This window comes from Ovis canadensis, chromosome 2 (genome assembly GCF_042477335.2).
Source record: "Ovis canadensis isolate MfBH-ARS-UI-01 breed Bighorn chromosome 2, ARS-UI_OviCan_v2, whole genome shotgun sequence".
Lineage (NCBI taxonomy): Eukaryota > Metazoa > Chordata > Mammalia > Artiodactyla > Bovidae > Ovis > Ovis canadensis.
In genome coordinates this window covers 111,600,470-111,655,633 of record NC_091246.1, presented here as the reverse complement: position 1 = coordinate 111,655,633, position 55,164 = coordinate 111,600,470, and the positions used below count along the sequence as shown (strand labels likewise).

The following is a 55,164-nucleotide window of genomic DNA, read 5'->3' as shown; positions in this document are numbered from 1 at the left end:
ATCTGGGTCTCCCCTCCGCGAGCATGGGGCCGCAGGACCGGAGTGCTCAGCGTGAGCAGGCGACCTGGGCCTCCCCTCCACGAGCATGGGGCCGCAGGACCCGAGTGCTCAGCATGAGCGGGGATGGGCGGGGGGACGGGGGCACTGGGAGGAAGTTGTGGCTGGCCGCCTGGGCCACTTCTTTCATAAGGTGCTGTTGAACTCGGAGCTCCAGGTGCTCCGACAAGACATATGCAGGTCTGCCCTTCCTGCCTTCGTTCTTCCCCTGCTTTCTGAAAATTTTAAGAAGAATTGCTGGGAGGGTATCTAGGGAATCTTTGGTGTCCCTGTGGCTTCGTTGCCTCCTTCCTGGGACTGTTCAGAGGGGGTTCAAGGCACCTGGGGAGAAGCCCCAAGGCAGGTCTTTGCAGGTGGAGGCTGTCCCAGGGGCAGCATACAACCTGGACTCTCAGTCCAGGCCCCAGTGTTCCTGAATTGTAGCCAGACTTGTTTTTATTTTCTCCTGGTTTCTTCCTTGAATGTAAAATCACTAAGCCCCGTGAGGTTCTCATCTGAAGTGCTTTTTCAATGACTCTAATAAACATATGACTATAGTGTCTGGGCAATCCAGCTTGTAAATACTCAGTGTTACTGGAATTATGACTGTGTTACAAGTTAGTACTTAAATTTTCAGTGTCAGTTATAAATTTCAAGCTTTAAAAAGGACATGAAACATTTACGAGAAGTATGAAATAAAGAAATAATAATACTAATAAAAACCCATGAAAGCAGGAATACAAAAGAAAAGCAAATGAGCCAAACCAAGCTAGTAAGTGAGAAAATGAGTTACGTATTCAAGGCAGATGAGAGCAGGAGCCACGCAGTACTTGTTTCACCCTCGGTTCATTGTTGTTCAGTTAGTCTTGTCCGACTCTTTGTGACCGCACACCAGGCTTCCCTGTCCTTCACTGTCTCCTGGAGCTTGCTCAAACTCATGTCCATTGAGTCGGTGATGCCATCCAACCATCTTATCCTCCGTCGTCCCCTTCTCCTGCCTTCAATCTTTCCCAGCATCAGGGTCTTTTCCAGTGAGTCAACTCTTCAAATCAGGCGGCCAAAGTATTGGAGCTTCAGCTTCAGCATCAGTCCTTCCAATGAATACTCAGGGTTGATTTCCTTTAGGATTGGCTGGTTTGATCTCCTTAAGTAGCCTTTTTACATTTCATTTGTATTGAAAAGCCGTTGTGCTTCTCTTCCTCAAGTGTCTGCCCTTTATTCAGATTTCGCTTTAGATGCTGCGTTGCCAGAGTTGTCCTGACCCCCCAGCTGAGACGGAACATCCCATCTGCAGGCTCCTCGGGGCTCCCCTAGCGCTTCTCCTGCTTCATGGTGCCCCACTTTCTGGGTCAGAATGGCCTTCGAAAGCCAAGTCAGTTCCGCCGCTCTCCTGCTTAGAACCCTGCAGTGGCTCCGTCGTTCTTGGGCTAATTCCAGATCTCACAGGGCCTGTAAGGCCTTACCTGGTTGAGCACCCCTTCACCTGCTCTCTCTCTCTTATCACTTTTCTTTTGGGCTGAGTTGGGCTGGGGCATTCATATGTTGATGTTCTAACCCCCAGGACCTTAGGATGTGACTGTATTTGGTTGGAAAGCCTCTAAAGAGGGGGTTAATTTAAACTGAGGTCATTAGGGTGGGTCCTGGTCCCTTAGGACACCTGTGACCGTGGTCCTTATAGGGAGAGGTGAGGACATGGTCATGCACAGAGGGAAGGCCACTTGAACACAAAGGGAGAGGCGGCTGTCCAGCCATAAACCGCAGGGGGAGGCCGCAGAAGAAACGCCCCTGCTGGCCCTGGGTCTCCGACTTCCGGGCTCCCTTTCTGTTGCTGAAGCCGGCCATCTGCGGGGCTTTCCCCGCCTCTGCCGACCCTGCAGCCTCTCTGAGCTCTTCACAGTTACTTCTCAGGCCCTGGGCCCCACGGCCACCATGCACGATGCGTGCAGCCTGCTCTCTGCCAGTCTCACCTGCCTTCTCTAGCCCCCATTACAGGCGCACCCCAGCTTTATGTCACCCTTTATCTTGAATTGTTTTCTTTGTTGTGCTTAGCACTGCATAGAACACTAATAAGTTTCTTCACTCTCCATCTTCCTCTGCCAGCTCTTGCCCTAAATGTGAGGATCTCTCTGTTTTGTTCACTGCTTTCGGTTGAGTGCCTAGAGTAGTAGGTGTAAGGTGAGTGCAGAGGAAAAGAGAGTGAGCCAAGCAATCAGGCAAGAAAGGGGAATTTATTAGAGGGAAAATGAGAGGATGACTGGCCCTTGAGAAGAGCCCATGTCCACCCTTTCTGACAGGGTCTTTTTTAACACCCCTCCAGTGAAAAATTCTCTGAAGGGATGGTTGATTTTTAGCCTGTAGCTGAGTCCTGCCGTCATTCTAGCCAGAGGTCTGGAATCCAATGGTCTCGTAGCCTTGAAAAGGTAAGTGCCAGTGGGAAAACAGAATGTCCTTTGGGCAATTTGGTCCGTCTCAAGGGTCATTGTGGCTTTATTCTTTGTTTTTGAGGTCAACATAATGAGCCATTTCAATCATGGGCCCCCAAGTAGACCGATCAGTAGGCATTCGATAAATATTTCCTGCCTGAATGAATAAAATGAGCAAGTGGAATGTTAAGTTGGGAAGCGTAGAAGTAAGGTGCCTGTACAGGCACACCAGTCAATGGTATGGGTTTGCCATCTGAGCCACCAAGGAAGGCCCAGTACATACATTTAAACATAATATTCTCCTAGTTGGTGGGGGGTTTCAGAAAAAGGAGTTAAGGTCCATGACTTCAGGAATCTTGATAAATACACATTACCAGTTAAAATGAGATATTTAGTCAATATTTGATTTTCATGGAGATTAGATTCTCCAAAATTTTTAATGAAACCTACTTTTGTTAAAGTCAGTAATTGCTACCCCCTGAAGATTTAACTGGACTTCTCTGTTGGCTCAGATGGTAAAGAATCTGCCTGCAATGCAGGAGATCTGGGTTCAATCCCTGGGTTGGGAAATCCCCTGGCTAAAGGCATGGCAACCCACTTCAGTATTCTTGCCTGGAGAATCCCATGGACAGGGGAGCCTGGCCAGCTACACTCCATTTGGAAAGGAATTTGAAGATATACCATGCTGTAGAAGTACTGTAGGAAAGCATGAAAAGTTTAAGGAAGTGTGGTGGGAGTCTGGAATTCCTTAAGTGGACAAGTCAGTATTTGAATTTAAATGAGAAGAAAACCATGCAGAGTGACAACTGTTGACTTCAGGTCAATTTGAATCAGTCCTGTTAATTCCCACCAGGACCTAACAGCTCTGGCTCTTTAGGTGGTCGTGGACCAGGGTGGTGGCCCTGGGGCTGCCACGGAAGCTCTGGGCACCAACAGCAGGAAACCCACACAGACCACAGGTGCGACCGTGCATTTGGTTTTCCTTGCGGTAGTGGTTACCACAGTCTAGTACTCTTGCCTGGAAAATCCCATGGACGGAGGAGCCTGGTAGGCTGCGCGAAGAGTCGGACACAACTGAGCGACTTCACTTTCACTCTCATGCATTGGAGAAGGAAATGGCAACCCACTCCAGTGTTCTTGCCTGGAGAGTGCCAGGGACGGGGGAGCCTGGTGGGCTGCCATCTGTGGGGTTGCACAGGGTTGGCCACGACTGAAGCGACTTAGCAGTAGCAGCAGCAGCGGCGGCAGTGGTTGCGCCCACTTGCTGGCTCCAGAGGTGCTTTGTACCACTGCCTTTCAGAACGTCTGTTTATTTGAGTGAGAGAAGTGTGATTGACTTGCTTACAGTATGAAAAAGTAAATTCATTGTTTCAACCATTAAAGTAAAGAACCATGTTAGAGAAGATTTTGTGAATAAAGAAAAAAAGTGACCCCACTGTTACCCTCCAACTGCCTCCTCCTTTTTTTGGTAAATGTCTTAGCTTTTACACAGTTGTAATTCAAATTTTCTAATTGGGGTGGGGACACCCTTAGGTAACGGATCCTGAGAGAGTCATTTCCTAGGCAGGTTGATAAGAAGTCTAGGGGTCCCCAAGGAGAGAGAGCTCTGGAATTCTCAAGGAGGAAGGAAGGACAAACTTTTTTTCCCTCACATTCCTTAGGATTATGTATCCTGCCTGAGGACAGTCTCTTGATTAAACCTGGCTAATCATGTTATCTTAAAATGTAAATTATGGGAGCAGGTCTGGTCTTTACAGGGATTATATAGCAATAATGTATCCTGTCTGAAGGCAGTCTCTGGACTAAACCTTCTAGCTAATACTGTTATCGTAAAATGTAAATTATGGGAGTAGGTCTGCTGAGATCTTAACAACCTCCAGACAGTCTTTGGATTCATTGGAGAGTATATAACTCCATTGCTAACACTAGCAAGGGGGTACTCTTTCTACCCCCTTCTGATGTCTATGTCAGAAGCTTTCTCTATCTCCTTTATACTTTAATAAAACTTAATTACACAAAAGCTCTGAGCGATCAAGCCTCATCTCTGGCCCCGGATTGAATTCTTCTCTGGAGGCCACAAATCCCAGCGTCTTTGCATGGTTCAGCAACAACCTTTCACCTTGGGGGCTCGTCCGGGATTCTTCAGGACAAGGTAAGGATGCTTGGAGCTCTAGTTCTTTATTCTCCTAGTGAACACGTTTTCTGCTGTGCTCTACTAACTCTATGGTGTGCTTGTGTGAATGAATGAAATGCCCTGCACGAAGCAAGTGAGGAGCCTTGCTCTGTCGTCCTCATACAGCTATGGCAGAAACCTGTCGGGGGTTTATACCAACCTGCCAATGCCAAGAGGCACCCAACGTGCCTGACTGTTTGCGACCCCATGAACTGCAGCCTGCCAGGCTCCTCTGTCCATGGGGATTCTCCAGGCAGGAATACTAGAGTGGGTTGCTCTGCCCTCCTCCAGGGGATCTTCCCAACCAGGGATCGAACCCAGCTCTCCTGCATTGCAGGCGGATTCTTTATTGACGGAACCAACAGGGAAGCCCAAGAATTCTTGAGTGGGTAGCCTATCCCTTCTCCAGGGGATCTTCCTGACCCAGAAATCTAATTGGGGTCTCCTGCATTGCAGGTGGATTCTTTACCAGCTGAGCTACCAGGGAAGCCCAGATCTAAGTATCAGTTTAGTTCAGTTCAGTCACTCAGTTGTGTCCGACTCTTTGCGACCCCATGAATCGCAGCAGGCCAGGCCTCCCTGTCCATCACCAACTCCCGGAGTTCACTCAAACTCATGTCCATCGAGTCTGTGATGCCATCCAGCCATCTTATCCTCTGTCATCCCCTTCTCCTCCTGCCCCCAATCCCTCCCAGCATCAGAGTCTTTTCCAATGAGTCAACTCTTCGCATGAGGTGGCCAAAGTGTTGGAGCCTCAGCTTTAGCATCATTCCTTCCAAAGAACACCCAGGACTGATCTCCTTCAGAATGGACTGGTTGGATCTCCTTGAAGTCCACAGGACTCTCAAGCGTCTTCTCCAACACCACAGTTCAAAAGCATCAATTCTTCAGTGCTCAGCTTTCTTCATAGTCCAACTCTCACATCCATACATGACCACTGGAAAACCCATAGCCTTGACTAGACGGACCTTTGTTGGCAAAATCATGTCTCTGCTTTTGCATATGCTATCTAGGTTGGTCATAACTTTCCTTCCAAGGAGTCTTTTAATTTCATGGCTAAATCTACATTTCTTCAAAGAAGACATGCAGATGGCCAACAGGCACATGAAAGGATGCTCAACATCACAATTATTAGAGAAAGGCAAATGAAAGCTGCAGTGACAGCCACACCTGTCAGAATAGCCATGATTGGAAAGTCTACAAATAACAAATGATGGAAAGCATAGGGAGAAAGGGAACCCTCCTATACTGTTGGCGAGCAAGTAAACTGGTGTTGCCACTCTGAAGAACAGTGTGGCGGTTCCTTAAAAAACTGAAAACAAGAGTATCATATGATCCAGCAGTCCCATTCCTGGACATATATCTGAAGAAAAGCATAATTTGAAAAGATACAGGCACTTAATGTTCTTTGCAGCACTATTTACAATAGCAAGACATGGGAGCAACCTAAAAGTCTATCGACAGATACATGTATATAGGTGTGGTGCATGAGTGCGTGCTAAGTCGCTTCAGTCATGTCTGACTCTCTGCAACCCTGTAGATTGTAGCCTGCCAGCCTCCTCTCTCCATGGGGATTCTCCAGGCAAGAATACTGGAGTGGGTTGCCATGCCTTCCTCCAGGCAATCTTCCCAACCCAGCGATTGAGCCTGTGCCTCTTACATCTCCTGCACTGGCAGCCGGGTTCTTTACCGCTAGTACCACCTACAGATGCGGTGCGCACACACACACATGCACACACACACACAGGAATATTACTGAGCCATGAAAAAGAGTGAAATAATGCCATTTTCAGCAACATTCATGGACCTACAGTTTATCATATGAAGTAAGTCAGATGATGAAAGACAAATATCATGATATCACTTACACATGGAATCTAAATGATACAAAGGAACATATTTACAAAGGAAATAGATGTCACAGACATACAACATAAACTTATGAGTACTAAAGGGAAAGAGGAGGGGAGAAATAAATTAAGAGTTTGGTATTAAAATATACACACTGCTATATATAAAATAGATAACCCACAAGAGCTTACAGCACAGGGAAATATACTGAACCTCTTGTAATGACCTATAATGGAAAATAATCTGAAAATCTGTGACCCCCATGGACTGCAGCCTCCTAGGCTCCTCCCTCCATGGAATTTTCCAGCCGAGTACGGCAATGGGTTGCCATTTCCTTCTCCAGGAGATCTTTCTGACTTAGGGATTGAATCCGGGTCTCCCTCATAGCAGGTGGACGCTTTACCCTCTAAGCCACCTGTAAAAGGGGAGTTCAGTTCAGTTCAGTCGCTCAGTCGTGTCCGACTCTTTGCGACCCCATGAATCACAACATGCCAGGCCTCCCTGTCCAAAACCAACTCCCGGAGTTCACTCAGACTCACGTCCATTGAGTCGGTGATGCCAACCAGCCATCCCATCCTCTGTCATCCCCTTCTCCTCCTGCCCCCAATCCCTCCCAGCATCAAGTCTTTTCCAATGAGTCAACTCTTCGCATGAGGTGGCCAAAGTACTGGAGTTTCAGCCTCAGCATCATTCCTTCCAAAGAAATCCCAGGGTTGATCTCCTTCAGAATGGACTGGTTGCATCTCCTTGCAGTCCAAGGGACTCTCAAGAGTCTTCTCCAACACCACAGTTCAAAAGCATCAATTCTTCGGCGCTCAGCCTTCTTCACAGTCCAACTCTCACTTCTATACATGACTACTGGAAAAACCATAGCCTTGACTAGACGGACCTTAGTCGGCAAAGTAATGTCTCTGCTTTTGAATATGCTGTCTAGGTTGGTCATAACTTTTCTTCCAAGGAGCAAGCATCTTTTAATTTCATGGCTGCAATCACCATCTGCAGTGATTTTGGAGCCCCAAAAAATAAAGTCTGACACTGTTTCCACTGTTTCCCCATCTATTTCCCATGCAGTGATGGGACTGGATGCCATGATCTTCATTTTCTGAATGTTGAGCTTTAAGTCAACTTTTTCACTTTCCTCTTTCACTTTCATCAAGAGGCTTTTTAGTTCCTCTTCACTTTCTGCCATAAGGGTGGTGTCATCTGCATATCTGAGGTTATTGATATTTCTCCAGGCAATCTTGATTCCAGCTTGTGTTTCTTCCAATCCAGCATTTCTCATGATGTCCTCTGCATATAAGTTAAATAAGCAGCGTGACAATACACAGCCTTGACGTACTCCTTTTCCTATTTGGAAGCAGTCTGTTGTTCCAGGTCCAGTTCTAACTGTTGCTTCCTGACCTGCATACAGATTTCTCAAGAGGTAGGTCAGGTGGTCTGGTATTCCCATCTCTTTCAGAATTTTCCACAGTTTATTGTGATCCACACAGTCAAAGGCTTTGGCATAGTCAATAAAGCAGAAATAAATGCTTTTCTGGAACTCTCTTGCCTTTTCCATGATCCAGCGGATGTTGGCAATTTGATCTCTGGTTCCTCTACCTTTTCTGAAACCAGCTTGAACATCTGGAAGTTCATGGTTCACGTATTGCTGAAGCCTGGCTTGGAGAATTTTGAGCATTACTTTACTAGCGTGTCAGATGAGTGCAACTGTGCGGTAGTTTGAGCATTCTTTGGCATTGCCTTTCTTTGGGATTGGAATGAAAACTGACCTTTTCCAGTCCTGTGGCCGCTGCTGAGTTTTCCAAATTTGCTGGCATATTGAGTGCAGCACTTTCACAGCATCATCTTTCAGGATCTGAAATAGCTCTGCTAGAATTCCATCACCTCCACTAGCTTTGTTCGTAGTGATGCTTTCTAAGGCCCACTTGACTTCACATTCCAGGATGCCTGGCTCTAGGTGAGTGATCACACCATTGTGATTATCTGGGTCATGAAGCTCTTTTTTTGTACAGTTCTTCTGTGTATTCTTGCCATCTCTTCTTAATATCTTCTGCTTCTGTTAGGTTCATGCCATTTCTGTCCTTTATCGAGCCTATCTTTGCATGAAATGTTCCCTTGGTAGCTCTAATTTTCTTGAAGAGATCTCTAGTCTTTTCCATTTTGTCCTTTTCCTCTATTTCTTTGCACTGATCTCTGAGGAAGGCTTTCTTATCTCTTCTTGCTATTCTTTGGAACTCTGCATTCAGATGCTTATATCTTTCCTTTTCTCCTTTGCTTTTCGCTTCTCTTCTTTCCACAGCTATTTGTAAGGCCTCCCCAGACAGCCATTTTGCTCTTTTGCATTTCTTTTCCATGGGGATGGTCTTGATCCCTGTCTCCTGTACAATGTCACGAACCTCATTCCATACTTCATCAGGCACTCTATCTATCAGAACTAGTGTCTTAAATCTATTTCTCACTTCCACTGTATAATCATCAGGGATTTGATTTAGGTCATACCTGAATGGTCTAGCGGTTTTCCCTACTTTCTTCAATTTAAGTCTGAATTTAGTAATAAGGAGTTCGTGATCTGAGCCACAGTCAGCTCCTGGTCTTGTTTTTGTTGACTGTATAGAACTTCTCCATCTTTTGCTGCAGAGAATATAATTTTGGTGTTGTCCAGCTGGTGATGTCCATGTATAGAGTCTTCTCTTGTGTTGTTGGAAGAGGGTGGTTGCTATAACCAGTGCATTCTCTTGACAAAATTCTGTTAGCCTTTGCCCTGCTTCATTCTGTACTCCAAGGCCAAATTTGGCTATTACTCCAGGTGTTTCTTGACTTCCTACTTTTGCATTCCAGTCCCCTATAATGAAAAGGAAATCTTTTTTGGGTGTGTGTTCTAAAAGGTCTTGTAGGTCTTCACAGAACTGTTCAACTTCAGCTTCTTCAGTGTTACTGGTTGGGGCATAGACTTGGATTACCGTGATATTGAATGATTTGCCTTGGAAATGAACAGTGATCATTCTGTCATATTTGAGATTGCATCCAAGTACTGCATTTCAGACTCTTTTGTTGACCATGATGGCTACTCCATTTCTTCTGAGGGATTCCTCCCCGCAGTAGTAGATATAATGGTCATCTGAGTTAAATTCACCCATTCAAGTCCATTTTAATTCGCTGATTCCTAGAATGTCGATATTCACCCTTGCCATCTCTCGTTTGACCACTTCCAATTTGCCTTGATTCATGGACCTGACATTCCAGGTTCCTATGCAATATTGCTTTCTACAGCTTCGGACCTTGCTTCTATCACCAGTCACATCCACAGCTGGGTATTGTTTTTGCTTTGGCTCCATCCCTTCATTCTTTCTGGAGTTATTTCTCCACTGATCTCCAGTAGCATATTGGGCACCTACTGACCTGTGGAGTTCCTCTTTCACTATCCTATCATTTTGCCTTTTCACACTCTTCATGGGGTTCTCAAGGCAAGAATACTGAAGTGGTTTGCCATTTCCTTCTCCAGTGGACCACATTCTGTCAGACCTCTCTACCATGACCTGCCTGTCTTGGGTTGCCCGGCAGGCATGGCTTAGTTTCATTGAGTTAGACAAGGCTGTGGTCCTAGTGTGATTAGATTGACTAGTTTCCTGTGAATATGGTTTCAGTGTGTCTGCCCTCTGATGCCCTCTTGCAACACCTACCATCTTACTTGGGTTTCTCTTACCTTGGCCATGGGGTATCTCTTCATGGCTGTTCCAGCAAAGCACAGCCGCTGCTCCTTACCTTGGATGAAAGGTATCTCCTCACCACTGCCCTTCCTGACCTTCAACGTGGGATAGCTCCTCTAGGCCCTCCTGTGACCATGCAGCCACAGCTCCTTGGACATGGTGTGGCTCCTCCCAGTTGCCGCCCCTGGCCTTGGACGCAGGGTAGCTCCTTTTGGCCGTTCCTGCGCTGTTGCAGCCTTGCACTCTTGGCCGCTGCCTCTGTCCTCACACCTGGGGTAACTCCTCTTGGCTGCCGCCCTTCGGACTTGGGGTCCTCCCGGCTTCTGCCCCTGCCTCCGACGTGGGGTAGCTCCTCTCGGCCGCGCTTATTGCACCGGTTGGGTAGTCTTTATGAATTTGCCTATTTCAGATATTGCATATAAATAGAATCACACAATGTTTGTCCTTTAGTGTCTGGCTTCTTTCATTTGGCATAATGTTTTCAAGGTTTATCCGTGTTGTAGGAGGTATCAGAACTCCCTTCTTTTTTCTGGCTGAAAAATATTACATTGTATGGATAGACCACATTTATTCATTCACTGATGTACACTTGGGAAGCACCCATATTTTGGCTATTATATTGCTGCTATGAACATTTACATTTCTGTTTGACCCCCAGTTTTTCAGTGTTTTTTGGTATGTACTAGGAGATAATCATGGTGATGTGATCACTAATCTAGAGGCAGACATCCTGGAATGTGAAGTCAAATGGGCCTTAGAAAGCATCGCTATGAACAAAGCTAGTGGAGGTGATGGAATTCCAGTTGAGCTCTTTCAAATCCTGAAAGATGATGCTGTGAAAGTGCTGCACTCAATATGCCAGCAAATTTGGAAAACTCAGCAGTGGCCACAGGACTGGAAAATGTCAGTTTTCATTCCAATCCCAAAGAAAGGCAATGCCAAAGAATGCTCAAACTACCGCACAGTTGCACTCATCTGACACGCTAGTAAAGTAATGCTCAAAATTCTCCAAGCCAGGCTTCAGCAATACATGAACTGTTAACTCCCTGATGTTCAAGCTGGTTTCAGAAAAGGTAGAGGAACCAGAGATCAAATTGCCAACATCCGCTGGATCATGGAAAAGGCAAGAGAGTTCCAGAAAAGCATTTATTTCTGCTTTATTGACTATGCCAAAGCCTTTGACTGTGTGGATCACAATAAACTGTGGACAATTCTGAAAGAGATGGGAATACCAGACCACCTGACCTGCCTCTTGAGAAATCTGTATGCAGGTCAGGAAGCAACAGTTAGAACTGGACCTGGAACAACAGACTGCTTCCAAATAGGAAAAGGAGTACGTCAAGGCTGTGTATTGTCACCCTGCTTATTTAACTTATATGCAGAGGACATCATGAGAAATGCTGGATTGGAAGAAACATAAGCTGGAATCAAGATTGCCTGGAGAAATATCAATAACCTCAGATATGCAGATGACACCACCCTTATGGCAGAAAGTGAAGAGGAACTCAAAAGCCTCTTGATGAAAGTGAAAGAGGAAAGTGAAAAAGTTGGCTTAAAGCTCAACATTCAGAAAATGAAGATCATGGCATCCAGTCCCATCACTGCATGGGAAATAGATGGGGAAACAGTGGAAACAGTGTCAGACTTTATTTTGGGGAGCTCCAAAATCACTGCAGATGGTGATTGCAGCCATGAAATTAAAAGATGCTTGCTCCTTGGAAGAAAAGTTATGACCAACCTAGATAGCATGTTGAAAAGCGGAGACATTACTTTGCTGACTAAGGTCTGTCTAGTCAAGGCTATGGTTTTTCCTGTGGTCATGAATGGATGTGAGATTTGGACTGTGAAGAAGGCTGAGCGCTGAAGAATTGATGCTTTTGAACTGTGGTGTTGGAGAAGACTCTTGAGAGTCCCTTGGACTGCAAAGAGATCCAACAAGTCCATTCTGAAGATTAGCCCTTGGATTTCTTTGGAAGGAATGATGCTAAAGCTGAAGCTCCAGTACTTTGGCCACCTCATGCGAAGAGCTGACTCATTGGAAAAGACTCTGATGCTGGGAGTGATCAGGGGCAGGAGGAGAAGGGGACGACAGAGGATGAGATGGCTGGATGGTATTACGGACTTGATGAACGTGAGTCTGAGTGAACTCTGGGAGATGGTGATGGACAGGGATGCCTGGCGTGCTGCGATTCACGGGGTCGCAATTTGTCGGACACGACTGAGCGACTGGACTGAACTAGGAGTAAACTGTTGAGGCACTGATGAACTGTTTTTTACAGGGGGTGCACCATTTTGCACTTTAACCAGCAATGTACATTTTCACCAGCAATTTCTATTACTTGCTATGTCCCATTATAAAATATAATAGACATCCTGGTTGGTGTGAAGTAGTATCTTACTGTGGTTTTGACTTTCATTCCTCTAATGACTAGTGATGGTGAGCGTATTTTCATGTACTTATTGGCCATTTATATATCTTCCTTGGAGAAATGTCTATTCAAGTCCTTCGTCTATTTTTAAATTAATTTCTTTGTCTTTTGTTATTCAGTTGTAAGAGGTCTTTATAGACTCTGGATATTGAACTCTTATCATATATATGAATTGCACGTGTTTTCTGCTACTCTCTCGGCTGTCTTTTCACTGTTTTCATGATGTCCTTTGATTCTGAAAAGATTTTAATTTTTGATGAAGTCCAATTCATCTATATTTATGTTGTTGTTGCTTGGATTTTTGTTGTTCTGTCTTAGTGCCAAATCCATAGTCAAGATTTGCCATTATGTTTTCTTCTAAGAATTTGTAGTTTTAGCTCTTATATTTACGTGTTTGATCCATTTTGAGTTGCATTTTTATACAGGGTGAGGTAAAGGTCTGATTTCTTTCTTTTGTAGATGGAAATCCAGTTATTCCTGCACAATGCATTGAAGAGATTATTTTTTTTTTTTCCTATTGAGTGGTACCCGTGTCAAAATCAGTTGGCCACAGCTGTATGGTTTATTTCTGGATTCTGAGTTCTATTTCATTAGAATATCTGTCTATACTTATGCCAGTACCACCTGATTTTGATTAGTGTAGCTTTGCAGTTGATTTGAAATTGGGAACTTTGAGTCCACTAACTTTGCTCTTTTTCAGGAATGTTTTGGCTATTTAGACATCTTCCAAGCCCAAAATAATTTGAAGATTGGCTTTTCTATTTTGCAAAAAAAGCCATTGGAATTTTGATAGGGACTGTGTGGAATGTGTGTTCCACTTTGGTAGTATTGACATCTGAACAATATTAAGTCTTCCAATCCAGGAGACGGTGATGGCTTTCTGTTTATGGGAATCTTTTCTAATCTCTTTCATCAATGTTTTATAGTTGTTAATGTGGAAGTCTTTCATCTACTTTGTTAGATTTATTTCCAGATATTTTATTCTTTTCAGTTCAGTTCAGTTCGTTTCAGTCACTCAGTCGTGTCCGACTCTTTGCGACCCCATGAATCGCAGCACGCCAGGCCTCCCTGTCCATCACCATCTCCCAGAGTTCACTCAGACTCACGTCCATCGAGTCCATGATGCCATCCAGCCATCTCATCCTCTGTCGTCCCCTTCTCCTCCTGCCCCCAATCCTTCCCAGCATCAGAGTCTTTTCCAATGAGTCAACTCTTCACATGAGGTGGCCAAAGTACTGGAGCTTTAGCTTTAGCATCATTCCTTCCAAAGAAATCCCAGGGCTGATCTCCTTCACAATGGACTGGTTGGATCTCCTTGCAGTCCAAGGGACTCTCAAGAGTCTTCTCCAACACCACAGTTCAAAAGCATCAATTCTTCTGCGCTCAGCCTTCTTCACAGTCCAACTCTCACATCCATACATGACTACTGGAAAAACCATAACCTTGACTAGACGGACCTTAGTCAGCAAAGTACTGTCTCTGCTTTTGAATATACTATCTAAGGTTTGTCATAACTTTTCTTCCAAGGAGTAAACGTCTGGGTGCTGTTATAAATGGAATTGTTTTCTTAATTTCCTTTTCAGTTTGTTCATTAGAAAAGCAATGTTTAGAAATAATTTTACCTCTACATAGGAGTGTTGAGGAACTGTGCCTTTCATCAAGACAAGCTAATTGCTTTATACATATTCAGTTTTACAAAGACAATATTAAATTAGAAAAAAGATAATCCATGAAATTAAGATCAGTAAAGCATAAGAATCATGTCATTATGTCACCTAGTCTAAGCTGGAATTATTTGCTAGCATTTGTGTGAGATGGCCGTAAGTTACTTTGAGCGTCTGCAGTGGTGGGCCTGCTCTCCTCCTCAGAGAGCAGGTAAGGCTGTGGTTAGAAAGTTACACTGACATGAAACTGCTTCCCTGTAGTTTTCGCCCTTTGGTTCCAGTTCCATCAACCTAAGGTCATGCACAGACAAATCTGTCTCCTCTGTGACACAGCTAACTTTAATGTAGTTGAGGACAATTGTCATATCTCTATGCAGTTTTTTTCTGGGAAACAGTCGTTCCTAAAGCCATTCTTCATGTGTTTCCAATTCATTGTTCACTCTGATTGCTTCTCTCTGACTGCTCCAGTCTGTGTTTATATCGACCCAAAAGCACTGTGCCCCAGACAGTGCTGTGTTCTGGCCAAGGCCCAGCAGCGCAGGCGATCCGCCTCCTTATTCTGGATATTAGGGTCCATTAGTGAACACTGGATATGACAGTACTAGACTTCACATATTAGTTTCCAGTCATACTGACATACACTTATACTTTGACTAGTGGGAATACAGGTGGTAATAAGAAACGTCTTCGTCAATTGTCACATTTCAAGTGAGATAATAAGAAATCTGCACCTGATTTCGTACAATCCAAGTTTAGCACCTCTACACGTAGACTGTTGAAGACGTATATAAATAGAGGGTATACACATTTGACATATGTTGCATATGTTAAAGATTCTGTTACAGGAGAAATATGCTATTCTATTTTTCAGTGGACAGATAATTCTAAAGTTGTGGTGTTTTCTCCTTATTTATTATGAGAGAGAGAGTATCCTTTTGTAGGAATGTGTACTCGCAGCATGAATTGTTCCTGAACAAAAGTAGGTTCATTTATAAGGATATTATCTCCAGGATTAACGATCATTTCAAACACCTGAAAAAGGAGCACCGCCTCCTCTTGGAGAGTAGGATCTCCAGTCATAGAGACCCCCACGACATTCTTTTATTTTTAAATTTTGAGCTCACTAGTATTCTAGAGTAGGCATTGGCAGGTTTTCTGTAAATACCACATGGGGCATGTTCTGTGGCCCTGGTGTCTGTGTTGCCACTACTCACCTCTGCCTCTGTGAGAATGCAGCCGTAGACAGCATGTAAGCCGATGGTGTGGCTGAGTTCCAGTAAAGCTCTGCTTACAGGATCAGACAAGGGCTGGTTTTGCCCTCAAGCCATAGTTTGCCAACCTGTGTTCTAGGTTGAAAAACAAAACGTAACTGATTTGGTTCCTAAAATTCATTTCTTCCTTATCTGTAAACATTTTAAATATTTGCCAGAAACCACATCTGTGTAAACGATGGAGATAAAGTGATGAGAACAATGGTATAGTTTTTACCCTTATGGAAGTGCTAGTCCACCATGATGACTAAATTTGCAGAAGTCCCAGACACATGGGCTTCCCAGGTGGCACTAGTGGTAAGGAACCCACCTGCCAATGCAGGAGACACAGGAGATGCTGGTTTGATACCTGGGTGGGGAAGATCCCCTGGTGGAGGGCATGGCAACCCATGCCCAAGAATACTCCAGTATTCTTGCCTGGATAATTCCGTGGACAGAGGAGCCTGGCAGGCTACGTCTATGGGTTGGCAAAGAGCTGGACACTCTGAAGCACCTTAGCACTCATAGAACCGTCCTTTCCTACCCTGGGATATTTCATAGTCCCCAGGTCAAGAGTCTCCTCTGTATCATTTTAACAGCCCAGAGCTCTTGATAAACAGCATGGCTGTTATCCATTGAGACAGAAGATCTGACTAGTTTCCTGATATGGTCTCAGATGTTCCATTTACTATTCCTCATGAGCTTTTGGCATTTTAAGACAAAAACAGTGTCCTTCTCCAAGAAGTTTCTGAGTCAGGATTTACAGGGCCTCCTTTGCTGTTGTTGTGTAGTCAGTAAGTTGTATCTGACTCTTTTGTGACTCCATGGACTGTAGCCTGCCAGGCTCATCTGTCCATGGGATTTTCTAGGCAAGGTTGCCATTGCCTCCTCCAGGGGATCTTCTCGACCCAAGGATCAAACCTGCATCTCTTTAACTGGCAGGCAGATTCTTTACCACTGAGACACCTGGGAAGCACACAGGACCTTTAGGGGCCAAACAAGTCACTAGGGTGGCTTGTGTATTATCCAGGCATCAGATGAAAAACCTCATCACAAACATTTCCCATGTTGATGCGGGACATGAGAGTGTCCAATATCCTAAATGAGGAGGGAGGGCTGTTTATTATCTGAGACATGGGCATCTAAAATAATGTCTATCCTGGAGAACAAAGTGGAAGAAAGATTAAACCAGATTCCCAGGAGATCTTGGTAACACTATGGCGACAAGCCAGTGAGTTACCGGTGTATTTGGCCGCCTATGCTGTCTTTCTTCTTTGACATGACTAATGTTGAGACAGACAAAGAAGAAACTTTCTTGTGCATCTTTCTGGGGGGGAAAAAAAGGCTCACAGTATATCTTCCTCAGAAAAGAATTTCACTGAAAAGAACTTTTTCTCCTACTATTCTGGGGCATCACAAATGTTTGTTTTCAAGAAAAAGACTCAAACAGCAGCTAATCCTTTTATTTTGTTCTCATTAAGTCCAAAAAGGGGAAAAATGTAAAGTCTTATTACTTTAATATATTATTCTGTAATGATAATAATTTAACTAAAATTCATTGAAACTAACCAGATTATGTCTTTCACATTTACATAAAAAAGGAGTAAGAAATCTACTCTTGTTTGATATAAACAAGAGTGAGACTTTAATCTAGAGGTAAAGACTGAATTAGAGTCTTATCCAGGACTAATTATTCATGAAAAAGGAAAGAAAAAAATAGATGAAACTGAGAACTGTATATGGAGTCTTTTTATCAGGGGAACCCCCAGTGGTGGTTACCTCTGTGGACTTCCTGAAACCCAGGAGACAGGCAGAAAGAGAGACAAACAGAAAGAATGAAAGAGAGACAGAGAGAGAAGACGCTAACCCAGAGGAGAGGTCAGCCACAGACCAGACGTACCCTTAGATCTGGAGAAGCACAGCCAAGAGGGAGACAAGAGGCAGCTGGTAGAGACGATGACAGCAGCAGACACACAAAGGGATGAGGCCTCAGCTCAGGAGGGTCAGGACATACCCTCGAGGAGTTAAAAAGTCATATGGACATAACCACGGCCTAACTCAACGTGGCCTGAACCTCTGAGCCACATGAAACTGATCCGTGCTCACTAAGCTGCAGGGAATCTTGTCCCAAGGACTCAGAGCTCTGGGCTCTCTGTTTAAGAGAAATCAGGTTGGTGAATGTCTTCAAGTTCTACTTATGATTCTAGTGAAGACTTGGTATCCCACAAAACATGCTGCTCTGTGGTTAAGGGAGAGATGGCTGTATGGGTGCACACGTTGGATTCTTGCCGTGGGTGCCCTTCCCCTCCAGTCTTACCTTACAGAGACCTTCCTGGCTGCCACATGTGACACACATGTCCATCTGTCCTTGGCTGGGTGCATAATGGATGGTGGGCGGATTATGCAATTTTACTTGTAACTGTTTTAGCCAGGATAACAGCTCTGGGATTCTAAAGCATAAATGCATTTAAAAATTGACAGTAGTGAAAATCAGAATAGTAGTAGACAGCAATCATATGGTAGCTTCATGGTGGTGGTGGTTTTCTTGCTAAGTTGTGTCTGACTCTTGCGACTCCATGGACTATAGCCTGTCAGGCTCCTCTGTCCATGGGATTTCACAGGTGAGAATACTGGAGTGGGTTGCCATTTCCTTCTTCAGGTGGCTTCATACCAGGAACTTTATACATTCAGTTTAAAAATCCTTAAATGCTTTTTGCTGATATTACTATCTTACTTAAAATATAAGGCAACAAATTTAAAGATTAAGAAAATCCACATAAAGTTCATCAGCTGGTGGTTTAATGAGCTGAGACTTGAATCTACTATTTTCTTATTCCAAAGCCTGTACTTTTTATTTTACATTAGAGAATTCACTGTGTATATGATTTTTTGTTTTTCTTAGGGAGATTTTTATAGGATACCTAGAAGTTTGGGTTCAGAAAGTTGTTTGTATCACAGAAAGAAAAGCCTAGGTATTCATTATGTACAATACTATTGTTATGTCCCCAAAGTGTATTAATCCTTCAATAACAGAGGAAACAGACTCTGATAAAGTATAATTAATAGACATTCTGTAACCCTTCATCACTGGAAGAAGACCAGCTGAAGAAAGCCTTATAATATTTGTTCTGTTTCCTTTATGAAATGAAACACATCTGAATTGTGGGCAATGTGTTTCCATAGTTGCCTGTTAGAATAGGAATATAATTAGTGAAAATTTTCCGAGGCCCTAAAGTGTTTTCTGGGTCATCTTTTTCCTCCTCTCTTCTCCCCTGTTTCTTCTCCTAGTTTATCTTCTTTCTGTCTTTCTTTCTTTCCAGTCTCAGCTCAAATGGTACCTCCCTTTGAAAACTTCTCCTTCTCCAGGTGACTACTTTTAAGGTGGAAAAGCAGGCACTGAGGAGAGTTAAGCAGTCAGTATCATTCCTGCTGTTAATTTCTCTTGAACAACTCTTCCCCAAACCTTCCTAACTGTTGAATATCCATCAGCTGGCTGCAGAATGCTGCTCATGAAAATGAACCAACTAAGTTAAATTATCTACTGATCAGATTAAGGGCAGGAGGAGAAGGTGGCGACAGAGGATGAGATGGCTGGATAGCATCGCCGACTCAGTGGACATGAGTCTGAGCAAACTCTGGGAGGTAGTGAAGGAGAGGGAAGCCAGGCGTGCTGCAGTCCACGGGGCCATAGAGTCAGCATGACTTAGCGGCTGAACTACTGAGCAGTACCCAGCACTCTGAGAATACTGCAGTGCTCTCTTCATCATCTGTTCATTAAATTGGATGGGTTTTCCATTTTCTATGGTGATAACCACAGTCTTGAAAGGGAACGTGTTGGGGTTTGGTGCCCCAGTTGCCAAGGAGATGACAGATTTCGGTGCCTTGACCAGTTTCTCACCTTCAGCAAAGGGAAGAGAGTAAGAAACATGTGTTTTGTAAACCGAGATGGTCAGTATATTGCATTAAAGTCAATAAAACTTGACAGTGTAACGATGTCTAGTGATAGAATGCTAGTCTGAAAGAAACATAGATGACTTTGTCTGGACTGACCTCACTAGTGGAGGAACTGAGGAATCCACACGTGCCACTGAGAAGGCGGACTGATCACCCAGACAAGCAGAGGCCACAGTGACAGAAAACCCTCCTCCGCTCGGCCCCTCCCTGCCTGCCAGGCTCCCTGCACGCCCTTCCGTCCTGTGTACCCATCCTCCCCGCTCTGCACGCGCCTGCAGGCTGTGCTGAACCCTGACCCCTGTGCCAGAAGAGCCCCCTGGACTCTAACCATTTACGTGGCCTGGCCTCTCTCTGTTGCTGATTTACTGCCCTCCGTGCCATTTCCAACTGAGTTCTCTGAGAGCGAGGGCAGTACCTGTCCCAAGTCTTCTCAGAACTGGGTTCAGACCTCCTGGAGCAGCTCTGCGGGGACCCCTCCCTCCTAGTGCAGAGCTGCACCCCAACTCACCAATGACTCAAAGGGCAAAAGACTTCCTGATTATTGATTCCAAGCACCAAGCCCCGCTTCTGGTAGTTGAAGACTAGGAAAGCTAAGGATCCACCTCAATCGTTCCTCCTAAATCTTGCCCTGAAAATGTCACCACCTCTGTCCCCTGAGTCTGAGTCTGGTGCATGGAGCAGGAGAGGCTGGGAAGCCCTGGCTACAGGTGTTGCTCGAACTTGGTTAGGAACCGGCTGTGGCAGATGGCAGGACTGGCAAAGCCCACTGGCAGTGGCAATATACATACCCCTTCCTGCCCTGCGGCCTTTGGTACCTCCCCTCATCATTCCCATCCTCTGGCCACCGCCCCTGGCCTTGCCTCCATCCTGGTCTAGGTCCTGACTGTGCCTCCAGCCTGGTAATCAGTCTTGGCACAGGCAGTGCGGGAACCTGGCCCTCCAGCATTGCAGCCCTAACCAGGGTTAAAAATCCAGTCAGATTCCTGACTCTGCAGCTGGAGTCGCAGAAGAAAGTGGTGGATTGATTGGGGAGCCGCCTGGATCCAGGCGAGAGGCTGGTGGAGGGCTCTTAGTCTGCCCTGCTCAGGTCCTGGAGGAAGGCCACCTGCCTGGCTTGGCACCGTGACCAGTCCGATGCAAAGTTCTCCTTTCAGCAGCGCAGACTGTAGACCCTCTCCTGGCAGGTCACCAAAGTGAACCGGTGATTTCCAGGGCCTCTGTCTCCAAGACCTGAGAGTTTTACAGTTTTCAAACCTCGTTTTAAATTCTCTGTTTCTGCCGAGTGTACGTCTTTCCCTGGTTTTCGGCCGTGGGTGCTTGTCTCTAGTTGCCCTAGTCTTCTTGATGTGGGGGTGCTTCTCTTGTAGCAAAGCACAGGCACCCTGGCCCCTGGGCTAGGCAGCTGTGGCTTGGTGGGCTTAGTTTCCCAGGGCAGGTGGGATCTTAGTTCCCTCATCTAACCCGAGCTCCCCCAAGCAGCCTTCACTGGAAGGCCTAGGACCACCAGGGAGATCGCAACCAGAGTATTGTAGAGTGAGGATTCAGTGTTGACGCAAACTTTGCAGGAACCACTCTGAGGGTCTCCTCAGATTTTACTATCTCCTCTTCCCTTGGGTCCTCTGACCATCCATTATAGATTTAGGTTGGAAGTGTAGATCCAAAAAGGTTCAGGACTTCGAGGCTAGCACCTTGTCCCCTTTTCTTATAGAATAATTCTCCCCACGCCCTCCACCAGTTTTCTCTATGATTTCTCTTTTCTGAATCATCAAAATGGAATGCACAGGCTTCCATAGGAGCCCTTAGTGAGAGACTTGTAAACAGTCTCTTTCTTTTAAGTTCTCAAATGTGTATTAAGTCATTTCTTTTTAACCAAATTCCTAACTGGATTCATTCATTTGGTAAACAGTGTGGAGTTCTTCCTGAATGAGTGAGAACTGACCCTCTGCCAAAGGGCTTTCTTAGACATAATGGTTTGATCTTGGAGTCCCTTCTGCCCTTATCTAGGTCCTGGCAACAGCAGGATGAGATAGCCCTGGAAAACCTTTATGCCCCCAGCTTGTGTGCTCAGTCATGTTTGACTCTAGTGACCCTATTGACTGTAACCTGCCAGGCTCCTCTGTCCATGGGATTTTCCAGGCAAAAATACTGGAGTGGGTTGCCATTTCCTTCTCCAGGAAATGGCAGATCTTCCCGACCAAGGGATCGAATCTGCATCTCCTGAATCTACTGCCTTGCAGGCATATTCTTTACTTGCTAAGCCACTGGGGAAGCCCCTAGTTTAGGGACATGAGGGAAAATATAAGTAAAGCTGCTAGAAACCTAAAAAGCAATGATGGAGTTCTGGATTCAGAGACCTCAAGTGGTTTAAATCCCACTTAGTGAAGCTACTTCATCTTGCTGTGCATTAGTTTGCTCCTGCTGTGAGCGGGATTAAATCAGAGAATCTCTGAGGCTTATCAGCACAGTGGGCTGATCTTATAAAAGTACTCAGTGACTCTTAGCTGTTATTATTAGTAACAATGTTCTTGGAGAAGGAAATGACAACCCACTCCAGTATTCTTGCCTGGAGAATCCCAGGGACAGAGGAGTCTGGTGGGCTGCTGTCTATGGGGTCTCACAGAGTCAGACACGACTGAAGTGACTTAGCAGCAGCAGCAGCAACAACAATGTTCTAAGCAAACTTAAGAACTCAGTCTGCTGATGGTTTTGGCCAGAGAAACTATATGGCAACTTTTAAGGAAAATTATGTCCTTTGTTAATTCAAATATGCAATTAAGAATCTTTGTGAGGTTACCTATTTAGAAAAGTGTTGCCTCTGAATGTTTCTAGAAATTAGCTCAAGAAGCTCTAACTTTTAAAGTTAACTAAGTTATAAGCAATAGTTAATTATGAAACAAAACTGGAGATACTGATGTTACTAGAGATTCAGGATCCTCCCCCACCCCATTAGTGTGATTCCCTTGATACTTAATACAAATTCAAACTTCTTCCCTTTGACAGTAGGAAGGTGTTTGGTGAAAGGTATTTGGTGTTCTGAGCCAAGAAGAAAACTAGAATGTAGCCTTTGCAGCCATATTCTTGCATGGGTCTGTGCTTCTTATAATATTTATTTGCCGAGGTCCAGCCTCAGCAGAGTCCAGGGATATCCTCAGGATGGACATCAGCGAATGAAGAAAGATAGAGAAATAGATAAGGAAAGAACAACACAGGGTGACCAAGCTTCAGTGAGCGAGGCCCCCTTTCCTTTATTTTCCTCGGGGCTTTTATACCCTGAGTTGCACATACAGCAGGGTGAAAAATGAAGTCAACTCAATATTCCATCAGTAATAACTTTTATCGACATCAGGTTCCTTCTTGTAAGAGCCTTATTTTTTGTACATCATCTTCTGTTCCGGAGGCCTGTTGATAGTCTATGACCTCTTTTTGATAAATGTTGGTCAGCCAGAACAATAATTTTCCCTTTAAGTGTTTCTTCTTAAATTTTTAGCCTGCGTCACCCTTAAAGTACAGAGTTACATTTTTATGGAGCAGAGATTCGGCAGGTTACAGCAAAGAAAGAACTTATTAACTCAAAGTCTAATGTTGCTAATGCTAAAGCTACTGCTTGTTATTTCTATATCTTAACTATATGCACTCCCAGGAACACAATGGATAAGGGATGTGAGAACTTGGCAGCAAGCATAGGCTCAACAACGTTGCAAGAGTCTGGATAAACCTGTCAAGTAAGCTAGAATGCTAACAGAGGGTTTGAAACACTCCTTTCATGCCCAGGAGATTTATTGACTAAAGCCCTAAGTTAACTCTTGCCAGAGAAAGGTGGTCGTGGGACAGCCCCCTGCTAATGTCAGAAGAGCTGGTGAAAGACATAAAATAGTAAGACAGACAGATTCTGGTTTCGGGGTAGATGCTCGAGTGGGTCCAGGGGGTCCATCGAGTCCTGAGGCCTTGCTTATCAAGACTCTTCCACTTGACCTTGTCATGGGTGGGATGGCCCAGGGAGTCCCTCAAGTCCTGTATGACCTTGTCATGGGTGGGATCTCCCGTGCTGGCTCCCGGCATTTATTAAATACAGTATATATTTTTTAAAGTATGGAATTAATCCCCACCCACACTTTCAGTCAATGATAACAGAACTAAAGGAGTCCAGAGTTAGATTTTAGGCCAGCTTGTCATAACATACGAGCACTCAACCTTTATCAGTTTGCTGAATTTTATACTTGGCTGTAGGAGTGCTGATTCACTGTGAGGTGGTGATCACTGAGGTCATGCAGAGAAGCAGAGAAGCAGCCCATCAGAGCAGATACTGAATGTAGGGGACCTGAGGCTGTGCTTGGAAATTCAAGGCAGAGAATGGCCAGTGACTCTTAGCTGTTATTATGACTAGTAACAATGTTCTTGGAGAAGGAAATGGCAACCCACTCCAATATTCTTGCCTGGAGAATCCTAGGGACAGAGGAGCCTGGTGGGCTGCTGTCTATGAAGTCGCACAGCCTGGTGGGAAAGGGTAGGCAAGGGCTAAGCTAGGGACAGCTTGCCTAAGAATCAGAAGCTGAAGAGATGATTGGTTGCTAGAAAATCAAAGGGACTAGACTTTGAAATTATCAGGAGCAACCGCAGGAGGAATTCTCCTGTGGGTGTGGAATGAGGGATCAAACTTCACAGATCAGGCTGCCTTTTAACGGCTTGGCTTAGGACCGACCCCTGGGGACAGAATGAATTAAAGGGCCAAGAGTTCTGGACCCCGTCATTCTCTAAATATTTGTTGAGTGCTTCCTCTGTGCTGGGAGCTGTATCACGTTTAAAGTGATGATGGAGACGAGCCGCAGGTCTGGAGGCTGGAAGTACAGGATGAAGGCGTCGGTACGGGTGGTTCTCTCTGAGACCTGTGACCCAGAGTCTGTTCCAGGCCTCTCTCCTAGATGCTGGTGGTGTGTGGCAATTTTCAACACTTCTTGGCTTGTGGCTGTATCACCGTGATGTCTGCCTTCGTCTTCACATGGCATCTCCCTGTCGTGTGCACGCCCCTGCTGTCAAACTCCTTATGAGGACACCAGTCTCATTAGACCAGGGCTCACCTTCATTGCCTCATGTTAACTTGGTTACCTCCATAAGGACTTTCTGTTCAAATAAAGTCACATTCCTAGGTACTAGGGGTTAAGGCTCCAAAGTATCTTTATTAAAACATTGAAGTATAGTTAATTTACAATGTTCTGTTAGTTTCAAGTGTACAACAAAGTGCTTCAGTTATGTATACATACATGTGTGTTCTTTTTCAGATTTTTTCCATTATAGGTTATCACAAGGTATTAAATATAGTTCTCTGTGCTATACAGTAGGTTCTTGTTCATCTATCTTACATATGCTCAGTTGTTGGGTTGTGTCTGACTCTTTGTGACCCCATGGACTGTAGCCCTCCAGGCTCCTCTGTACATGGGATTTTTTCTAGGCAAGAATACTGGAGTGGGTTGGCCATTTATTTTTTAATCTCAGACTCCTGTTTAAGCTTCTTCTTCTCCCTGTCATCTCTCCGTCCCCATCAGAAATGCTAATTTTATGTTCTATGTCTGTGACTCTTTTCCTGTTTTGTAAATAAGTTCATTTGTATCATTAAAAAAATTCCATATATAAGTGATATGTGATATTTGCTTCTCTGTCTTTATTTAATATGATAATACCTAGGTCTGCTTATGTTGCTGCAAATGGCATTATTTCATTCTATTTTTTTTCTTTAATGGCTGAGTGGCAGAAAGTGAAGAGGAACTGAAAAGGCTCTTGATGAAAGTGAAAGAGGAGAGTGAAAAAGTTGGCTTAAAGCTCAATATTTGGAAAACGAAGATCATGGCATCTGGTCTAATCACTTCATGGGAAATAGATGGGGAAACAATGGAAACAATGTCAGACTTTATTTTTGGGGGGCTCCAAAATCACTGCAGATGGGATTGCAGCCATGAAATTAAAAGACGCTTACTCCTTGGAAGAAAAGTTATGACCAACCTAGATAGCATATTCAGAAGCAGAGACATTACTTTGCCAACAAAGGTCTGTCTAGTCAAGGTTTTTTCCAGTGGTCATGTATGGATGTGAGAGTTGGACTGTGAAGAAAACTGAGTGCTTAAGAATTGATGCTTTTGAACTGTGGTGTTGGAGAAGACGCTTGCGAGTCCCTAGGGCTGCAAGGAGATCCAACCAGTCCATTCTAAAGGAGATCAGCCCTGGGTGTTCTTTGGAAGGAATAATGCTAAAGCTGAAACTCCAGTACTTTGGCCACCTCATGTGTACAGCTGACTCATTGGAAAAGACTCTGATGCTGGGAGGGATTGGGGGCAGGAGGAAAAGGGGACGACAGAGGATGAGATGGTTGGATGGCATCACCAACTCGATGGACATGAGTTTGAGTGGACCCCGGGAGTTGGTGATGGATAGGGAGGCCTGGCGTGCTGCAATTCATGGGGTCACAAAGAGTCAGACATGACTGAGCAATTGAACTGAACTGAACTGAATATGTACTAGATTTTCTTTTTCCATTTATCTGTGATGTCCATTTAAGTTGTTTCCATGTCTTGGCTATGTAAATACGGCTGCTGTGAACATTGGGATTCATGTATGTATTTGAATTAGAGTTTTCTCCGTATATATATACACCCAGGATTGGGATTGCAGGATCATATAGAAACTCTACTTTTAGTTTTGAAAATAAGCTACACAGAATTTTTCACATGGCTACACCAGCTTACATTCCCACCAGTAGTGTAGAAGGATTCCATTTTCTCCACACCCTCTGGAAAATTTTATTTTGTAGAGTTTTAAACGATGACCATTCTGACCAATGTGGCATGGTACTTCATTGAAATTTGGATTTTCGTTTCTGTAATAAATAGTGATGTTTCATGTGCCTGTTGGCCATGTATTTTTCTTTGCAGAAGTGTCTATTTAGGTCTCTTGACCTTTTTTTTTTTGATTGGGTTGTTTTTTTCATATTAAACTCTAATAGTTCTTCATATATTTTGGAAATTAATTCTTTGTCAGTAGCAGAAGGCAATGGCACCCCACTCCAGTACTCTTGCCTGGAGAATCCCAGGGATGGGGGAGCCTGGTGGGCTGCCATCTATGGGGTTGCACAGAGTTGGACACGACTGAAGTGACTTAGCAGCAGCAACAGCAGTAGCATCTTTTGCAAATATTGTCTCCTATTCCCCAAGTGGTCTTTTCTCATTTTTATGGTGTCCTTTGCTCTGTAAAAGCTTTTAAGTTTAATTAGGTCCCATTTCTTGTTTTTATTTTCATTAGTCTGGGATTGATCCAAAAAGATATTGCTGCCATTTATGTCCAAGAATATTCTCCCTAGGATTTCCTTTAGAAGTTTCATAGTATCTATTCTTACATTTAGATCTGTAAGCTATTTCCAATTTATTTTTGTTTATGGTATTAGCAAATTTTCTAATTTCATTCTTTATCATGTAGCTGTCCACTTTTCCTAGTACCAGCTGTTGAAGAGACTGTCTCTTCTCCATTGCATATTCTTGCCTCTTTTGTCACAGATCACTTGACCATACATTTGTGGGTCTATTTCTCGGCATTCTGTCCTGTTCCACTGATCTGTATTTCTGTTTTTGTGCCAGTTCTGTAGCGTTCTGATGACTCCCTTATATCACTAGTCAGGGAGCATGATGCCTCTGGCCCCATTCTTCTTTCTCAAGATTGCTTTGGGTATTTGGGGGTCTTCTGTGTTTCCATACATTAAAAACATTATTTATTTGTTTACTTTTGGCTGTACTGGGTCTTGGCTGCTGTGTGAGGGCTTTCTCTCGCTGAGGCAAGCAGCGGCTATGCGTCACTGCAGCGCGCGGGCTTCTCACTGTGGTGGCTTCTCTTGCTGTGGAGCACGGGCTCCCGGCACGTGGGCTCACTAGTTGTGCCCAGGGTGCTTGGTTGCCCCTCAGCAAGTGTGATATTCCCACCAAGCATCGAACCTGTGTCCCCTGCATTGGTAGGCAGATTCTTAATCACTAACCGAACACCAGGGAAGCCCTCCATACATATTTTATTTTCTCAAGTTCTGTGTAAAATGTCTTTGGTAATTTGAGTGGTATTGCATTGAATCTGTAGACTGGCTTGAGCGACTGAACTGATGCTTCCAATCCAAGAACATAGTGTATCTTTATACCTGCTTGTGTCGTCTTCTAAATCTTTTATCATTATCTAACAGTTTTCGGAGTATAAGTCTTTGCCTCCTTCAGTTCAGTTCAGTTGGTCAGTCGTGTCCGACTCTTTGTGACCCCATGAATCGCAGCCCGCCAGGCCTCCCTGTCCATCACCAACTCCCAGAGTTCACTCAGACTCATGTCCATTGAGTCAGTGATGCCATCCAGCCATCTCATCCTCTGTCGTCCCCTTCTCCTCCTGCCCCCAATCCCTCCCAGCATCAGAGTCTTTTCCAATGAGTCAACTCTTCGCATGAGGTGGCCAAAGTACTGGAGTTTCAGCTTTAGCATCATTCCTTCCAAAGAACACCCAGGACTGATCTCCTTCAGAATGGACTGGTTGGATCTCCTTGCAGTCCAAGGGACTCTCAAGAATCTTCTCCAATACCACAGTTCAAAAGCATCAATTCTTCAGCACTCAGCCTTCTTCACAGTCCAACTCTCACATCCATACATGACTGCTGGAAAAACCATAGCCTTGACTAGACGGACCTTAGTCGGCAAAGTAATGTCTCTGCTTTTGAATATGCTATCTAGGTTGGTCATAACTTTTCTTCCAAGGAGTAAGCGTCTTTTAATTTCATGGCTGCAGTCACCATCTGCAGTGATTTTGGAGCCCCCAAAAATAAAGTCTGACACTGTTTCCACTGTTTCCCCATCTATTTCCCATGAAGTGATGGGACCAGATGTCATGATCTTCATTTTCTGAATGTTGAGCTTTAAGCCAACTTTTTCACTCTCCATTTTCACTTTTATCAAGAGGCTTTTGAGTTCCTCTTCACTTTCTGCCATAAGGGTGGTGTCACCTGCATATCTGAAGTTATTGATATTTCTCCCGGCAATCTTGATTCCAGCTTGTGTTTCTTCCAGTCCAGGGTTTCTCATGAGGTACTCTGCATATAAGTTAAATAAGCAGGGTGACAATATACAGCCTTGATGTACTCCTTTTCCTATTTGGAACCAGTCTGTTGTTCCATGTCCAGTTCTAACTGTTGATTCCTGACCTGTATACAGATTTCTCAAGAGGCAGGTCAGGTGGTCTGGTATTCCCGTCTCTTTCAGAATTTTCCACAGTTTATTATGATCCACACAATCAAAGGCTTTTGCCTCCTTAGACAGGTTTAATCCTAAGTATTCTATTCTTTTTGATACTGTAGTAAATGAAATTGTTTCCTTAATTTCTCTTTTGATGTTTCCTTGTTTGTATATAGAAATGCAACAGATTTCTGTATGTTAATTTTGTGTCCTGAAAATTTACAGAATTTATTAATGAACTCTAATAGTTTCCTGGTAGGGTCTTTAGGATTTTCTATGTATAGCAGCATGTCATATGCAAACCATGATAGTTTTACTGTCTTCTTTTCCAACTTGGATTCTTTTTATTTTTCCTGTGTGACTGCATGGCTAGGAGTTCCAAATCTATGTAGAATAAAAATGTTAAGGGGGCATTCTCTTATTTCTGAACTTAATGGAAATGCTTTCAGCTTTCAACTGTTGAATATGAGATTAGCTACTGGTTTGTCACATGTGGCCTTATTATGTTGAGATATGGTCCCATTATGCCCACTTTCTGAGGAGTTTTTAATCATAAATGGATGTTGAATTTTATTAAAAGCTTTTTCTGCATCTATTGAGATGATAATATGGTTTTTATTTTTCAGTTTGTTAATATAATGCAACACACTGATTGATTTCCAAATAATGAAAAATTCTAGCACCCCTATGATAAATTCCCTTGATCATGGTGTGTGATCTTTATATTGTATTGTTGGAATTGATTTGCTCGTATTCTGTTGAGTATTTTTTGTATCTGTGTTCATCAGTGATATTGGCCTGTAATTTTCTTTTTTTGTGATATCTTTGTCTGGTTTTGTTATTAGGGTGACGTGGCCTCATAGAATGAGTTTGGAACTGTTTCTTTCTCTGCAATTTTTTCAAAATAGTTTTAGAAGGATGATTGTTAACTCTTCTCTAAATGCTTGGTAGAGTTCACCTGTGAAACCCTCTAGTCCTGGGCTTTTGGTTGCTTGGAGTTTTAAATTTTCTGATTCAATTTCAGTATTGATAATTGGTTTGCTCATATTTTCTACTTGGTCCTCATGCAGTCTTGGAACCTTCCTAATAATCTGTCCCATTTCCTCTGGCTTTCCAGTTTCTTGGTGTATAGTTGCTCACAGTAGTCTTTTATGTCCTTTTTATTTCTGTAGTGTCAGTTGTAGAGTCTCTCTTTTCATTTCTAATTTTATTGATGTGAATCCTCTTCCTTTTTTTTTTTTTCTTTTCTTTATGAGTGTGGCTAGTGGGCTTCCCTGGTGGCTCAGGTGGTAAAGTGTCTGCCTGCAGTGCGGGAGACCCGGGTTTGATCCCTAGGTTGGGAAGATCCCCTGGAGAAGGGAATGGCAACCCACTCCAGTACTCTTACCTAGAAAATTCCATGGATGGAGGAGCCTGGTGGGCTACAGTCCATGGGGTCACAAAGAGTCAGACACAACTGAGTGACTTCAGCGGTTTATCCATTTTTCTCATCATTTCAAAGAACGAGCTTTTAGTTTCATTGATCCATAGGGAAGCATTAAAGACTTTCTTACACTGGGGGGAGGGACTTCTAAAGTGGACAAGTCAATATTTAAAGTTAAATGTGAAGGAAACCATGCTGAATGACAACTGTTCCCTTTTAATGGCTGTTTCTATTTGCATTATATATTCAGGTGTACCTGTGTTGGTTGCATATATACTTATGCATGTATAACTTCATCTTGGATTGATCCCTTGATCATTATATAGTGTCCTCCTCTGCCTCTGGTAACAGTCTTTAAAGTCTATTTTGTCTGGGTATTGCCATTCTAGCTTTCTTTTGGTTTCCATTTGCATGGAATACCTTTCTCGAACTCCTCATTCTCAGTCTGTATGTGTCCCTAGATCTGAAGTGGTGCTTGTGTAGACAGCGTCTTATGTTTCTATCCATTGAGCCAGTCAGTGTCTTTCATTTAAAGCATTAAATTCATTTACATTCAAAGTAATTATCCACAGGTATGTCCTTATTACCACTTTGTTAATTGTTTGTTTTTATGAGTCTTTTTCCCCCTTCCTCTTTTGTTCTCCTCTAATTTGATAGCTAACTTGAGTGTTGTAAATGGGTCCTTTTTTCCTTTTTATGTTTGTGTCTATCGTAGATTTTCAGTTTGTGGTGATCAGCAGGTTTTGATATAGCATCTATATATAAACATGATTATTTTAAGTTGCTGGTCTTTTAATTTCAAATGCATCTCCAATACCCCACCTTGTGCTCTCCTCATGATTGATGCTTTTGATATCATGTTTAGGAGTGGTTGACTTCCTATGTGCCTTTACCAGTGAGCTTGTCCATTCATAATTTTCTTTTTCCTAGTTGTGGCCTTTTCTTTTCCACCTAGAGAAGTTCCTTTGGCATTTGTTGTAAAGCTGGTCTGGTGGTGCTGAATTCACTTAGCTTTTGCTTATCTGTAAAGCTTTTGATTTTTCTGTCAAATCTGCATGAAAGCCTTGCTGGGTATTCCATTTCTTCCCTTTCTTCACTTTAAAGCTATCATGTCACTCCCTCCTGGCCAGTGTTTCTGCTGAGAAATCAGCTGATAACCCTATGGGAATTAGATTGTGTGTTATTTTTTGCTTTCCCTTTTTAAACTTTTAATATTTTCCCTTTGTCTTTAATTTTTGTCAATTTGATTACTATGTGTATCTTCATGCTCCCCCTGGATTTATTCTGCCTGTGACTCTGTGCTTCCTGACAACTGTTCATTTTAAGTCAGCTTGAAATAGCTATAGTGATGAGCACCAGGACCAAACGCTCCAGCTCATTCACATGGTGGAAAAATAATAACTGTCATGGAGGTATTTATGTTAAATCTTGGGAATGACAGTGACCAATACTTCCTCATTCCCTACAGGACCTGATAACTTCACAGTGACTACACTGGAATGCTGGTAAATTGCTCTACAGTGACAGAAAATGGATACAGGGGGTTTAGGATACTGTCCTAATGGCATCCTATGCTCATGTACACGCACAGAAACATCTAAAAGGAGGGATGATAAACGGTGCAGTGAGACAGGCAGTGGCTTTTACTTTATCCTTTACATTTCCAGGATTATCTGAAAGATTACATGAGCATATTTTTAATAATCAGATGGGAAAACAAAGATAGTAAAAGATGAGAAAGAAAATCATTAAAAAGTATATCCTGAGTACCTCAAAGATATGTAGTAGCTTGGAATCACATAACTGGTAAGAATGTGTTTTTGAAGGTGTGTAGAATTATAAAATACAATGTAGAATGTTTTTCAAAGTCCTCAGTCTCTCCTCAGAATAAATAGGAACATCTTCAGGTATGTTTAGTTTTGGAATTTCATGTTATAGAGATTTTTATATTATACAATGTCTGTGATACTCTTACTGAAAATTATGCATAATGGTCAAATGCTAACAACTTTTGCAGTAAGCTTTCACTGAGTGAGTGAGTGCTCAGTCATGTCAGACTTTTTGTGACCCCATGGACTGTAACCCACAAGGCTTCTCTGTCCATGGGATTTCCCAGTAAGAATGCTGGAGTGGGTTACCATTTCCTACTCCAGGGGATCTTCCCAACCCAGGGATTGAACCTGAGTCTCCTGAATTGGTGGGCAGATTCTTTTACTACTGCTCCAGGTGGAAGCTTTCATAACATTTCCTTAAAAAGAGATAAAGTTCACATTATATGCCATTTTTAACTTATTGGCTTATAAATAATTTACTATTAAATGTCAGTTTCAAAGAAGATTTATGGGAAATTATAAAGTGAATACAGACTTCTTTACAATAAAATCCAGGATAAAATTAACTGTGTGGGTTGAATATTTATCAAAAGCTATGGATGAATTATATTTTGGAGGTCTGATGGGTTCAAGGGCACTTTGAAAGCTGTGTAGTTAAATTACTGCAGGCATGACCTGTTTAGTGAAACCTTATCTGTAAATCTAGCACCAATGATTGTTTCTTCTTGCTGAAATACAGAAATAATTTATCTGAAATCCATGAGTGCTATGAAGAGTTTGATTTCTTCATAAAGATTCTTTTATAAGTTGGGCCAGTCTCTGAAAGGCCTAAAATAGAACAGAGAGAAGAATTAAGAAAGTTAGGATGCCATTTAGGAAAAGTCTGTCATAACTTAAAAAATTCAAACAAAGAGAGTCCATCCTTAGGTTGAGATCAGACAATGTAAGGTCAGGCTTAACCTCAGCTCTATCTGAGTCAGACGCCATCATCTCCACTCATATATGAAGATGGAAGCATATCAGCGTCCCAGGAATTTTTTAAAATTCTTATTCCCTCAAGGTCACCTTTTTCTGTCACAGCACAAATTGGTTTCTGTGTATACTCGCTCACTTGCATATGCCTTCTGTATGGTTTCAATTGTCCAACTCTATTCACATATAACTTATGAAAAGCATATTTAATAATGTGAGAAAGCAAGTAAATCAAGAACACACCCAGAGGCACCCCATCTCCAGGGATAAGTATACACTCTTCTCACAATTACTGGATCTCAGCATATGGCTCTTCTGTGAGTTCCTGACGCATCAGTCAGTGCCTAGGAGCTTGCTTTCTGTTATCTTGGTTGAAGATGGACTTTTTGATTAATCAATTAATTAACTCTAATCATTAATATTATTTTATTTGACCTTTGCTGAATTTTTCCTTCAGAGATAGAGGGTGATGACTTAATGAATTTGTACTTTTGGCTCATGTTAATTCCATGAAGGAATGAAAGAGTTTCTCTTTGTAACATGTCGATAATCTGCAAACAATGTTTGAGTAAGTCTGAAAACTTCATGAAGACAATAAAAATTCAACTGCAACTTGCTCTCAATCATTCTTCCAGAGAAGTTTGGCAGTTTCTTTGAATGGTAACTTATGACTTTCCAATTATTCTCGCTTTTCAGAAAACAAGGAAGACAGCAAATAATGTTGCAACTCACAAAATGAACACAAAAAATAAACTGATATCTAGTGTTTCTCTAAGGAGAAAATGGTACTCACCAAGTCCATCTGTTCTGGAGAAGCTGAAGAGAAGGATGCTCTGAAGTAGGGGCAAGGAGCTGAACTATCAAGGTAGAAACCACATCCCGGAAGCATGAATATCTGAGAGAGTTTATGGAAAATGGGTAATATTCCATTAAAGGGACAATAGAAATAGAGGAAAATTTAACCTGAGTAGGGGAAGACTTTTTAAGTTTAAAAGCAATTGAAGAAATCACAAGAGAAAAATCAATTTATAGAAAAATTCTGCATGCCTTACAATAAACAAAACTAAAAGCATAGAAACTGGAAAAGTGCATAAATATTTAATGTAACTAGAAAAGTGAAATAAGTCCAAACCTCTTTTTAAGGTATCAAATTTGGAGGTGACCTTTAAGCTGGGACTTGAGAGATAAGTAGGTGTTGGTCAAGCAAAAGTAAGGGAAGACTCCTTCAAGGAGAAGATATAGAGTGTGGAGGGCCTGAGTGGAGAGAAAACTGATCCCTCAAGGAGGTGGTAACACTTAATGCATAGAGTGATGGAATAAAAACGTCAAGTAATTGTGCCCAAATGGTGGGACACCTGCTCTACTTGGTGACCTCTGGCTGACAGCTCACTGCCCTAAAGCACATGTCCGCTGCTTCCTGGCCATGAAAACACGGTTCCCAGCCTCTTTCTGGATGCCTGTGGCTGAGTGCTGGAATCCCAGCCAGGAGAGGGGATGTCTAGGTGCTCCTTCTCAGCCTGGCCCCTGAACGTCTCCCTGGGTGACCCACCATGGCCTCTGCAGTGTGCAGTCATCATGGATCTGTGTGTTGGAAAATGCAGAGCAAGGTGGCGGCATGAACCCAGGTCTCTGACTCATGGCAGGAGTAGAGGAGCCTGCAGACCATGTCTTTGAAAATTGTTCCCGAGTAAGAAATAAAGTCTTTGAGATGGTTGCCTAGTACAATCATGACATTCAAAGTTTTAAGTAACTGCTTGTTGTTACATGGTGTAAATGTGGGACCTCTGTGCTGAAGTTAGATGAGGTGGGAATGAAATGATCTGCGGCATTCTGGGCAGAAGATTTCAAGGCAGAGGATGAGTTTTGTGTCAGGATTAACGTGCTAACTTGCTTCAGTTGTGTCTGACTGTGTGACACTATGGACAGTAGCCCACCAGGCTCCTCTGTCCATGGGATTCTCCAGGCAAGAGTACTGGAGTGGATTGTCATGCCCTCCTCCAGGAGATCTTTCCGACCCAGGGATCACACCCGTGTCTCCTGCAGGTTCTTTACGACTAGTGCCTCCTGGGAAGCATCTAGAATGAAAACCATAATTTCTCTCAATATTGTGGGACTCTTGACATGTGCCAGAAGCAAATTTCTGTAGAGAAGGAGGAAGTGGTAGTAATTTCCTTCCAACATGGTCAAAATCTAGACTAAGAGAGTGGTGAAAAGGTGGTGATTATTTAGAAAAGTTAAAGGTACATGCAACAGGGAATATGGAATAAATGAAGGGGCCAGAAAAAACTATCATAAAATATGAAGTCTGTATCCTTAGTTCCTAGCTCAGGGATACACACACATAGCCATTCATCAAATGTTCCAGATGATTATGGCATTGAAAAGAAAGCAAACAAAATGTTACAAAATTGACTTATTATACTAAAATGAGTCATGTAAGTATTTATTAAGCATTTACTGTGTGCTGTCATTAGCATTAAAAAATTCATAAAGCATGAGCCCTGCGCTCAAGTACAGCAGTTAAAGAAGGTGAGTGCCTTTCCCAGGGGAGTGGATTTGGTCTCAGGTCCAGTCAGCCGGTTCCCAGCTCTGGCCTCTAGACTGCCTCACCTCTTATGCTCTAGCATGGGAGTTGGCCACTATCAACAGTCTGTTCTTTTGTACGCACTGCTTCAAAAAAGAGGTATACTAGAGACAGATCCGGGTGTTCAGAAAAGAGTGACAAAAACCATGAAGGAATTAATTAATAGAGAAAGGATAATTTATTTGGTAAATTAGAAAGCCAGATGAAAAAAGTTTAGATTTCTCAGTGTAATCAATGTCTCTGAATGAAAGAGGATGTATATCTAAGTATGCTTATGATTTAAGTATGCTGCTGCTGCTGCTAAGTCGCTTCAGTCGTGTCCGACTCTGTGTGACCCCACAGTCGGCAGCCCATCAGGCTCCCCCGTCCCTGGGATTCTCCAGGCAAGCACCCTGGAGTGGGTTGCCATTTCCTTCTCCAACGCATGAAAGTGAAAAGTGAAAGTGAAGTCGCTCAGTCGTGTCCGACTCTTAGCAACCTCATGGACTGCAGCCTACCAGGCTCCTCCATCCATGGGATTTTCCAGGCAAGAGTACTGGAGTGGGCTGCCATTGCCTTCTCCGATGATTTAAGTATAAAAGGAGAGAAAAACCCAGAAGAAACCCTTGCAGGACAAGTTTAAGTTAAAAAAGCAGGATGTAAACTTTTTTGTGTAATTTTAATCATTTAAAACAATTGCATAGCTATATTAAAAAACTGATTAAAAAATGCAGATCACCCACAAATGCATGAGACGATGCTCAACATCACTAATCATCAGAGAAATGCAAAGTAAAACCACAATGAGATATCACCTCACACCTATCAGAATGGCTACAAACAAAAAGAACACAAATAACAAGTGTTGGCAAGGATGTGGAGAAAAGGGAACTCTCATGTACTGTTGGTGGAAAAGTAAATTGGTGCAGCCACTATGGAAAACAACATTGAGGTTCCTCAAAAAATTAAAAATAGAGCTACCATATGATTCAGCAATTCCAATCCAATCATATACCTGGAAAAATAGAAAATTCAAATTCAAAAAGATACATGCACCCCAATATTATTTATAATATTCAAGATAAAGGAAAACCTAAGTGTTCATCAAACATGAAGGAATAAAGAAGATGTGGTACACATATACACGGAACTCAGCCAGAAGAAAACGAGGTCCTGCTATCTGTGACAACAAGAATGGACTTGGAGGGTATCATGCCTAGTGAAATGATTCAGAAGAAAAGGAATGCCATGTTAGCACTTATATGCAGAATAAATACAACAGAAAGAAACAGACCCATACCTACAGAGAACAAACTCGTGGTTACTGTTGGGAAGAGAGAAGCAGGCAGGGGCAATATAGAAGTAGAGGAACAAGATGTGCAAACTACTGTGTATAAAATAAATAAGATACAGGGATATATTATACAGGCTAGGGAATATAGCCAATCTTTTATAATAACTTTAAATGAAGTCTAACCTTCAAAATTTTGAATCAGTATGGTGTACACCTGAAACTGTAATATTGTAAATCAACTATACTTAAAAAAATAGTTTCATAGCCAAAACACTAGGTATATACAAACTCTTCAGGAAAATATATCACAAATGGTAATAAAATCTGGGTGGTAAAACTATGGGATATTTAAAATTTTTCATTATGCTTTAATGAATTATGATGCTACAGTGAATATGCTTTACTTTCATAGTCAGGAAAAAAAATGTACTTTAAATATTATAATGGCCAATACTTAGCATTTACAATGTTCCAAGCATTAGTTTAAGTGTTTTCTCCGTGTTGATGCCTGTCATCATCATAGCAACTCTAAGAGGGAGAGAGTCCTGTTATCTGCATTTTCCAATGAGACTTGGTGAGGCCACCTCACCCAGCACCACATATCAGGGCAGGGCTGGAGCTGGGGTTCACTCCTAAGGACTGTGGCTCCAGAGGCTGTGCTCTTAGCCACCAGGCTAACCAGTAGCTGAGCTGAATGACTGTATTTCTCCTAGTTCAGACCAGGAGACTAATTCTGTAACCCCAAATCTATCATGATCTCAGGACTTCCCTGGGGGTCCTGAGCTCAGACTCTGCACTCCTAATGGACAGGCTCTGGGTTCGATCTCTGGTTGGGGAACGAGATTGCACATACCACAGTGACGTTTTTATGCTGAAACTAAGACAGGTACAGCCAAGTAAATCAGTAAATACTAAAAAAACAGCCTCCCCCCATCTATTATGATCTTAATAATAAGATATTGTAACTGATACACAAAATCATCCTTGAGTTGGTAGGCAGCAATAAACATCTCTCGCTGTTTTTGTTAAGATATTACCTTGCAGAAAAAGTACAGCTTCCCCCCACTCCCTGTTTTACCTCTTTCTTGAAGGCTTTTTCTTCAATCAATTTTCTTACATCATGAATGCCCTTGATTTTAACCCACAGAAACATTCCTGCAGTAGGAACATGCCATTCTGCCAAACCTACAAAGAGAAGAAGAGAAGAAATATTTCCTAAGGCCATTGTTGATGATGTCAACTATATTGCTTAAATGATGTACTGCAGCAACTGTTAGCTAGTATTTCCAGAAAAGTTCCCTCGGAGATAGCATTTTTTTAAAAAACATAGTTTTATGAGTCCTGAAAATGAGTGTTGCAGTTTTATTTCAAAAAGCAAGGGGAACGTTTGAAAGGGAGAGAGGAGACTCATGTATATTTAAGATTTTAGTGGGTCTCAGGGCCATTCAGGAACTCCAGTGTCATGCTCACCTCCCTTCCTTAGAGCTTCCCCTAAGACACGCTTTCAATTTTAGGAGAGGATTCTTCAACTCTTTCTAGAGTCTTCTAGTGTTTCAACAAATCCTATCATTTATATAGCTGTTCAGAAGTCCAGTGAAGTTTTTTTTTTTTTTTTTAATCAGAATGTACTAATAAGTAAGAAGTATGGGCTTCCCAGGTAGCTCAGTGATAAAGAATCCATCTGCCAATGCAGGAGATGCAAATTCGATTTCTTGGTTTGGGAAGATCCCCTAGAGAAGGAAATAGCAAGCCATGCCAGTATTCTTGCCTGGGAAATCCCTTGTCCATGGGGTACCAAAGAGTTGAACATGACTTAGCAACTCAGCATGTATACACAATTAAGAAGTACTTAAAATTCAGGAATTCCAGGTATATTTGTAGGCTTTGTTTCATTGAATATAAGCATAGAGAAACCAAGAAGGAACAAGAGTTACTTTGATTTTAGTCATTACTCTTTAGGAAAAAAAAACAAAACAAAACAAAATATGGATGAGGATTAAAACCTTTTTTTCCACACACTAGAAGTGATACAATAGTACTCTTATCAAAAAGATAAGACTTCATAGGGAAGCAGATATGATGGGAACAAGGAATTGATACTTTGTACTTACTATTATTCTTGCCAAAGGCATTTTCAGTGGTATAATTAAAGTCATGCAATTCATTTTACTTTCTTCGTTAATAGACAAGTAAATCTAAACTATTCTGAAATCAGATTAGTGATAGAAACTATTAGATAAATGAAGTTAATAGTTACAAGGCAAATCATCTGTAATGAGAAATCCACCTTAGATTGCATTTAGTTTGTACTTGGATGGAGGAGCCTGGAAGGCTGCAGTCCATGGGGTCGTGAAGAGTCGGACACGACTGAGCGACTTCACTTTCACTTCTCACTTTCATGCATTGGAGAAGGAACTGGCAACCCACTCCAGTGTTCTTGCCTGGAGAATCCCAGGGATGGGGGAGCCTGGTGGGCTGCCGTCCATGGGGTCGCACAGAGTTGGACACGACTGAAGTGACTTAGCAGCAGCAGCAGCAGCAGCAGCAGCAGCAGCAGCATAGTACTATTTTGTCTTTACAGAGTCAGGTTAGAAAAGGGATATATTGCTTATGTCACAATTCCTCTTCTATTTGGAGCAACATTTTGAAAACCTTTCAATACAGATGTTGGCTTTAAGTAGGTTATTGCTGGTTGATTGTTAGCCTAATTGATCTTTTTTTCTTAAAATCATAGATCCTTTGCTGAAGTCAGGTATAGACTTCATATATAGACATATGTAGAGTTGTGTTAGGGTTTGTGCTATTGTTCAGTCACTCAGTTGTGTCTGACTCTTTGTGACTCCATGGACTGCAGCAAGCAGGGTTTTCTGTCCTTCGCTATCTTTCGGAATTTGCTCAGACTCGTGTCCATTGAGTAGATGATGCCATCCAACCATCTCATCCTCTGTCATGCCCTTTTCCTCCTGCCTTCAATCTTTCCCAGCATCAGGGCCTTTTCCATTGAGTCAGTTCTTCGCATCAGGTGGCCAAAGTATTGGAGTTTCAGCTTCAGAATCAGTCCTTCCAGTGAATATTCAGGACTGATTTCCTTTAGGATGGACTGGTTGGATCTCCTTGCAGTCCAAGGGACTCTAAAGAGTCTTCTCCAACACCACAGTTCAAAAGCATCAGTTCTTCAGCACTCAGATTTCTTTATGGTGCCATACATGACTACTGGAGAAACCATTCAATTCAGTCGATCAGTTGTGTTCAACTCTTTGCGACCCCATGAATCGTAGCACACCAGGCCTCCCTGTCCATCACCAGCTTCCGGAGTTTACCCAAACTCATGTCCATTGAGTTGGTGATGCCATCCAGCCATCTCGTCCTCTGTCGTCCCCTTCTCCTCCTGCTCCCAATCCCTCCCAGCATCAGGGTCTTTTCCAATGAGTCAACTCTTTGCATGAGGTAGCCAAAGTATTGGAGTTTCAGCCTCAGCATCAGTCCTTCCAATGAATATTCAGGACTGATTGATCTCCTTTAGGATGGACTGGTTGGATCTCCTTGCAGTCCAGGGGACTCTTAAGAGTCTTCTCCAACACCACAGTTCAAAAGCATCAATTCTTTCGTGCTCCGCTTTCTTCACAGTCCAACTCTCACATCCATACATGTCCACTGAAAAAACCATAGCCTTGACTAGACTGACCTTTGTTGGCAAAGTAATGTCTCTGCTTTTCAATATGCTGTCTAGGTGGGTCGTAACTTTCCTTCCAAGGAGTAAGTGTCTTTTAATTTCATGGCTGCAATCACCATCTGCAGTGATTTGAGAGCCCCCCAAAATAAAGTCTGACACTGTTTCCACTGTTTCCCCATCTATTTCCCATGAAGTGATGGGACCGGATGCCATAATCTTCATTTTCTGAATGTTGAGCTTTAAGCCAACTTTTTCACTCTCCTCTTTCACTTTCATCAAGAGGCTTTTGAGTTCCTCTTCACTTTCTGCCATAAGAGTGGTGTTATCTGCATATCTGAGGTTATTGAGATTTCTCCTGGCAATCTTGATTCCAGCTTGTGCTTCCTCCAGTCCAATGTTTCTCATGATGTACTCTGCATATAAATTAAATAAGCAGGGTGACAATATACAGCCTTGATATACTCCTTTTCCTATTTGGAACCAGTCTGTTGTTCCAGCTCCAGTTCTAACTGTTGCTTCCTGACCTGCATACAGATTTCTCAGGAGGCAGGTCAGGTGGTCTGGTATTCCCATCTCTTTCAGAATTTTCCGTAGTTTATTGTGATCCACAGTCAAAGGCTTTGGCATAGTCAATAAAGCAGAAATAGATGTTTTTCTGGAACTCTCTTGCTTCTTCAATGATCCAGGAGATGTTGGTAATCTGATCTCTGGTTCCTCTGCCTTTTCTAAATTCAGCTTGAACATCTGGAATTTCCTGGTTCACGTACTGTTGAAGCCTAGCTTGAAGGATTTTGAGCATTACCTTGTTATCATGCGAAATGAGCAAAATTGTGTGGTAGTTTCAACATCCTGTGGCATTGCCTTTCTTTGGAACTGGAATTAAAACTGACCTTTTCTAGTCCTGTGGTCACTGCTGAGTCTTCCACATTTGCTGGCATATTGAGTGCAGCACTTTCACAGCATCATCTTTTAGGATTTGAAATAGCTTAGGTGGAATTCCATCACCACCACTAGCTTTGTTCCTAGTGATGCTTCCTAAGGTCCACCTGACTTCACACTGCAGGATCTAGGCCAGTGACCACACCATAGTGGTTATCCAGGTCACTACAACCTTTTTTGTAAAGTTCTTCTGTTTATTCATTCCACCTCTTCCCAATTCTTCTGCTTCTGTTAGGTTCTTACCATTTCTGTCCTTTATTGTGCCCATCTTTGCATGAAATGTTCCTTTGGTATCTCTAATTTTCTTGACGAGATCTCTAGTCTTTGCCATTCTATTGTTTTCCTTTATTTCGTTGTGCTATTACTACTAGGAGTATTCATAGGGTAATATTTTCTTGTCAAGAATACTCCTGGACCCTGTTTCCTTCCCCAGGGTTATTAACATACTCTGTGGTATCACTCACTCATAGAAGGACTGCTGCTCATCCCAGGACAGGATGTGCACCCCACTCACCACTTAACCACTTGTCTGCTGCTGCCAGTAATGCATCCCTCTGTTCCCGGTAGAAATCGATAACCCTAGAGGAAGAAAACAATGAAAAATAAGTGTTTGCTACACTGATTGCAGAAACCGAAAGGCTCTGTGGTGCCAGTCTATAAGAATCTATTTTATATCTTGATGAAGATGTTGAATTCTTGATGAGGGAATAGACCGTATTTCTTTGACCCACCCAGTGGTAAACTTTCTAATTTGTGGTTTTCCCATTATTTTGGAATAATTAAAAAATGAAAATTAATAGAGTGAAGTCCACTTCTCTGTAAGTATGGAAACCTCAAGCACATTACCTGTCTACATGAGCCAGGAAGCCCTCTTCTCCCCATTGGTATAGAAGGTGTGACACCAGGAGCTGAAAAGCATGAGACAGTAACAAGGTTCACTCTCTAAATGTGTTTTTGCCAGAAATGAAAGCAAATCACTCTTGACTATTTGCAAACCATCCTAAATAAGATGCACCAAGCTGCACCAAGCTTTTTAGAGTCAAGCTTTATTATAACAATGTTGATTAACAACAGTGACAATAATAACATTATCGCACAACAATATTAAAAATAACAAATGTTTATCAGGTTCTCACTATGTGTCAGAAACTGCTGTACCATGTGAATATATTAATATTTCAGATTAGTTGGCCTTTGTAATACCCTTATTAGGCAGGTCATTGTCTCCACTCTACTGAGGAAGAGACTGAAGCACGAGGTGAGCTTTCCTGAGGTCACAGCTCATCAGAGAGCCTGGACTCAAGTCAGACTGTCCAGTCCCAGATCTACCCAATAAATGCTGCCCTAGATGGCCTAAGTATAAACACATACAGTTGATGCATAAAGTTATATATTTCCAGAGATTTTTTTAAATCCAGAATAGATGTTCTAAATGTTATAAATGGACAGTGAAATCTGATTGATAACAGATACAGAAAATATGGAAAAAGTCCCCAAGGTGATAAAACATGCGGGCATCTGCACTTTGTGGAATATATAATATCAAACAAATGTCCATTTTACATAAACTACCCTTTTGGCTTTCATAGGTAGCAGTTCTATCCTTAAGGTTTGATTTTCAAGGTTGCCTTAGGGAGGGGTCCAATCATTTCTCAAAGCTTATGATGAAATTTATACAGTCTCCAAAAATAATTTTACTATCTTTTAATTAAAATACATTCCAGCTGGTGTCTATAGGGAGGTTAGCACATGGGCAGTGAAGGCAGACACTTGGCCACTAGCAGGTTTGGAACCCTTGCTCTTAGACTCCAGGACAATGGAGCTAACTGTGTGTTACTTCACCAAACCCTTTCCATCCTGTTGAGTCTAACACTGTTTTTATGGGATTCCTGGGCTAGATGCCAGGACACAAGATGAATAAGATCTCTGACTCTCAAGGGGCTTCGTCTATACTTGAAACAGCATCAGGTCCATTCAAATCTCTTCTGCCTTTTAGAGCAAATATGTGCTGTTTAGCTAGTCCATCTGGAGCTAGAGATGCAGTCAGTGATATCTCTCTTAGTGACTCTATTTGCCAACATCTATTTCTTTTATGATCTGATTCAAAAAATTCATATTTCATAAACTGTCATTACCTGAGCAAAAGTGCTGGTTTGCATTGTTGAAACTTGTATGTGTAAAACAATTCTCTCAATCAAGGGCTTTGGACCAGTTATAAACCCTATTCTCAACCTGCTCAAAATGAAAAGGCACATTACCAATCATGCATTATTAATTAATACCATGTTACTTATTTCATGACAGTTAACACCTTCTAGTAAAACTTCTTATTTAAACTTAGTTGTACACTTAAAATAGAATGAATATTTGACAAGGTATTTTTAAATTCTTCTGTACATGACCCAAACCTGACCAGTTCCCTTATAAGTATAGCTTAAAGGTCAAGGATCTTTGACCAGTGGGGATGGATTGGGAGAAAGTCTGGTAGTAACTAATAATCAAGCAGATGTGTTAGGGTGAGTGTATGCAAACATCTTGAGTGAGAAGCACTGTCTGCACTAAAGATGCTGACAGGCAGCCCCTGTCACCTTTATCTGCAGCCTGAAGGCAGAGCCAGGGCCTTACCCCGAGGACAGGATTTTGGAAAAAGAGTCAGCTCGGATGACACGCCCATCCACGTCCATGGAGAGAAATGTCGGTGCCCAGGGCTTGAAATGGAAGGTAAATACAATATTTATATCTGTTAAGAGTCTGTATCCTTACTTTGTGCAGAGTGGGGAAACTTCACATAGGACCTCCTTGTCCCAAGGCTTGAGGTCCAGGAGGAACAGTTTTCTAGGAAGGATTCCAGGAAAACTAGTTTGGAAAAGACCACAAGGAAGAGGGTCATCAGCATGCAGGGCTGTTTAGAAAGGGGATGCTGACCCTTAGAAAAACTAGAAGCCCTGAAAAAGTATAAATGAAGATGAGCCATGTAGTCAGCATGCAATGCTGAACCTTCCACGTTTATTTCAAAGTAAATGCCCACAGGGAAGGGGGTGGTTGTGTTTAGGGTGGGTGGCAGGCAGACATGACAGTCAGGCAAATAGATAAAAAGTCAAGAGTTGTGTTTCTTTGCAGTAGGTTTGTAGTGGGGACTGAATCCGTGTGTCTGTTCTCTGCAGCCCTGAGAGCATTTCTAGTGTTAGATTTTGAGGAACTGGGCGTTGGCGTCTGTGCCGTTACTGTTGTCTCCTAGGGAACAATGCTCGTGGACAGGGGTGCACGTGGACACTGGGGAAGGATCTGGAAGTCCTTTATTGTGCAGGTGCATTCCCGTCCCTACGTGACAGGGATGGCAGGCAGGGAGCATGATGCTAGGAATGCCCTCCTCTGCTCACAGGACATCACTGACAGCACAGCCCTCCGCCTTCTCTCTGACCACGGCTCCCAAGTCCCGCAGCCCATCAGCCTCCCCTCAGAGACTGAGGCTGACACCCCAGGAGGCACCCACTGCACATCCCTGGTACCATGTCTGTGGAACTACGGTCAGGATGTGGAGTCAAGACGACACTCACCTTCACTCACGTGTTCCTTCGTGTGCCTGACACAGAGAGCCAGCCACTATTCTAAAAGTAGGGAATTTCTGGAAGAAGCAGTTAACACCACAGAAGAAAATATTTAGCAGCCAGGCTAATATTCAATCAAGTGCATTGACAACACCTCATCTTCTAATTGTGGGCTGAGCTGACACCATCGCTTACCTTGTTGAACTGCATAAAATAGTAAGGATCATCTTCTATGATGAGGAAATCATATTTTCTTGCGAGCTACAACACGTTAAATAAAGTAAGAGTGAAGTTAAAGGTAAGAACTGTCTAAGAGGAAAAGTACTTGAAATCACTCACAGCTCTTTGTACTCATTCACTCACTCACTCATCCATCCCAGCAGCTGCTGAGTCCCCGCTGTCCTAGGAGGGGGAACCAGCCCCAAACGTTCTGTCCCCACAGAACTTTCATTCTGGTGGTAAAGACAGAACCTGAGCTCCTAGATAGTGACCAGAGGAGGAGTAGGTGGAGGTTCTGAGGGCCCGGCAGATGGTTGAGGAGGCTGATGTTTGAGAGAGAGAGAGAGGGAAGCTGCAGGAGAGCTCAGGCTGACTGGAAGCCTCAGTTGTGCAGATGCTGGGGGAGATGTTTAGACTGAGAGCAGGGAGCCATGTCCCTGGAGTCAGAAAATACTTGCCATGTTTTAGGGACAGAAGTTTCTAGAAGGCATGGCTGTTTAAGGACAGAGGGAAGGATGTGAGAGCCCCCAGTTTGGGAGCAGAGGCCCAGGTCCTGTCAGTGTGTGGAAGTGAAGGACTTTTATCTTTATTTGCCGTGTGTGGCTGGGAAGGGGCTGTAGGAGGGGCTGTCGATCCACACTTGAGTAGGAAGGGTTTCAGTGACTGGGGGTGGGGCCGGCGCTGGGGCCGGGCTGTGTGTGGGGAGGAGCTTCACGAAGGAGTCCCAGGGTCAGGGTGGGAGGGTGGCTGAGGAGATGGTGGGTTTGGGTAATGTTGGTGGGGCCACGGGATGGATTGGAGGTGGCAGATGAGGGGCAGACGGAAAAAAGGGAGTAAGAGGTGAATGTAACATCACACCCAGAAAAGCATCTCTTTCAGTGAAAATATCAATTAAAGGGAAACGACTATATCATAGTCAACCAGACTGTAGTAATTTCTTGTGTTTAAATTTGTGGCGACCCTGGCATAAATGGCTTCTTTTTATTAAAAATCATCTTCCTTGAGAGGAAGAGGCTAACCAGAGAAGGAATTTGGGAACACTCTTCTAGAGTCAGAAGGAATCAAGAACACAAGTACGTAACACCTTCTTTGAAAATACCTCATAGATTTCCCTTTTGCGCTCAGCTGTTAATGAGTTCCCAGCAGGGTTGTTGCCATTTGGGACAGTGTAAAGAAATTTGGGGCTGTTTTTCTCAGGGTCCTTTGAATCTTCTGGCTTCCATCTGGAAAGTGTTTCTCTGAGGGAGTCTGGGATAATCCCATGCTCATCACTGGAAACATTAATCATGTTGCAGCCCAGGGGTTGCAGCTGTCAAGTACAGAGAGAAAACCAAGTCTGAGATGGAGACATGACTATAAAACATCAGCGCCAAGGGTTCTTACACTAAGGAGAATGCTACCATTTACACCCTTAAACACAAGCCTGCCCTCAGCTCTATGCCCACGCTGCATTATCTTCACAATTATGATTAGAACTGGTTCATAAAATAGGTGTTTATTAGGGAATGATTTTGAGAGGAAATCAACTTAGATAGCACCTGTGATGCTAATACATAAGAAGTTATAAACAGAGGTGATACTCAAAATATTGGACAAGCGGTGTAGCATGGGAGCAACAGACACAGAGCAGGGTGGAATGGGGTCCTGGAGACCCCTGCCATGCCAGCATTAACTCTGCACTGTATGGGGTTCAGGGTGGTCTCAGGAGAGGAGTCGGGGGGGGGCAGGGTGGTGCTGGGCACCAAGGAGCATCTGGGCCTTGGCTCCTCAAGGAGTGTGCAAGTATTTCTATATTGTACTGATTGCAGAGGCTGAAGTTGATAGTAGTGGCCTTGTTCATGAACATAGTTTTATAGAAGTCTTGCACACGGATCTTCAGCCTACTCCCTCAGAGCCTGGCACAGATCTGTTTGGGCATGTGACAGTGCGGGTGCATCCAGCTATTTACGTAGATGCAAGTTTTATCTGTATAGTTTAGGAGAGTAATTAATAATTAATCTCCAATCATGAAGCAAAGGGAATTATTTTATTTTAGTTTTTAAAGTGTGGTAAAATATGTATTACTAAAACCTGTGCCATTCTAAAGTGTGTGATTCAGTGGCAATAACTGTGTTTGCAACGTGTGCATCTCGTGACACTATCAATTCCAGAATCATTTCATCACTCTAAACAGAAACCCTATACCCAGTAAGCAACAACTCCCCATCCCCCTCCCCAGTCCTTGGTCACCTCTAATCAACTTCTGGTCTCTATGAATTTGCTTGTTTTATATATTTTGAATAAGGGGAAATCATACAATATTTGTTCTTTTTTGTCTGGCTGCTTTCTCTGAGCGCCTGCAGTGATGGGCCTGCCTTATTCCTCAGAGAGTGGGTAAGACTGATGGTTAGAAAGTTGTTACACTGAGTTGAAATTGCTTCCCTGTAGTTTCCACACTTTGATTCCTGTTCTGTAAACCTAAGGACACACACAGACAAATCTAACTCCTCTGTGACACGGCTAACTTTTAAGTAGTTGAGGACAATCCTCATGTCCCAGTGGATCTCCTCTTTCTGCAGGAAAGAGCATGGTTCCTAAAAGCATTCAATGGATGGTCTAATTTCTAATTCTTTGTGACTGTGGGTTGCTTCTCTGACTGTGTTCACATCAACCCAAAGTATTGTGCCCCAGACAGTGCTGAGTTCTGACCAGGGCCCAGCAGAGCAGGTGATCCACCTCCTTATTCTGGGTCTAGAGTCCCATAATTAACACTAGATATGAAAGTCCTGGACTTCCCTGGTGGCTCAGATGGTAAAGCATCTGTCTATGATGCGGGAGACCCGGGTTCGATCCCTGGGTTGGGAAGATCCCTTGGAGAAGGAAATGGCAATCCACTCCAGTACTACTGCCTGGAAAATCCCATGGACAGAGGAGCCTGGTAGGCTACAGTCCGTGGGGTCGCTGAGCAACGTCACGTTCACGTTCATGAAAGTTCTGGTCATACTGATAGGTTTAGTTATATTTCATTGACACATGATTTGTCTTAGACATGTGGTAATATAGACAGTAAAGAAAAATGTCTTTGTAAATTAAGAGGCATTTCAAATGAAATATTAAGAACACTGGACAGGATTTTGCACAACTGAATTTTAGCACCTCCACACTTAGATTTTGTAAAAAGTAATGTATATATCAGAAGTTATGGTTAGCATATTTTGCTTCTATTAAAACTTCTCCTCTTCACAAAGATGCTATTGTATTTTTCAGTGGGCAGATAATTCTAAAGGTGCAGTGCTTTCTCCTTATTTACTATAAAAAAGAGTTGCCTTTTGTAAGAATGCGTACTCACAGCATGAATTGTTCCTGAATAAACAGGTTCATTTACAAGGATATTATCTCCAGGATTAACGATCATTTCAAACACCTAACAAGAGAGGCACAGGTTAGCTTGGAGAGTGAGATTTCCAGTCGTAGAACCCACCCCAACTTTTTTTTGAGCTCACTAGGGTTCCAGAGTAGGAGCTGGCCAAGTTTTCCGTAAATGCCAGATGGGGCGTGTTCTGTGGGCCCCGGTGTCTGTGTTGCCACCACTCATCTCTGCCTCTGTGGTGAGAGCGCAGCCATAGACAGCATGTAAGCTGAGTTCCAGTAAAGCTCTACTTACAGGATCAGACAAGGGATGACTCTCTTTGGCTCTCAAGCCATAGTTTGCCAACCTCTCTTCTATACTGAAAAATAACAGAACTGATTTGGATCCTAAACACTTTCATGCCTTTGAAAAATTTTGTCTCTGTTATAAGCCAGGCCTGTGTAATGTATGGAGAGAAAGTGAAGATTGTATGGGATGGTTTTACCCTCATGAACATGCCAGAGCACTGAGCTAGACACTGCTCAGATAAACATACATGTAAGATCCGTGATAAGCACTGCTGTGTGGATGCCAGTGTTCTGGCGCTCATTGTAGGAGCACCTGGGCACTCAGCAGACTTGGGGTATCAGGGAAGGCTTCTTTGAGGAGGTGAAGCGTTGGGGAAGAGGTGACGATAGGTACACATTTGAGAAACTGAAGGAATCCTGTGGCTTGAGGTGGAGTGTGAAGAGGAGAGTGGAGGGAGGTCAGAAGGAAGTGGGCAGAGAGCATCCCTTGGAGGCCTTTGGACAAGTGAGCCAGGGAGAGTTTGAAGTAGAGGGCGGGACGCAGGAGTCATGAGATCAGACAGGCATTTGAGAAGGTCGTTCTGGCCGCAAAATCAAAGTATCAGAGAGGAGTGAGAATTCAGGTAGAGTCTGGGAAGATTTTAGGCTCATTTGGAGGTTTTTGCTGCAGTCCAAGGGAAAGGCAAGGGTGGTCTGGACGGGGTGGTGGTGGTGGAGCTGAAGAGAGCTGAGGGGCTTGAGGAAACCAGAAGCAGGGACGTAAGTGTGGGCTGAGGAGAAGTGGAGAAGGAGCGGTAAGGAGGGGCCTCTGGACTTCTGGCTGTGCAGTAAGGAGGTGATGGGAGGCGCGCCCTTCACCGGGAAACGCCCCAGTGTTGTCTGTCTCTGAGGGAGAGCAGCTGAGTGTGTTTTGGTGTGAGGTGCCACTGAAACAGCCTGCGGTGAGGCCAGTGGGGGCGGTGGACACGCGGGTGTGGAGGGCGCCTGGCGATGGAGGCGTGGGCAGGGGCACCTGGCGTGATGCCCAGGGGAGGTGTGTGTGGGAAGGGAAGAGGTCTGAGGCCCAGTCTTGCGGGGCTCCTGTGAACCATGGACACTGCAGGGTCGGCAGGGCAAGGATGGGGGAGTTTCCAGAAAGGACGGTTTCAGCAAGGGCTCAGGAGACGTGGAGGTCAAGGGAGACCAGGCCTGCAAATCAGAGTAGATCTTGAGGACGCTGTGATGCCTCTGGACAGCAGCAGAGCCAGACAGAGATTTTCCCTGCCTGAATCAGAGGGGACCATTCCAACTAATCTCACGCAAGGCACAGAACCATCCTTTCCTTCCCTGTGATGTTTCATCATCCCCAGGTCAAGCCTCTCCTCCGTGTCATTTTAACAACCTAGAGCTCTTGAGAAACATCATGGCCAGTATCCATTGAGACAGAAGATCTGACTTTTCTTTCCCGATTTGGCCTAGGATATTCCATTTACTATTCCTTATGAGCTTTAGGCATTTTATGACAAACACAGTCCTCCTCTGACAAGTTAGTTGATTTACATTTTACAGGCCCTCCTAGGACCAAGCAAATCCACGTATAGTCCATGGATCAGATGAAAACCTGATGACCAACATTTCCTGTGTTGGCAAGGGGACATGACAAAGTGCAATATCATAAATGAGGAGTGAGTGCTGTTTAGTATTTGGGATTTGTGCACCTAAAATAATATATACTCTGGAGGGCAAAGTGGAAGAAATGTTAAACCAGATTCCCAGGAGGCCTCTGTAGCTGCATGGCTGCAAGCCGGTGAGCTACTGATGCTTTTGGCCACACGTGCTGTCTTCCTCTTTGATAGGACCAATGTTGAGACAGACAAAGAAGAAACTTTCCAGCATCTTTTGTAGGGGAAAAAAAGGCTTATGCTGTACCTTTCTAGAAAAGGTATTTCACTGAAAAGAACTTTTTTTCCTACTGGTCTGGGGCATCACAAATATTTCTCTTCAAAAAAAAAAAAAAACCACCTCAAACAGCAGCTTATCCTTGTCTTTGTCCTAATTAAGTCATAAAATAGGGAGGAAGTTTTAAAGTGTTATTGCTTCAATACATTATTCTGTAATAATAATTGAATTAAAATTCATTAAAAGTGACCAGATTATAGGTTTCACATTTACATAAGAGGAACAAGAAAACTACTCTGGTTTAATATAAACAAGAGTCATACTTTAAGCTAGATGTGCAGACTAATACAGAATCTCCTTATCCAAGACTAATTATTCAAGAAAAAGATATATGAAACTGAGAACTGTATACGCAGTCTCTTTATCAGAGGAACCCCCAGTGGTGGTTACCTCAGTGGACTTCCTGGAATCCAGGGGAGGGGCAGGGAGAGAGATAGACAAACAGAGAGAGAGAGACAGAGAGAGAAGACACTAACCCAGAGGAGAGGTCAGCCACAGACCAGACGTACCCTTAGATCTGGAGAAGCACAGCCAAGAGGGAGACAAGAGGCAGCTGGTACAGACGATGACAGCAGCAGACACACAAAGGGATGAGGTCTCAGCTCAGGAGGGTCAGGACACACCCTCGAGGAGTTAAAAAGTCATATGGACATAACCACGGCCTAACTCAACGTGGCCTGAATCTCTGAGCCACATGAAACTGATCCGTGCTCACTAAGCTGCAGGGAATCTTGTCCCAAGGACTCAGAGCTCTGGGCTCTTTGTTTAAGAGAAATCAGGTTGGTGAATGTCTTCAAGTTCTACTTATGATTCTAGTGAAGACTTGGTATCCCACAAAACATGCTGCTCTGTGGTTAAGGGAGAGATGGCTGTGTGGGTGCACACGTTGGATTCTTGCCGTGGGTGCCCTTCCCCTCCAGTCTTACCTTGCAGAGACCTTCTTGACTGCCACATGTGACACACATGTCCATCTGTCCTTGGCTGGGTGCATAATGGATGGTGGGCGGATTATGCAATTTTACTTGTAACTGTTTTAGCCAGGATAACAACTCTGGGATTCTAAAGCATAAATGCATTTAAAAATCGACAGTAGTGAAAATCAGAATAGTAGTAGACAGCAACTAAATGGTGACTTCATACCAGGCACTTTATATATTTAATTTAAAAATCTTTGAATGCCTTTCACTGATATTACTATCTTTACTTAAAATACAAGGCAACAATCTTACAGAGTAAGAAATTAATCAGCTGTTTGTTAAATTAGTGAGACTTGAATCTAAAGCTTCCTTATTCCAAAGCCTATAGTTTTCCTTTTCCGTTAGCGCATTCACTATGTTACTGACTTTTTGTTTTCCTTTGGGAGATTTTGTAGGATACCTGAAGTTCAGGTTCACTAAGGCCTTTGCATCATGGAAAGAAAAGCCTCTATGTATTAGTTGCTCAGTCGTGTCCTACTCTTTCCAACACCAGGAACTGTAGCTTGCCAGGCTTTTCTGTCCATGGGATTATGCTTGCAAGAATACTGGAGTGGGTTATCATTTTTTTCTGCAGGGGATCTTCCCAACCCCAGGATTGAACCTGCATCTCTTATGTCTCCTGCATTGGCAGGCGTGTCCAGGCATACGTTACATACAATTGTTATGTACCTAACATGAATTATTCTTCCATCACAAAGGAATGGACTAATAAAATATAACTAATAGACACTCTGTAAGTTACCCTTCATCAGTGGAAAAAGACCAGCTAAGGAAAGCCTTAGACTATTTGTTCCATTTGACTTTATGAAATTAAATACATCTGAACTGTAGGCAACACATTTCCATAGCTGCCTGGTTAGCATGGAAACATAATCATTAAAACTTTTTCTCAGGACCTAAATGTCTGCTTCCTGTGTCATCCTCTCCTCCTTTCCCCTATCCTGTTTTTTTACCTATCTATTTTCACTCTGTATTTTTTCCAGTCTGAGCACAAATCGTACCTACTTCCAAAATCTTCTCCCTCTCCTAGTCATATAAGGTTGAGAATCAGTCATTAGGGATCTTAAGCAGTGGGAAACACTGCTGCTCTTAATTACTCTTTGAAAACTCTTCCCCAAACCTTCCTAAATGCTGATATTCAGTTTAAAAAGACACAAGATGCTTTATCAGCTGGCTGTAAAATATTGCTTATGAAAATGAACCAACTACGTTAAATTATCTACTGATCAGATTGAGGGCAGGAGGAGAGCCGGGCGGCAGAGCAGAAGGTGGTTCCATAGTATCGCCCTCTCAGTAACTGGGAGATAGTGAAGGACAGGGAAGCCAGGCAAGCTACGGTCCACGGGGTCACAGAGTCGACACAAGTTAGCGGCTGAACTACGGATCAGTACCCAGCACTCTGACAATACTGCAGCGCTCTCTTCATCATCTGTTCATTAAATTGGATGGGTTTTCCATTTTCTATGGTGACGACCGCAGTCTTGAAAGGGAACATGCTGGGGTTTGGTGCCCCGGTTGCCAAGGAGATGACAGATTTCGGTGCATTGCTCAATATTTCAGCTACAAGAAACATGGAAGAGAAGAAGGAACACTTTCAGTGAAGACTTTCATAAACAGAGATGGTCAGTATGTTGCATTAAAGTCAATAAAACTTGACAGTGTAATAATGTCTAGTGATAGAATGCTAGTCTGAAAGAAACATAGAAGATGAGTTTGTACCGACCTCACTAGTGGAGGAACTGAGGAATCCACACGTGCCACTGAGAAGGCGGACTGATCACCCAGACAAGCAGAGGCCACAGTGACAGAAAACCCTCCTCCGCTCGGCCCCTCCCGGCCTGCCAGGCTCCCTGCACGCCCTTCCGTCCTGTGTACCCGCCCTCCCCGCTCTGCACGCGCCTGCAGGCTGTGCTGAACCCTGGCTCCTGTGCCAGAAGAGCCCCCTGGCCTCTAACTGAGACATGCCCACCGCGGCCTGGCCTCTCTCTGTTGCTGATTTACTGCCCTTGGGCCTATTCCGGCCCGATTTCTGCGCCAAGTCTGCGCAGAGCCAGGTTCACCCAGGCTGGAGGCGCTTGGCGGGCACCCCACCCCCACTTCCAGCCCATGGGACAGGGGCACAGCTCGGACTCACTCATGACTCGGATACTAGAAGGCTTTCTGGCCGCGCTCGTGGCGGTGATGAACCGGGCGTAATTCATTCTCCTTCTCGGACTGGAGGTTTTCCTCAGTCCGGGCGCCTAACCCTCGCCCGAGAAAGGCACTTCCTCTGGGTACTGGTTTCTGGCGTGCAGGGCCAGAGTCCCGGCTGCAGGCTGCGCTCGGGCCTGGTCAGGACTCGGCTGGCGGGTGGCGGGCCTGGCCAAGTCCACTCACAGGGTCACGACGCGTGCCCCCTCCCTCCCCGCGTGACCCGGTCTGGAGCCAATGGCCACCACTCCCAGCCGGTTTCTCGCCCCGAGACCACGCCGCCACCCCCGTAGCGGCTGCGCGCCGCGCCTCGGGTCTGGTCTCCGCCTCCAACCGGTGAGGAGCCCCGGCGTCCCTGTGGGTGCAGGTCAACCCCACCCCTGGCCACGCCTCTAGACGGGTCCTCGCCTCCAGCCCCGCCCCCGCCCGAGGACACGCCTCCGCTCCGGCCCCGCCCTGGCGGCCCGCCCCTCCAATCCGAGGCCCGGCCATACCCTCTAGCTTGGTCCTGTGTCCTGCGGCAGGCAGCATGGGGAGCTGGCGCCCCGCATTAGCAGCTTGAATCGGGACCTGGAGTCACTCCTGGAGCAGGATAGCCGGGGCGATAAGATGGAGATGTTATGTGACTAGAGATTCAGGACTCCCCCCTCACATTTAATTAGTGTGATTCCCTTAGATACTTAATACAAACTTAAACATCTTCCCTTCGTCAGTAGGAACCTGTTTGGTGAAAGGTGTTTGGTGTTCTGGGCCAAGGAGAACATTAGCCTTTGCAGCCATATTCTTGTACAGGTCTGTGCTTCTTATAGTATTGATTACATACAGAATTTTATTTTTTAAAGTATGGAAATAATCCCCACCCACATTCCCAATCAATGGTAACAAAACTAAGGGAGCCAAAACTAAAGAGCTTTCTCTTCATAAGATGCAGGCTCTGAACTTTCATCAGTTTCTGCTGAATTTTCCACTCGGCTGCAGCAGTGGGACAGGTGAGAGTTGAGGGTGCTGTTTCACTGTGAGGTGGTGACGATTGAGTTCAGGGAGACAGGCAGAGAAGTGACCCATCAGAGCAGATACTGGAATGCAGGGGACCTGAGGCTGTGCTTGGAAATTCAAGGCAGAGAATGGCCAGTGTGGTGGGAAAGGGTAGGCAAGCGCTAAGCTAGGGACAGCTCACCTGAAGATCAGAAGCTGAAAACTGAAGAGATGATTGGTTGCTAGAAAATCAAAGAGACCA

At 43.6% G+C, this 55,164-nt stretch overlaps 1 protein-coding gene across 2 annotated transcripts; it reads right to left on the bottom strand.

Annotated features, from left to right (window-relative positions):
- Window positions 1–31,766: 31,766 nt before the first annotated feature.
- Window positions 31,767–54,330, bottom strand: LOC138433704 (kynurenine/alpha-aminoadipate aminotransferase, mitochondrial). Of its 2 annotated transcripts, none has more exons than XR_011254434.1 (13): window positions 53,872–54,330; window positions 53,129–53,297; window positions 51,687–51,819; window positions 48,515–48,589; window positions 46,286–46,495; window positions 45,163–45,228; window positions 44,045–44,127; window positions 43,555–43,651; window positions 42,266–42,327; window positions 41,884–41,998; window positions 37,886–37,992; window positions 33,744–33,845; window positions 31,767–32,806 (listed from the first exon to the last, which is right to left on the bottom strand). XR_011254434.1 is itself a non-coding variant. In XM_069576773.1 (13 exons), exons 1-13 carry the CDS (start codon window positions 53,936–53,938, stop codon window positions 32,765–32,767), a joined length of 1,278 nt encoding a protein of 425 aa, XP_069432874.1. In that variant the 5' UTR covers window positions 53,939–54,330; the 3' UTR covers window positions 31,767–32,764. The 2 variants fall into 2 exon arrangements, 1 of the variants encoding a protein (XP_069432874.1); XM_069576773.1 differs by having other exon boundaries at window positions 41,934–41,998.
- Between the last annotated feature and the right edge of the window lie 834 nt (window positions 54,331–55,164).

Coding starts and splice junctions, on each gene's coding strand:
- LOC138433704 (XM_069576773.1), bottom strand. CDS start 53,938: ATGAATTACGCCCGGTTCATCACCGCCACGAGCGCGGCCAGAAAGCCT. Junction 53,298..53,871: donor TTCTAGTATCCGAGTCATGA/GTGAGTCCGAGC, acceptor TGTTTCTTGTAG/CTGAAATATTGAGCAATGCA. Junction 42,328..43,554: donor AAACCAGCACTTTTGCTCAG/GTAATGACAGTT, acceptor CATGCTTTTCAG/CTCCTGGTGTCACACCTTCT.